The 72,089-nt window shown below is 44.0% G+C and overlaps 2 protein-coding genes across 2 annotated transcripts; one reads left to right on the forward strand and one right to left on the reverse strand.

The window, feature by feature from the left end:
* Window positions 1-19,842: 19,842 nt before the first annotated feature.
* On the forward strand, window positions 19,843-22,552 carry SSTR4 (somatostatin receptor 4). The gene is made up of 2 exons (XM_040447865.1): window positions 19,843-20,375; window positions 20,572-22,552. The coding sequence occupies exon 2, from the start codon at window positions 20,657-20,659 to the stop codon at window positions 21,818-21,820; it is 1,164 nt and encodes a 387-aa protein (XP_040303799.1). The 5' UTR covers window positions 19,843-20,375; window positions 20,572-20,656; the 3' UTR covers window positions 21,821-22,552.
* A 10,681-nt stretch (window positions 22,553-33,233) lies between these two features.
* THBD (thrombomodulin) lies at window positions 33,234-37,300 on the reverse strand. Its single transcript, XM_040447866.1, has one exon. The coding sequence runs from the start codon at window positions 37,175-37,177 to the stop codon at window positions 35,159-35,161; it is 2,019 nt and encodes a 672-aa protein (XP_040303800.1). The 5' UTR covers window positions 37,178-37,300; the 3' UTR covers window positions 33,234-35,158.
* Between the last annotated feature and the right edge of the window lie 34,789 nt (window positions 37,301-72,089).

Here is a 72,089-nt window from a genome sequence, read left to right on the forward strand (position 1 = left end):
GCCAGGAACCCACAGTGAACCTGGTATGGTTTGATTTTTCTTTTTTTTTTTTTTAATTTTTTTAATGTTTATTTATTTTTGAGAGAGAGAGAGACAGAGCATGAATGGGGGAAGGTCAGAGAGAGAGGGAGACACAGAATCTGAAACAGGCTCCAAGCTCTGAGCTGTCAGCACAGAGCCCGACGCAGGGCTCGAACTCACGGACCACAAAATCATGACCTGAGCCGAAGTCGGACGCCCAACCGACTGAGCCATCCAGGCGCCCCTGATTTTTCTAATAAATGTGACATTTGTCAAGCCTGGTGTTTTGTTACATAGCAGTGGTAACTGGAACCCCCCCCCCCATACACACGCACCCATGGACATAATCCAATGATCATAACAAATTGGGAGGAGCTTGGGATTAGAAAGTATTCTTTATTGTATGCAAAAAAGAGGAAGTAAGGTAGAGCCAGAGGGGCATGGATATGAAAGAAATCAGATGTCCCTACAAGTCCTTCCCTCACTCCTCATGTGCACTTGCTGACTCCCCACAACCCAAGCATCACCTGCTTAATCTATAAGGTGGGATTAGTAGCCAAATGCTCGGATTCTGAGAAGAAAAGAGATCCATATGTACACACACATGTATACACATACATATGTATATGTATGCACACAGATTCACATGTATATACGGCTGACTCTTGAGTGACATGGTGGTTAGGGGTGCTGACCCCCAGCTTAGTAAAAAACCCAGATGTAACTTTTGATTCCCCTAAAAACTTAACTACTATTGGTCAGAAGTCTCACTGATAACAATACATTTGATTAGCACATATTTTGTATGTTATATGCATTATATACTGTATTCTTAAATAGAGTAAATTAAGAAAAAATAAAATATTATCAAGAAAGCCATAAGGAAGAGAAGATCCATTTATAGAACTGGACTGTATTTATTGGAAAATATCCACGTGTAAGTGGACCCATGTGGTTCAGATCCATGATGTTCAAGGGTCAACTGCACATGCATAGGTTTGTGTACACGTACACACACATATATACACATATACACATGTACATCATGTACACACATGTACACCTAGTGGGGTGTTCAGAACAGATTCGGGCTGCAGTCAGTGCACATTTCTCCTCCTTCCACCAGAAAACAAGATTTACCACAACGCCCTTTAAATAACATCCTTCTCAAATATATTTAAGATGGACAGCACTTTTAAAATACCTTTTGGAGGAGTACCTGCCTACTCTGTCCAGCCTATTCCTCACCCAGCCTTTCTGTAAACCCTGCCATCTCCTCCCCTCACCACTGCAGGTGGGAGTTGGCAGGAGCACCTGCATCCTTCCCTGGATGGAACCCAAATGCCCTGGGGATCCAATTCTGATTCAGAAGGTCCAGGCTGGGGCCTCAGGTTCTGGATTCCTGACAAGCTCTCAGCTGATGGCAAAGCTGTGACTTTGCCACAGCTTTGGTAAAGCTGTGACCTCGACCCCTTCTGTTTGACCTAGAAGGTTGCAGGGGTCCCTGCTACTCTGGATAATCCAGGAACCCCCACTCTGCAAAAGAAATGTGGCTAGGAACATTTCTTAGTAGCTGGTCAGACACTCAACTATTTATCTATTCAACAGGTATTTATTGAACAGATGTGCTATAGGCCAAGCATAGCCATAACAGCTCTTTTATGATACAAGGGACTTGTTTTATGATCAACCTATTAAGTAGAGTGTGTTTTGCAGCTGTCACTATTTGGAGCCTTCCTTTTGGCATGGGCACAGAGATTTAGAAAGTTACCACAAACACACAAAAATAAATTGTGTTATTTCTAACAACTGGTAAAGTAGGAATAAAAATACATCAAAAAACAAAGAAGCATACATAAAAGAAGTCAGGCGTGGGCTGGCATTAGCCTGGAGGTGGCCCTTTAAGAGGAGGACTGGGCGTCCCAGCTCAGCAGTGGGCTTTGCTGGAGGCATTTCCTCCAGGCTTGATACCCATTGTTTGGAAGGAAAACCCGAGCACATTCACCACCCCTGGCAGACTTTTGCCTTTCTGACTTCACCCCACAGTGCTTCAAGCTAATCCAGAGACTTGCACATTACACTGTTTATACATTCAGAAACTAAGCTCATTGTAGTGAGGACTCTGTGATCTGTTTGTGTTATCTTGGTAACCATGTTTGAAGAGAAGGAAGATCCTTAAAACAACAGTCATTATCTCAGAGACTTGGCATCTGCCAAGTATTGTCTAGATCTTCACATAGTAACAAAGTTAAAAATATCAGAAAAGATAATTATCTCCTTAATATCACGGAGATGCTTAGCAAGGCAGGAAGAGCAAAAAGAAGGTACTTTTGTGCCTCTTCAAAGACCGGAAGCCTCACATGACAGGACCGAGGAGCATACAGAGGGAAGTAGAAAGTGTGTCCTTGTGATAGTGAAACTCTCCTGGAAACATGCAAATTGTACATATGGAATAGACACTGGAGAAAATTCGGACTTCCAAGAATAAGTGGGGGGGGGGGGGGGGCAAAAGGAACAAATGCTTTCATCTACAGTTGCATGAGTTAAGTTCTCTTCCCCACCCACTTTTGTGTGCAGTTTGGGTCCTATTTGGTGAGGGTTCACATGTGTATCTGGCTCGATGCTACTGCAAATCCTTTAGAGAAGTAGACATGAATACCTTTAGCCAGAGGAAAGGAAAGAAAGCCACAGGTGGAGTACGTATGAAAAGAAAGAATCATCTTTATCATTTCATTTGTTCTCTGATTTCAAGAAAAGTTAATATGTATGACAGTATATTTGGGAGAAAACAGATTTTTAAAAATAAAAAGGAATGCTACCTATAATCCCACTACTGAAAAACAATGATAGCAACTTGAATACTCCCTCTATTTATACACACTTAAAAAAATTAAGTGTCCACAGAAAAATTGTAAGAATTGTTCAGAAAACTCCCATATACTCTTTATGGAGATTCATCAATTGCTTACACTTTTCCCCATTATCATTCTATCAGACTCTCTTCTTCTTTCTGTCTAAGCCATTCAAGGGTAAGTTATAGACATCCTGCATACCTACTCCCTAAATATTCTACTTGTGTTTTCTTAAGAATAAGGACACTCTCTTACATTACCACAGGACAATAATCAATATCAGATTATTTAACATTGAGCAATACTATTATTAAATCTACAGACCACATTGAATGTCGTCAGCTGCCCTGTGATGCCCGTGCTAGTTCTTTCCCCCTCACCCAACATCCAATTCAGAGCCACATTTGTCAGTTCTCTTGAGCCTCCTTGATTTGAAATAGTCCCTCAGCCCTACATGGTGTTCTTGACCTTGATGTTTTAAAAAGTATAGGTCAGTTATTTTGAAGAATGTCCTTCAGTGTGGGTTTGCCTGATGTTTCCTAATGGACTGATTCAGGTTATGCGTTCTGGGCAGTAATGCCACAGACATGCTTGGTGTTCCTGTCAAGGTATCATCTTGTGTGTTATGTGACATTGGCTTGTCCCCATCTTGCTGATTTGAGCTTCTATCCTTGGTTTAAGGTGGTGTTCATCAGCTGTCTTCCCTCAACAGTTCCTAGTTTCTCCTTTCACATGCCAATTTTTTTAAGTAAGCTCTTTGCCCAGTGTGGGGCTTGAACTCACAACTCTTGAGATCAAGAGTCTCATGCTCTACCTACTGAACCAGGTACCCCTTTCACCCAATTTTTAAAAGCAAAAATCTTAGTCTGTTTTTATCTTGCATTAACCAACAATGTTACTAGGATGTTAAACAACACTTTTATTTCATAAAAGACAAAGAAGTTCACCTGAATCTGACAAAAATGGTAAAAGGTGGCTGTAAAGGATATGGGGGCATCACAACTGGGAATGTGTCCCAGTGTCTCTGTAGTGCAGCAGAAGGTGAGGAGATCTCAGTTTTCCATCTCCCATGCTATCAGGAGGCAGTGAGAGAGAGGACACATTTGAGGTCATGGAGATGCTCATGAGACAATCTCCAGATGTCCACAAAAGTCAAAAGTATGGTTCTCAAACTTGAACATGATTGAAATCCTCTGGAGGGGTCATTAAAACACAGCTTCCTGGGAGCCAGAGTTTATGATTCAGATTCTGGGGTGCAGCGTTTGCATTTTTAGCAATGCTTATGGTGATGCTGGTACTGCTGTTCCAGGCAACCATCCCACTTTAAGAACCACTAGTCTAGACTTCTTTAGAATGACAACTAGTAGCATCCTGCCCAAACAGGGAACCCAACTCTCTGAGAAGTCCTTGGCTACCATCTCAAGATCTACTGACCTTCAGCATTTCATGTCCCTTCAGTTGCTACTGGCTATGAAAATTACCTCACTTGAATCATGAGGTCTGACACACACACACAAACACACAAAAAGATTTATGACATTAGGAAAATTGAAAACCCATTCCAGCTGCTCTGCTCGAAAGTCATTCCTTCCTTAGTTATAAGCAAAGTGCTTATATACATATAAAATACATATACATATAAAATATACATATATATAATACATATAAATTTTTATATGTATTTTTTATATACATATAAAATATGTAGACTCTGAGCTCCAGTTCCACAGATTCTGCTTCATCCAGCCAGGGGTCCAAGGATCCAGGCTTTAACCAGAAAATCTCAGAAGCACATTATATAAACCCTACCCATGGTCCCCACACAGATCAGCTACAGCAATTCCCAGTCTTCTTTACTAGATCCTTTTACCCAGTTTCTAGAACAAGGTTCTCAAATTTAGGCATTCATTAGAATCATCTGGGGAGTGTGTTAAAAATGCAGATCCTGAACTGCAGCTCCCCACCTTGTCCCAGCATTCTCAAGTCACCTGTGAGCCCTGCACCTGCACTTGACCACATGCCCCATCTGATTCTAAGAAGCACTGTTCCCCCGAAAGTGATAGCTCCTGTCTTGGGGCTCTGCACAATGAGAGTCAACCCATCACTCAGCAAATGTTGATTTGCAGCATGAATTATGTTAGCAAAACAGAGGAGTTGGAACTTGCTGGTGTAATTGTTGCTAATGGTATAAACACACATATCCTGGGGCTGTTCCAGATGCTGCCTTTGAAGACCACCTCCACCCAGCTTCTATAGGGCTGACAGAGAAGAGAAGAGAGTACACACATCAACTTTAAATACATGTTTACTTACTTTGAACATGGTCCCTGCACACTTTTCTAGTCATATTAAACTGTTCAGACAGTGTCAACATTCAAAGGTCCTCCAGGGCAGGTGCTGCCCAGAATGTAACTTGGCTGCCAAAGTTGATAAAGAGAAATGTTCTCCTGTAAGGTAAAACCAACCAAGGTATCATCAGGTCCTGGAACAGACAGGAGAGGGAAGCTCTCTTCTTTAGGCTTGGGTCTCTGGATTGCCTCCACACCCCTACCCTCCTGACTCCATCTCGGCTACTTCTTCTCTGATCTACAGAGGTCTGAGCAAGTCTTCAAATTCTCTCTCATTGTGAAATCTGCCCCAGGGTCACCAAGCTGAAGGGGAGGCCCATGCTCCTTAAACCCTAATGCAGTCCCCAGTCTGGCCTGCATGCTTTTGAAGAGCACCTTGTTGGGGCGCCTGGGTGGCACAGTCGGTTAAGCGTCCGACTTCAGCCAGGTCACGATCTTGCGGTCCGTGAGTTCGAGCCCCGCGTCGGGCTCTGGGCTGATGGCTCAGAGCCTGGAGCCTGTTTCCGATTCTGTGTCTCCCTCTCTCTCTGCCCCTCCCCCGTTCATGCTTTGTCTCTCTCTGTCCGAAAAATAAATAAACGTTGAAAAAAAAACAACAAAAAAAGAATGAAGAGCACCTTGTTTACTTGCCTGTCTCTCTCCCACAGTGGATGGTGAGCTCACAAGAGAAGACACCAGGCTTTTGTCTTCATCCCTGTAACTCTCAAAATTCTTAGCCTAATGCCTGGAGCATGCAAAAACAAACATGGATGGATGGATGGATGGATGGATGAGTACCCAAGCCCTAGAAAGACAATGGGCATTGGAGGGGAAAAGCCGCTGTCTGACAGTCAAGCTGTAGGGCCCAGAGCAACATGTCAAGGAAGAGAGAAAAGCCATGGGCAGGGGTATGATAAGGGTTTGCAGTGCAAGGACAAGGACAAGGCAAAGAAATTCCTCCTACATGTGTTTAGAGGAAGTCAGACTCAATGCTCAGAGTCTGTTGCAGGACTGTATGGGGACAAGTATTTCCAAAGCTTGGGAGGTGGTTAATGAATGGGTAGAGGTGAGGCCTTTCTGATTACGGGCCACAAGGCAAGGAAGCAGTTGGGTTCAAGTACTTCCAAGGGCAGAGGAAATCAGCCTACTCCCCTCACTTGAAACTTGTCTGTTAAATGTTAGTCATTGACATTTTCTAAACTAGAGACTAGTGCTGACTGAGTATGCACAATTTACTCTTTCTTTTTTTTTAATTTTTTAATGTTTATTATTTTGAAAGAGAGAGAGAGATAGAGTGAGAATGGGGGAGAGGCAGAGAGCAAGGGAGACACAGAATCTGCAGCAGGCTCCAGGCTCTGAGCTGTCAGCAGAGAGCCTGATGCGGGGCTCAAGCCCACGAACACTGCGATCATGACCTGAGCTGAAGTCAGACGCTTAACCAACTGAGCCACCCAGGCGCCACACAACTGACTCTTTCTTACCCTTTGACTTGTCTTGAACAACCTTCAGTTGGGCTTGTCTCTTTCGATGGCTCTTTCATTTCATTATGAGAGAATAATGAAAATGTAGATAAGCCCATGGAGGATGATGCAGGATAAAAATTCATTCAACACTAAAGTACACATTCACTAGCTCAGAGCTTTGTTTTTTGAGAGGCCAGTGAGGAGGAAACTGGAGGAGTTTCACTGATGAAGATACAAAGAAGAAAGGCTGTGAGGAGGAGAACCCAATTGTCCTTTCTGACCCTCCATCCACATTCAGCAAAACAGGACAGAGAGAAGCCTGGTAGGACAGCTTCTCGCAAATTCTCATCCTGTTGAGACTGACTTCTGCTTTCCAGAACTCCACTGTTTTTCCCAGGTAATGCCTTTTCAATGGGCTACCTTTCTTCTGGCTGTTGGAGTGGTTTTGCAATTGCTTTTCTGTTTTTTGGAGTAGGATTTACATAAACAGCACATTTGAGTGACAGTACAAATGATTCTGGCACCTTTTAAAGAGCATAAACCCAGCAAGCCATCAGCAATAAAAAGAACTGTCAAGCATTGCTCTGAACACACACAGCAGGGCGATACAATACAATTTTTTGAATATTCAGAATATGTAGACTGTGTAATTAAATGACTTTATTATTGTGACTGTTTTCTGCTGAAGTTATTTGAGACATGTTTGATGGCTCTTTTTAAGTGATTTATAAGACTTCTAAAGAGGCTGCTGCTAATGATGATAACACCAGTTATGCAATAAATGTTTGTTGGATGAGTCTTTACTAAAGCTGTCTTCCTGCCCTCAGCCTTAAGTGGATCTGGCCCTTCTGCCCATTTGCAAAAGGGAGCAAAGTGTTGGTGTCAACTGACCTTGCCTGCCAGCCACAGCTCAGCGACACCTCCTCCCCAGAGTACTGGACCCAAGCTAGGCCAATAAAATTCTCTTCCCTGGTAATCTGAGTGGGGGCCACTGAGAATATGATTTATTTAGAAAGTGATGGGTCACCAAAAGGTAAAATTTGGGGGTGGGGGGAAGCTTGGAGCCACACGCAAACAGCAAACATCTCTGCTAGATGCCAACATGGTGTACATGAAGAGGGTGGTAGAGGTGAGACACTGTGGCGTCTCTACTCTGCCCCATAAGATGAGCAAAGTGTCGGGAGATAATTCATCACAGTCTCTCTCATCTCTGCACATCCTGTGCACCCAGACCTTTGCCTTGAACTATTTTCCCAAGGCGGTTCATATAGCAAAAGCCTTAGAAGACAGGGATAATGTCTCCTTGGGGCAGAGAGCAGATTTGTTTCCTGATCAGGATAAGAAAGATCCTATTTCCTTCTGGTGCAACGGTGAGGTAGGTTTGCTACTACTCTACAAGATTAAGATTGCTTAAACTCAGAACTCTTCAGCTCTGATATAAACCCACTGTGTGTGCAGCATCCCCCTGGGCCCACTTCCCTGTCATCTTCATGAGATGGGGGCTGGAGGGTAGACAAAACAGAGTGATATAAACAGGAAACTCATGCCCCTATTGAACCCTCAGAGATAAAGTCCTTGTCTCTGATGCAGGACTTGATCCAGCTTCCGTGAGACTATAATAGGCTAATTGGTTAGCTTTCAAGTAGGGTAAATATTCAACCCTTCATAGTTCTTGACAAAGCATTAAGAACCAGGTGACTACCAAAAGCAACAAAGACTAGAAAGGACCAGAGAACACCACCAGAAACTCCAACTCTACAAGCATCATAATGGCAATAAATTCATATCTTTCAGTACTCACTCTAAACATCAATGGGCTCAATGCTCTAATAAAAAAACATAGGGTAACAGAATGGGTAAGAAAACAAGATCCATCTATATGCTGTTTACAAGAGACCCACTTTAGACCTAAAGACACCTTCAGATTGAAAATAAGGGGATGGAGAGCCATCTATCATTCTAATGGTCAACAAAAGAAAGCCTGAGTAGCCATACTTATATCAGACAATCTAGACTTTAAAATAAAGACTGGATCAAGAGATGCAGAAGGGCATTATATCATAATCAAGGGGTCATAATACCAAAAAGACGTGGAGGAACCCAAATATATAAATCAATTAATCACAAACATAAAGAAATTCATCGATAGTAATACCATAATAGTAGGAGACTTCAACACCCCACTCACAGGAATGGACAGATCATCTAATCAAAAAAATCAACCAGGAAACAATGGCTTTGAGTGACACACTGGACCAGATGGACTTAACAGATATATTCAGAACATTTCATCCTAAAGCAGCAGAATATATATTCTTCTCCAGTGCACAGGGAACATTCTCCAGAATAGACCATATACTGGGACACAAATCAGCACTAAGTAAGTACAAAAAGATTGAGATCATACTGTGCATATTTTCAGACCACAATCCTGTGAAACTGGAAATCAACCACAAGAAAAAATTTGGAAAAGTAACAAATACTTGGAGACTGATGAGCATCCTACTAAAGAATGAAGGGTCTAATCAAGAAGTTAAAGAGGAAATTAAAAAGTATGGAAGCCAATGAAAATGATAACACCACAACTGCAAACCTCTGGGATGCAGCAAAGGTGGTCATAAGAGGAAAGTATATAGCAATCCAGGCCTTCCTAAAGAAGGAAGAAAGATCTCAGATACACAACCTAACCTTATGCCTTAAGGAGCTGGGAAAAGAACAGCAAATAAAACCCAAAACCAGCAGAAGACAGGAAATAATAAAGATTAGAGCAGAAATTAATGCTATTGAAACCAAAAAACAGTAGAACAGATCAATGAAACCAGAAGCTGATTCTTTGAAAGAATTAACAAAATTGATAAACCACTAGCCAGTTTGATCAAGAAGAAAAAGGAAAGGACCCAAATAAATAAAATAAAGAATGAAAGAGGAGAGATCACAACCAACACACAGAAATAAAAACAATAATAAGAGAATATTATGAGCAATTATATGCCAATAAAATGGGTAATCTGGAAGAAATGGACAAATTCCTAGAAATATATATACTACCAAAACTGAAACAGGAAGAAATAGAAAATTTGAACAGACCCATAACCAGCAAGGAAATTGAATTAGTAATCAAAACTCTGCCAAAAAAACAAGAGTCCAGGGCCAGATGGCTTTCCAGGGGAATTTTACCAAACATTTAAGGAAGAGATAACACCTATTCTCTTGAAACTGTTATAAAAAATAGAAATGGAAGGAAAACTACCAAACTCTTTCTATGAAGCCAGCATTACCTTGATTCCAAAACCAGACAGAGATCCCACTAAAAAGGAGAACTATAGACCAATTTCCCTGATGAACATGGATGCAAAAATCCTCAACAAGATATTAGCCAACCGGATCCAACAATACAGTAAAAACAATTATTCACCACGACCAAGTGAGATTTATACCTGGGATGCAGGGCTGGTTCAATATCCCAAAATAATTAATGTGATTCATCACATCAATAAAAGAAAGGACAAGAACCATATGAACCTCTCAATAGACGCAGAGAAAGCATTTGACAAAATACAGCTAAAAACCCTCAAGAAAGTCAGGATAGAAGGATCGTACCTCAAGATCATAAAAGCCATATACGAAAGACCCAACACTATTATCATCCTCAATTGGGAAAAACTGAGAGCTTTCCCCCTAAGGTCAGGAACAAGACAGGGATTGCTACTCTTGCCACTGTTTTTCAACATAGTATTGGAAGCGTTAGCCTCTGCAATCAGACAACACAAAGAAATAAAAGGCATCCAAATCATCCAGGAGGAGGTAAAACTTTCACTCTTAGCAGATGACATGATAGTCTATATGGAAAAACCCGAAATATTCCACCCAAAAGACTGTTAGAAATGATTCATGAATTCAGCAAAGTTGCAGGATATAAAATCAATGCACAGAAATCGGTTGCATTCCTATACACCAACAATGAAGCGACAGAAAGAGAAATCAAGGAATTGATCCTATTTACAGTTGCACCAAAGCCCATAAAATACCTAGGAATAAATCTAACCAAAGAGGTGAAAAATCTATACACTGAAAACTATAGAAAGCTTGTGAAAGAAATTGAAGAAGACACAAAAAAGTGGAAAAATATTCCATGCTCCTGGATAGGAAGAACAAATATTGTTAAAATGTCTATACTGCCCAAAGCAATATACATATTCAATGCAATCCCTATCAAAATAACACCAGCATTCTCCACAGAGCTAAAACAAATAATCCTAAAATTTGTATGGAACCAGAAAAGACCCTGAATAGGCAAAGCGATCTTGAAAAAGAAAACCAAAGCAGGAGGCATCACAATCCCAGCCGTCAAGCTATACTACAAAGCTGTAATCATCAAGACAGTATGGTGCTGGCACAAGAACAGACACTCAGCTCAATGGAACAGAATAGAGAACCCAGAAATGGACCCACAGACATATGGGCAACTAATCTTTGACAAAGCAGGAAAGAATAGCCAATGGAATAAAGACAGTCTCTTCAGCAAATGGTGCTGGGAAAACTGGATAGCGACACGCAGAAGAATGAACGCGGACCACTTTTTACACCATACACAAAAATAAACTCAAAATGGATGAAAGACCTAAATGTAAGACAAGAAGCTATCAAAATCCTTGAGGAGAAAGCAAGCAAAAAGCTCTTTGATCTTGCCCGCAGCAACTTCTTACTCAACACATCTCTGGAGGCAAGAGAAAAAAGCAAAAATGAACTATTGGGACCTCATCAAAATAAAAAGCTTTTGCACAGAAAGAAACAATCAGCAAAACTAAAAGGCAACCGACAGAATGGGAGAAGATATTCACAAATGACATATCAGATAAAGGGTTAGTATCCAAAATCTATAAAGAACATATCAAACTCAACACCCCCAAAAACAAATAATCCAGTGATGAAATGGGCAAAAGACATGAATAGACACCTGTCCAAAGAAGGCATCCAGATGGCCAACCGACACATGAAAAAATGCTCAACATCACTCATCATCAGGGAAATACAAATCAAAACCACAATGAGATACCACCTTAGCCAGAATGGCTAACATTAACAGCTCAGGCAACAACAGATGTTGGTGAGGAGGCAGAAAAAGAGTGTCTCTTTTGCATTGTTGGTGGGAATTCAAGCTGGTGCAGCCACTTTGGAAAACAGTATAGAGGTTCTTCAAAAAACTAAAAATAGAACTACCCTACGACCCAGCAATTGCACTACTAGGCATTTATCTAAGGGGTACAGCTGTGCTGTTTTGAAGGGACACATGCACCCCCATGTTTATAGCAGCACTATTAACAATAGCCAAAGTATGGAAAGAGCCCAAATTTCCATTGATGGATGAATGGATTAAAAAGATATGGTATATATACATATATATACAATGGAGTATTACTTGGCAATCAAAAAGAATGAAATCTTGCCATTTGCAACTACATGGATGGAACTGGAGGGTATTATGCTAAGGAAATTAGCCAGCCATAGAAAGACAAAAATCATATGACTTCACTTATTTGAGGACTTTAAAAGACAAAACAGACAAACATAAGGGAAGGGAAACAAAAATAATATAAAAACAGGGAGGGGACAAAACAGAAGAGACTCATAAATATGGAGAACAAACTGAGGGTTGCTGGAGGAGTTGTGGGAGGGAGGATGGGCTAAATGTGTAAAGGGCACTAAGGAATCTACTCCTGAAATCATTGTTTCACTACATGCTAACTAATTTGGATGTAAATTTAAAAAAATAAAAAAACAAAATTAAAAAAAAAAAAAAGAACCAGGCAACTGATTGAGATGTTAATTCTGCACAAAACAATGTGTGGTGTACCAAAAAAGCAAAACCCCATTTCTATCTATGATCAAGGAGCTCTTTCAGCTTCTAAGTAGATTTGTGGATACTTTTATTATGAGTCTATTTTTAAATACACGCATTATAGCCTGAACACTGGGAAGGCACTTTTCCATGTACTGATTCCTATGTCAATCAATTGGGAGAGAATTTGCATTTCTAAAAATGTCCTAGGGGCAAAAACATTTTTCAAATGCTTGTCTAATCTTCCTGGAAAGGTGGGAGAAGAACAGGAAAGGCTACTTCTTGCCACAGTAAAGAAGATGTCTAGGAACAGAATGTCTGAATTAATCACCTGGTTCCTGTGACAGTGACACTTAATGATAAGTGCTGAGGATATATTAGCATTTTATAAATAAAAAACCACTTGTAACTGTGACATAAATGCCTGATAACGTTATTATCCCATTATCTCATATGATGAGGTAAGCAACTCTTGTGTTCATATCCTAGAGATGAGAAACTCAGGCTTTAGAAAGGTCAGTGACTGGCCCAAGGATAATGGGCTAGAATGCTTCTGGTTGAAAGTAACAGAATATGCATCTGAAAGCACTAAAACAACAACAATGTGCATTACTTTGCATAAAAAGAAGTTCAGTGGGAGCAGGTCCAGAGTTGGCTGACTCATTAGTTCTCACTACTGTCGAGTACCCCAGTTCTTTCTTGCTTCCTGCCTTACCATCTTCAACATACTGGCTCTCATATCAGATAAGCTTTTTACCTCATCATCACTAAGTGGCTGCAGCCCCTCCAAACACTATATCCCTGCCAGACAATAGCCAAAACTTTCCCAGAAGTTGCCCCTGCAACTTCAATAATGTACCCTCATATCTCTTTGGCCAGAGGAAGGGCATATGCCCATGCCCAAACAAATCACAGATTCTGAGGAGAACCTGAGTACATTTAAAATGGAGTCCTAAGCAAAATCAGAGATCTATACATAAGGAAGAGGAAGTAGTGGTATTTGGGAGGCATATAACCATGGCTGAAACTTTGTCAGAACTAGACTGGAATTCTGGGGCCTAAAGGCCCTACACTTAAATTCTAATGCTATATTTTTCATGTCAATGGAATGTTCTAGATTTCCACTGTTCTGTATGGTGGCCACATGTGACTATTTAGCACTTGAAACATAGTTAATGTGACTAAGGGATTGAATTGAATTTTTTACAAGTTTAATTCAAAGAGACACATGGGTCTAGTGACCACGTGGGAACAGCACATTAACAGCATTGCTGGGGCATCTAGTAGGGTTCTAACACTGGAGAAATATAATGTGAGACACAAATGTAACTTACATTTTCCAATAGTTGCATTAATAAAGGTAAAAAGGAACAGGTAAAATTCATTTTATAATATGTTTGACTTTACTTTCATATCTAAAATGTTATTTCAACATGTAATCAATAAAACATATTAACATGATGTTTTACATTCTTTTGTTCACCCTCAGTCTTTGGGATCTGATGTGTCTTTTACACTTAGCACATATCTACATTTCAGATGTTCAGGAGCCATGTGGCCAAGGTAGTCTAGAGATTTCAGAGCATTCATGCCAAATGATCTTTCCTGATACTGGTTCACCACTCTAGGAAGACAAGAAAGTGAGGCTCAGAAAGGCTATGCCAGTGGCTCTCAGACTTGAAGGTTGTCATAGTCCCCTAGAGCTCTGGTGAGCACTGTGGCTGGTCCTCACCTTCCGTGTTTGTGATTCTGCAGGTCCAGGATGTGCACTTCTCATAGGTAGTGCGGGTGCTGCTTGTCCCGGGTCCTCTTAAAGCAACAATGCTCTAAACGAACCACCCACACTCACACCTGTCATGAACAAAGCATTCAGAACGAAACCCATGTTTTGTCTTCCAGTTCATTCTCTTCTACATGCAGAGTGATGAGGCCAGGATGCTGGGACAGCCGGAAACAACTCCCAGACAACAGAACAGCGCTCAAGGCACTCAATTTCCTTGATCCAAACAATTGACAGCAGAGTCTGGACACATCATATGGATATTACATAAACATTGTTCCTATCCCAGACTTGTGCCCTTCTAATGCCGACTTTCTGCTTAGCTCATATGATTTCAGGTTTACTTTCTTTCGAGAAAATCATTGAATAAATAATAAATTCTTAAAAGAATTCCTTGCCCTCATATTTAATGTCTTTGGGGTGGAGTGGGGATGTATTATCATCACATTGTCCACATATCACTAGAGTTCAGATGGGAATCTGAAGAAGAGGCAATTATGTAAATCACTTCTGACAATGCCATGCACTCAGCCCCTGGTAAATTATGCTTTAGTATACTCAGCAGAAGCTATCAAAGCCCAGCTGAGATCCTGAGAGCTCTTCAGATGATTTTCTAATCAGCAGGTGACAGAAGTGGCTCTCGGGACGATAGTCCTCATACGGCTGAAGGTCAAGTCTCTTCAAGGTGCACTGCTATTTGCAGAAGAAGCTGTTCTTGCACACCTGCTGCCCAGATGCTTGGAGGCCAGATGACTCCTGACCGGGGGGGAACACCTGAAGTGTGGAAATAGAGGAGGTAGTCACATTGCCCACAAAGGAGCTGTTCCCCCTGGCTCAAGGAGGGGCTGTGAGGACCCCACTTCACCCTCTCAGCTCACACTGAGAAACTCACTCACACTGAGAGGCTCAACTCACACTGAGAAACTCCAGGTGCCTACCAGCTACTGGGGCCAGCCATACCCATGGGTGGCCCTATCGCGACCTGGAGGAGAGAGAAGGACCCTCAGATCCAGCCCAAACCCAGCCCTTTGCTGCTTATAACTATGTACAGGTGAGCAATTTGGGTCTGATGCCAGACATTGAATCAACAGACCCAAAATAGGCCCCTCATATATATATCCTACAGCAAAGGGACAGGTGAGCTAAAAAAAAAAACAGCTTATAAATGCACTTTGTTCCCCCCGCTTTTACTCAGCATGAATGTTGCACTCTGTTTTCTCTAGTGGCATATTTAGTGCCTTGGGAGAGGACAGCTATGGGGTCCCAACTGCCCCAGCCTAATCCCATCTGGTATCCAGCAGGTTGCACCTTGCCCCTCTTGAGCTGTCTGTTTCTCTGTGCAGAGGGGTCTCTGGTTTCCTGGATGCTTCTTTTGACCTGTCCCTTCAGCCTCCCTGGAGGCCCAGTGATTTCCACACACTGTGGCCCCCAGGTTGCCTGTCTCTTATGGTTCCATTTAATTGAGCAATGCATCAATACACTTTAGAATTATCTGGAGAGCCTTTAAAATATTCAGATGCCTGAGTCCCCCTCCAAACCAAATGACTCAGAGTGTGTGGGAATGGGGCCCAGGCATCCGTGGTTGTGAATTTTCCCAGGGGTGCCAACCTGCAGCAGAGGGTGCCTGGCTATCAGGGAAGTGAGCTCCCAGAAGCTGAGGATCCTGTGTCAGATCCTGTGTCCTGGGCTCCAGTGAGGGATGGGACCTTCTTTTCTCGGCCAGTCTGAGCATGTTTGTGCCTGGTTTTTGACACCCCAGCAGCACACATGTTCCATGAGTGATGCCTGCGCCTTCCAGCTCACCGATGCTAACAGAGGGGGTCCTCTGCTTAATGTCAGAAAAACCAGATGTGCCCAGGAGCTTTGAGCTACCAAGCACCAGAGACTTCAGATGGAATATTAATAATAATAAACATATTATTAATAATAAACATATAGTGTTTATTGGAGCCAGACCCTGTTGTAACTGCTTCACATATGTCAACCTGTTCAGTCCCCACAACAGCCCATCTGTGGTAGGACTAGAGTTAAGGCCACTTTACAGGGGATGAAGTAGAGAAACAGAGAGGTTGAATAACTTGCCCAAGGTCACATAACTGGCAAGCAATGAGCTGGGACTCAGATCAAAGCAGTCACATTATGTTATGCTGCCTCCCAAAACGTCTGCCCTTCAAGAATTACCCCCTCCACCCCACACTGTCAGCTCAAACACAAATCCTAGTAGCTCAGCCTCATGACCTTCTTGACTTGGAAGAAGAACCCCCATATCAGACCTCAATTTCTAAACCTGTTCTAGTCCATGATATTTTACCATTATGATGATGCTGCAGTGAAGGCAGTGATTCTTGGTATAAACTCAATCTTTTCATCATTATGGCAATTTTTCAAAAGCTAAGATACTCTCTTCAATCCCTGAACCCCACTCCCAACATAGGCCTGGGGTTTGAGGCCAGATAGAACTTGAGAGCAAAGTAGAGAAATGGGATGGGCAGGAAAGTGTTCATCTCAGGATGAGCTGAATATGACCTAGGTGCACATGGCCCTCCAGAGCCATCTCAGGAGGGGGTTCAGCACTGTGAGTGCTCATTCTCTCAAGAATTCACTGTTGCATGAGTGGTCCACACTTCAAATGCTTCTCTGATCCTTCCCTAAATATAGAAGTCTGGAGAGAGTATTTTTGGAAATGGTATGATTCCCTGCTCTTGGTCTTGGACACATAGACATTTCAATTTAATCTTCAATATCTCCTGTGTTGTCAGTGAAATGCACACCTCACCTTTACCACTGCAAACCCTTTCCCTATGATGCTCTGGGGAGATGTGTGACAGCCCCTTAGAAGTTAATCTGGTGCTTCACAAACTTTATTTTCTGCCACCTAAAGTGGAAATTCAAAAGTTAAATTGGAGAGTCCCCCATAATTAGGGGATCCTTGTCCTGGTTTGCCTGGAAGAGTCAGGTGTCATGCTGTTGGTCAGCACAACTGCTAATAGAGCTTCCTTTCACTCCCAGGAGAATCTGGTTTGAGCATAACCCATCATTAAGGTGTGAGTCAAAGCAGAATAAAGGTCAGGCTGTGTCTGCAAAGCTTGCTCTGTTTGGGTCATTTGCACAAAGTTGGGATAGAAGTAATGCTCTCCCCATGTGTCTTAGGATTGTTTTCAATACAGGTTAGATATAAAAACACTGTTCGTAGAAACCGATACATCTGACAATAAAACCTATAATAATAATTAATGGGGGAGTGTGTCAGTGGCCTCTACCACCCCCTTGACCCTTTACCCTCTGAAGGGAACTAACCAGTGGAACATCAGACAACAACGTGGGGCCAAGCGGGAGCAGGCAGACCTTCTCTTTAGTCTCATCACACAGAGAGGGTTAGAAAAATAAATAACCTTGACAGCTGACACTCACTGAGTGCTGATGACGGCCAGGTACTCCCCCAGTTACCATAGGTATGCCAAGGTAATGGGTCCTCATGGCGCCTTACCAAATAATTACTACCATTACACCCACTTTCCAGATGTGGAAACAGAGGCACAAAGAGATGGAGGGACTTGCCCAAGGCTGCATATCTGGGAGGAGGTAAAGCCCTATTTGAACCAGGCAGCCTAGTTTCAAGGTCAAGATGCCACAGTGCCGAGCCTCCCTGCCCTGTGTATACCTAGAATGCACCAGTGTGCCCTCTCTGCTTGCCGCTGCAGCAGTCCTGGCACAAACATGCAGCTCTTGCTTGTGCTGTTCCAAATGCTCCAAAGGCTCTTTGTGTAAACCTCACAGACCTGGACCCCCAGGTCACCCTCTGTCATGGTAAGGAAGCCATGCAGACCCCAACTCTGACCCTGACAGTTGGCTTATACACACTCCCAGCTTCTCCACCTCCTCAGATGACGGCCCTAGGCCTCCTCCAGGCACACAAGGCATACCTTATCATCACCCACTACATTCTGCTCCCCTGCCAGGCATCCAGTACTGCTGCCACTTCGCAGTTCATTCCCCAGGCCCCCAGCAGCATCTGCTCTGCCAGCTTCTCTCTCTGAAGTACACCTTCATCCTCACTATCATGCTCTTTGTCTCCTTCTTTGCCACCACCCTTCCCCTGTGATCCCAGGCACTTTCCAGTATGTTTCCAATGTGGGGCGGTGGTGAAACTATAAGCCTTCCAAGGCCCTGCACACAGTAGGCCATCATCCCATATAAGACAACATATGCAACCATGCTTCGCAGGGGACTCATACTCTCCACTAGCATTTGTTGAATGAATGAATGAATGCTCAGTCTCCCTGACTTCTGGACTCCAGAAATGCTGGGTTTGGGTGCCCCCAGTGCTACATGCAGCACACTCATAATGTGAGCTGTTTTCTAAAACCGCAGAAAACAGCAATACGTATTTACCTTATTAAATGCTAGCTTGGTTTGCTGTGAATTGTATGTCTGCATGAGGGGAGAGAGGGCAGAGCCAGGAAAGGTTAGGAGAAAAACTCTCCAAAGTAGAGGTGGGAAAGATCCCAAGGGCTCACGTGTTAGGCAAGACACCAGGAAATATTCAGAGATGAGAGGGGGCTGGGCATTAAATGGACAGAGAGAATGATGGTAGAGGGGTATCCAGGCATGCAGAACAGCTGTGGGACACCTCCCCTATTGGGCCTTGAGGGGAATCATTTAAAGATTTCCCCCAGTGTCCAGGACTAAAAAGAAAAGCCCCTGTATTTCTCCCTCCACCCAAATCTTGGGTTTCTGTCACCCCCCCCCAAACACCTGCACCCTAGAATGACAAAGCCACCATCTCTTTCCCCATAAGAATCTCTCCCTTAGAGACAATGAGGAAAATGAGAGCAGAGGAAAGAACAGACTAATTTAAAGAGTGTCCATAAAGGGGAGGAGGGTTGCTAAGACAAATCTTTTATTATTAATTTTTTTTAAGACAAATCTTTTAAAGGAACCATTTGGGTGGCAGAAACTAGGGACAGAAATTAGACTCAGCCACTATGTTGCACAGGGGCTGATCACTGGTCCCTCCCCTCTCCCCCCCCTCCCCCCCACCAAATCCTGGATAAATAGCAGTCAGACCTCTGACAGGTCACCTCTAGCTGGCCTTAATCATCCCGACACCCTCCCCTCCGCAGCTGCTCCAGCCATCCAGCATAGGAGATGGGACCCCACCTCTGGCACCTGGTAGCCACTTGCAGATGCATCAAAGACATTTCAGGAGTGTGCTAAAGGGAGGCTCAAGGAGGCCACTGGCCTGCAGAGGTGGTGTTCCAAAGGGCCAGCATTTCCCTGCCAATTATCTTCCAAGACAAATCCCCACTTCACTAATTCTGCTGTGCCCTGTGCCTGACCAGTAGGGCCAGGGTTGTGAGACTGCCTGCTGGATCCCCAGACCCGGACTGTAGCCCAGAATCATCCAGCTCAAGGGTGTTAACTTGCACTCTCTGGAGTTTGGGAGAAGGAGGGAATCCAGCCCCGAACACCGACATTTCCAGAGCACCCTTTCCCAGGCACCTTTCAGAGACCTCAGTGGAGACGCCTCAGAAGTCAGCCAGCTTGGCATAGGCTTTGCGGCGTCTGGCTCTGGGGCTAGCTGCCGCTGTCGGTGCTGTCCTGCGCGATGAGCATCGGACGCAGAGGCTGGCCTTATTTTGTGGCATCTCTCCTCCTCGGTGGATCCTCCTCTGTGCCTCCTCCTCTGGCATCTCCGTTCCCGGCGCCCACCCACCTCCATCCTACAGAAATCTCACTGAAAAGGTCCTGGGATTTGCGATTGCGCGGAGTGAAGGGAGGGGGCGACTGGGACCCGGGCAGACCGGGAATTCACAGCGACGCCTTTGGGAGCTTCAGGTTCCGCTTCTAGGAAATGAGTTTAATGATGGGACAGACCCTGCAGGTCTTCGAGAAGATCATAGGGGCAGGGGGGCAAGGTGGAGAGTAGGAGGATGTCAAGCGCCCGGCTAAGGGCTCTGCACGCTCCGCATAGTCGCTACCACCCCAGGGCCGCGTTACCCAAACGGAGGACTCTGGGACCCCTAGCCCCGCGGCTGCAGAGGGCAGAGCAGGGGAGTGGGAGGCCAAAGGTCAGACAAGACAGGATCTGAGGTGAGCAGCTGAGGGGGCGGGAGGTCCATCTGGGGCTCTGAACGACCTGGGGCGGGGCTGGATCCCAGGCGGGGGCGCGGAGGTGGGCAGGCCGGGCGGGGCGCGCGGGCGCTGGGACTGGGGTGCGGAGGGCGCGCGGCGCGGGATTGGCGGGCGCTCCCCGCGGGGCCCACCGCAGGCTTTTCAGGCGGAGCAGGCAGAGGCGCACGCACCTGCTCCGGAGTCCCAGGGCAAGTACTCTCCACCGCGCTCCCGCCGCCCCCGGGCGGGCACCCCTGGGCATGAGCACCCCCCCGACGCTGCCCCCAGAGGGCGAGGAAGAGCTCCAGACAGCCTGGTCCCCTTCGGTCAACGCCAGCTGCGCCCCTGCTGAGGAGGAGGCAGCGGCGGGGACCGGGGACACAGGGGCACCGGGCATGGTAGCCATCCAGTGCATCTACGCGCTGGTGTGCTTGGTGGGCCTGGTGGGCAACGCCCTGGTCATCTTCGTGATCCTCCGCTACGCCAAGATGAAGACGGCCACCAACATCTACCTGCTCAACCTGGCCATCGCGGACGAGCTCTTCATGCTGAGCGTGCCCTTCGTGGCCTCGTCGGCCGCCCTGCGCCACTGGCCCTTCGGGTCTGTGCTGTGCCGCGCGGTGCTCAGTGTGGACGGCCTCAACATGTTCACCAGCGTCTTCTGTCTGACGGTGCTCAGCGTGGACCGCTACGTCGCCGTGGTGCACCCTCTGCGCGCTGCCACCTACCGGAGGCCCAGCGTGGCCAAGCTCATCAACTTGGGCGTGTGGCTGGCATCCTTGCTGGTCACCCTGCCCATCGCCATCTTCGCTGACACCAAGCCGGCTCGGGGCGGCCAAGCCGTGGCCTGCAACCTGCATTGGCCGCACCCGGCCTGGTCGGCGGTCTTTGTGATCTATACTTTCCTGGTGGGCTTCCTGCTGCCCGTTCTGGCCATCGGCCTGTGCTACCTGCTCATCGTGGGCAAGATGCGGGCGGTGGCACTGCGGGCCGGCTGGCAGCAGCGCAGGCGCTCAGAAAAGAAGATCACGCGGCTGGTGCTGATGGTGGTAGCCGTCTTTGTGCTCTGCTGGATGCCTTTCTACGTGGTGCAGCTGCTAAACCTGTTTGTGACCAGCCTTGATGCCACAGTCAACCATGTGTCCCTCATCCTCAGCTATGCCAACAGCTGTGCCAACCCTATCCTCTATGGCTTCCTCTCAGACAACTTCCGCCGTTCCTTCCAGCGGGTTCTCTGCCTGCGCTGCTGCCTCTTGGATGTCGCAGGTGGTGCTGAGGAAGAGCCCCTGGACTACTATGCCACTGCTGTCAAGAGTAGAGGTGGGGCAGGATGGATATGCCCCCCACTCCCCTGTCAGCAGGAGCCCTTACGACCAGAACCCAGCCGCAAGCTGGTCCCTCTCACCAGGACCACCACCTTCTGAAGAGCCCTTTCACCTCCTCCGCAGCCTGGCCACCTGTAAGGGAGTCTGTGCTACCCTGACACCCCAGCAGACTGCCTGTCCTAGATGCTCATCTAAGAGCCACCACCTGTTCCCACCACAGCCACAGCCACCTTTTCCCAGCAGTCTATGGGCCAGCCCCAAGAGCATCAAAGCTCCTTTCCTTTGTTCTGTCCTCAGGACTCTGGTTTCTAGGGAGGCACCTCCATGGGGGTAGGACTCCTCTGACCACCAGTCCATGATGTTAATTATTCCTGGATCTCTGACTAGTTTCCGAGGGGTGGGAAGCAGGGGGATGCCAGGCAGGAATGGCCATCTGCATGTGACGTGTTACAGAATCTCTGCCTTGGAGAGGGCTGTCCAGAGGGTGGAGGCAGCCTGTGCCCTTGCTCTCTGCAGACTCTGCCTGTGGTGGGGACATAGCATGTTCGAAAAGGGAAGGGAGGAAGGAAGATGCCTCCAAGCACACCAGTGGCTTCCATTCCTGGGATCTTTTCTAACTGAAATTGATGCATGACAGCCTGGGGCACCTCCAGGCCCAGTGCCTGCTTGCAGTCAGAAATGTCACTCCAGTTTTCTGGGGCTAGCAGCAGGCTTCCTGTGAGTAGGAAAGGTTTGGAAAGTCATGATGTGGGATTTGTTATGAGGCACAAAACCAGGTCAGTAATAATAATAATAATAATAATAATAATAAAGCAGAAAGGATGAATCTCATCTAGCTCCTATGGTGTGATTTTTTGCCTTGACCCTTTGTCATGAGAACATGAGACCTCATTAAGTTGACCAGTTTATACCGCAGTGGTGAGTGGGAGGGAACTGGAGGTGGGAGGGAAAAGACCAGAGAATGCAGATGGAAATCAGCCCAGATTTTGGATAGAAGAGGCAGCTCTGTCACCCACTGTTAAAAAAAAAAAAAAATCGCAATTCAGTAAAACACCAGCCAGATGTACATAATAAACATATCTAGGCTGAACATGGTAAACAGCTGTAACTTCTTGCCTAATGTTAACCCAAGGATAAATTAGCTTTTCCCAAAGGAAAAAGTCAGCTTATGAGAGCTTTAATCCTGTTTTCTGTGAATAAATCCTTGCAATGCTTCTGTAGGGGCCTGGAGTGAAAACATGCAATTAAACATATGTGAACACCTGTGTGGGAGACTCCACCTGGCTGAGCAAAGCAAAACACCCTTCTGGGTTTGGCCAGCCCATCCCGGTACAGAAAGGAAGATACTCAGGGAGGGAGGTGAGGACAGCTGGAGAGAGAGCCCCTCTACTCTTCAAATGGGGTCAGCCTTGCAGCTTCCTAGCAGGAGGGCTTCAAGAGAAAACACAAGGGACCTGCCAGCCTAGCAGAACTTGCCTGACTTGAGCCTTTTGGGGCAGCCAGCAGGCATCCCAAGGTGGGCACAGAGGGCTTCTAGGAGGCTAAAGAAGATTGAGGAGGGCAGAGCAAGGCCCAGGGAGATGCTCTGCTTCCACCATGGGCAGGGGCTCCTCTCTGAGGAGGAAACAGAACAGGGCTCTTCCCTGAAGTGTTAGGGCCAAAACCAGAGTCTTATCTGATATGAGCAGGTGCCTGGTGTATGAGAACCAGGCAAGAGAGCTGACTTCTGGTCCTAGATATAAACATTGTGTAATCCAGGCAAGTGACTGAACTCTAGGGTCCTCAGAGTTCTGTCTGTAATAAAACGAGGTCTTCCAATGTCGGCACACCGTGACAGAGAACTAACCGTATGCTCTTTTTCATGTGGCTATAGAATCTAGCTTCTTCCCTACTGAATGAAAAACAAAAAGCCTTACCTACATTGTGTTTGGGCATATAACCATTGGATCCTTACTCCTCTACATGGCCAGCCAGCAGTATGATCTGTAGGCGGTAATCAGTGTTGATCCAAATGTGTCTCATAGGGCTGGGTGGGTGAGGTAGAGATGAAGGCCATTAGGGTCTGCACATTGGGGTGGTCTACATCTGTCTGAGAGAGAAAATGTGTAGCCAATCTGTGTTGTATCCCAGAGACATGGCTGTGGTTTGGGAGCTCCTAACTAAGGTGCAAGAACCCCTTGAACTCACAAACATGTGTGCACACATGCACACACATGCATGCATGTAAACACACAGACATCAATTGTCCCAAACCTATTATACCCACTCGAGTTGCCTTGGGCAACTGGAGTAAGCCAGTGCTGGTGTTGACTGGCCTTGTGTAACCATAATTTCTTAGCAGTCTTTAAAACTTAATTATTTCTTTGTTCCCCAGTGCCTGGCAGCATGCAGCAGTGTGGTCACTCAGTAAATGTGGTGGAGGGGCCACTGGAGAAGATCTGACATGGGCATGGGCTGCTGGGCTTTTGACCCTCTTGGGTGGGGGCTACAGTCCTTGTCTTCAGTGTCCAACAGTGATTCACACCAGGCCAACTCTCTGATGAGCAAGACGGAGCACTGACCAGGAGTCTTGGCAACACTGGGCTGGGCTGAGTATTTGAAAATGCAATGTTTTTAACTTGGTGATGGCTGAAGTAGAGGTAGCCTTAGGTGATGAAAGGAAAAATCCCTGAGAGGCAGGGGCCCTCCATCGGCCAAGCTAGCCAGCAGTGAATGCTATAATTTCTCTGAGCCACAGTTTCTCACATGAAATATGCACAAAGCAGGGTGTGGGTTTTGAGTTCTTCTCAGCTGTAAACTGCCTTTTCAAAAGCACTGAAGAGGCATGCTGAGGCAGTGGGAGGGTGAAAGACAGCATTCTTCTATGCTTAGTGCTTTCTCTATCCCTTGTTAAAAATTAGCATTAATGCTGCCCCTGACCTGGGAGTCATAAATCACGCAGTGGAGGGGCAGGCTAGGGGTGGAGAGTGTGCTGCTGGCCAGTGTCTTCCTCAGCTGCAGAGCCTTCTCACTTCTTGGCGATTAGCAACTCAGCACCCACAAAGTATCCCGGGCATTTGTTGGGGGACACATTTAGAGTCCACCAACAGTGGTAGTTAGCATCAACCCTGAGGCCTTTGTTAACAGCTGATTACATGAACGCCTCAGGTTCCTGAGCAGAAAATTTGCAGAATTTGTGAATTAAAGTCAGAGATGGAAGTAGCTGGGGTCCTGAGAGCATTTCACATTACACATTTCACCTGCCTCAGGGGTCAGCCATGAAGACATGCAGGCAGGCTGTGGCCTGAGTCCTGCTTCTACTGACCATAACAGCTTTTGGCTTCAAAGTGAATGAAAATATTTTTTACCTGGGCAGAAACAGCCTTCAGACACCCCTCAATCAGTGAACTGCTTTGCATTTTAAAGCTGTCTTTAACTTACTGTTCAGTGACAAGCCAGGTATTTATTTTCTCCAGATGATTGTAAAATGGTATTTGAACATGACAGGTGATCACTCATTGGAATTCTTGCCCAACCTGTCAGCTCTATGTCATTGAACAAAGATGCATACTATTTTCATTTTTTCTTTAAATTCTTGGCTTCACTTTCATTAAAAACAGCATACCTAGCACTCCTTAGGTGCCGAAGGCTGATATCAAAGGAAAAAAACAAAAAACAAATGTATGTTTCTGCTGTGCTATTCAGAAACCAGACATGGAAGACTGACCAGTGGCTAGGCAAATTCCTATAAATTTGGGTTTTGAAGCTCTTCTCTGACACCCCTGTCTTTCACCACCCCTTACCCAAAACATGTGACAGAAAAGCTTCAGATTCCTTAAGCACAAATATCAGAGTGCTAAGGTACTGTCCTTGAAGCTCTGCTTTGTGGAAGTGTGTGCTGGGAGTGTGCATCAGACAGCATGCTGAGTGCTGCTTCTGGCAGCTTTGAGGTAAGATGGGGAGTCTCCACAGACAGCACCCCTGTCCTCATGAAGCTTGGAGCTTAGAGGCAAAAGATGACCCTTCATCAGAGAACCACAGAAATGATGGTACAATTTTAAGCTAAAATAAGAACACACAGGAATGGACTCTGGTTTCTATGAGATGATATACTAAGAGAACCTGACATCGTCATAGGGTAGGTTTCCCCCAGAAGGTTGCTGGAGATGACATCCTCATAAAGATGAGTGGGAATCAGCCAGGAGAAGAAGGGGTGGAGTGGAAAGTGCAAAGGGCTCAAGGCACAGCATGTGCAAAGGACCTGTGATGGTTAGCACTGAAGATGACAAAGATGACTGGAACAGAGGACGGATGATGCCCAGTCAGCAACAGGCACTAGGAGACAGACCAGCAGTGCCTCATAAGTCCCCTTGAGAATTTAGGACCATGCCACATCACAGCAGTGGCAGACTTTAATGAGAGGGTCAGGTCAACCTGGCAAAGAAACCCATCAAGGAGTCTTGAGTCCTTGTAAAGTTTGGGCACTTGTGCCCTCCATTTTTCAGTGCGAGGCTGGCAGGTGGAATGCGTTCTTTCCAATTCAACAGTCATCAACTTTTTTCAACAGAAAGACAGAGTTCCCAATCATATGAATGGATTGGCCTAACCAGGAGGGGCACCTTTGAAAGTGGGGGAGAACTAATGTTAAAAAAATCCAAGATCATTAACTGAATCACTCAGAATGGAAGTACTGACTTGGTTAAAATAAAACCTTTGGCTTTCTATTAGCGAAAGACACTGTGGGTACCCACTGATGCCACATAGAAGTGTGGTGCCTGGGTCTAGATGGGCTGCCTGAGGTCAGCGCTGGCACAGTGCAGATGTGCAGTGGCCTGGAAAGAATAGACTTGGGGACACACAGACCAGGGAGAGAGAATCCACATACCAGCCTAGTGGGACCGCAGGAAAAGCTCTGTGGCCCCTGGAGAAAGGCTAGAATGACAGTATCTACCCCCTGATTATGCAGGAGACTGGCCCAGAAGAAGGCTAAACATTCAGAGAGTGACCAAATGACAGAGAAGGAAAACAACAAGGTCGATGCAGAGAATTGGCATGTTTTGTTGTATTTTTTGATGTTTTTAATTTTTTTTTAAATTTTTATTGTATTGTTGTTGTTGTTGTTGTTATTCTAGAGAGAGAGAGAGAAAGCAAAAGAGTGCAAACGGGGCAAAAGGGCAGAGGGAGAGAGAGAATCTCAAGCAGGCTCCCTGCTCAGCATGGAGCCCGACTCGGGGCTCGATCCCACAACCCTGGGATCATGATCTGAGCTGAAATCAAGAATCAGATGATCAACCGACTGAGCCAGCCAGGCAAACTGGTGTTTTTTTTAATCAGGATTTCTTTAGCCTGTGATTTGTTTTCAATTTTTATTGAAGTATAATTTACATAAGGCAAAGCTTACTCCTTCTAGGTGCTCAGTGCTATGAATTTTGACAAACCTACACAGTTACGTTATTTAACTGCCACTACCACCCCAAGTTAAGATGGGGACTGTTGTTGTCACCAAGCATTTTCCTCATGGCCGTGACACATGCCTTGAGAGGGCAGGTTGCCAATAGCATGGAGGACATGAGGGGATCAGATCTGGGGCAATGTGATTCCTAAATTGAGGGAGGCCCTCCACCCGATACCATTTCCTGAGCTCCTTTACACAGGCAGGGATCCCTCAGGAAACAATACTCAGGAAACGTTGCCCTTTCGACCTCCCATATCTGAAAAGAACCACCCTGGGCTCCAGATATCCCTCACCCACAACCATGGGCTTGAGTATGTCTCTGGGCAAGGTGCCAGCTTCTTGATGACCTCATAGGCTTTTACTCTGAGCTCTGGAGAAAGAGCACGGCTTTCCCTCCAAGCCAGGGGTTCGGACTCCCTCCAAAGCCTTGCAGAGTGGATACCCCTCAAGTCCCCACAGAAGCTTCATTTCCATTGATCTCAGGCCCACAGGCTTGCTGCTGGGTAGCTCTGTGTTTACTGAAGCCTTATCCTGAGCTCTGGACATTCAGACAAATGAAACAGAGAGGCCAGGATTTACTCTGGGCCCTTCTCAGACTTCCCTTTCTTGTCATGTTACTATTAGACTTATGAAGCCCCACCTTTAGGGGAAGGGCAAAAATGTTTGAAGAAACACAGGAATCACATTCTGGCAAAGAATCACCAAAAGTGTCACTTTTGGATTCAGTCATTATTTCAAGACAGCTTTAACAATATGTGCCCCTATTACAGGCAAGATGGTGTGCAAAGTTCTAGTTCCCCAGAGTCCGTGGGAGTCGTGGGCCTCTGTTCTCAAGGAATTAAATGGAATTGAGGTGGAAAGCAGAAGGAAGAGGGGGAGGATTCAGGATACTGTTGCAAAACCCTTCTTCCTCACTGGGTGGCTGAAGGAAGGTCTGCTGGGGTCCTACAGCCCATGAATATGCAATTGAGGTCAGCCTCAGTGTGAAGCCAGAAGAAAGATTCCAGAAGGACAACAGAGAGAAGTTGCCACATGTCCAATATGCGGAGGGGAAGAAGGATAATCAGTCATGGGATAAAATCAGTCGTGATATGTCCCATTAAAAAAAATAATAATAAAAGATTTATTTCAGACAGAAAGTCAGAAAAGTATCTGGCCTATGGCCTGGGTGTGGGGGGCATTATCATCATGGACCCCAGTTTGGAATCTCAGTGTTTATCACTGGATCCTAAAACCCTTCTGTGGCTAGCTCCCCTGTTTCCTGTGGGTTTGACTTTGAATTAACGCATCCCCCAGGGTTATTTTGTCTTTCCTAATCACACTTTCGAAACAAGCTGAGAAGGATTTTGATTCTGTTAGAATCTGATGTTAAAAAAATATTTCTTTTCTGTTGTGAGAGAAAATTGGTTGTTTGCCTACATCTGAACCTACTGACCAAGACAAAAAGGGGGTGGGGGCGGTGGAGAAGGACTTTCTCAAAACAAAAAGAGATAGTACTGAATCTGGGCACACATTCTGAAAACGAAAGGAAGAGTCAGGCATTGCTTGTATTATTTTATGAAGAAGCGCCTGCAAAGGTCAGAGGATGTGTTTTCAAATGAGCTTGGGTACCCCCCCACCGAGTCTTGACCATGATGAAAATGTGCTTTCATATGTTCTTTGTAACATTAGTTTTCCCTGAAGATGTGAAATAATAATTAACCCCTATTTAACATGAGACCAACAGAAGCCTGCAGAGAGCGTGGCCCTTCTTCTGTCACCTGGCCCTCCACATCCAGAATGGCAGACCCAGGGGCCCAGGAATGGGAGTGGCACAGCAGGTGGTTGGCACAAGGGATAGGAGGCAGCAGAGCCCTGATTTCCCTTTGCACACACCTTCCTTACTTCTTTATTGCACCCTCAAGCCCCACCCCCGAAATTGTGGAGCAGGGGATTCACCATCTAGCTTTTTTGTGTCTTTGCGCATCCCTGGTGGGCTGCCAGAAATTTGGGCAGCACAAGTCCAGAACACAAGGCAAATGAGCAGGGCACTGGGAGACCTAGGAGCCGGATTTCATTGAAACTTGTTTGCTGGAGGTTAAGAGAGTCGGGCTGTCTGGTCAAAGCTCAGAAAAGTTCATCCTTGTGATTCAATCATGAAAACACAGGATTCTTGGTGCGGGGAGACCCTGAAGAGGTCGAGGGAGGGTTAGCGAGTGTCATCTGGTGTGTGTAGACAACTCCAGTGGCATGAAGGGGAGTGGCTTGAGCTACCTCTCTGGTGTGACCAGGATGATCTATGTATTGATGATGGTGGTAGTTCCCAGAATGCACGTATTCTTCAGGACTTACAGATTGGGTCACCAAAAAGGGTGAATTTTAATGTATGCCAATTATGTTGTGGTTTTCTTTTTCTTAAAAAAAAAGAGATAAAATAAAATACACTGGCCACCATTTGGCCCAAGCCTGCTCTTCCTGCGACCTGTGGTCTTAATGGCGAGAACTTTCCAGGTCTCCAGATTTTAATTCTTGTGGCACCCTAATCAGTGATCAAATACCACTTAGGTCCTTAGGAGCTTAGGTTCTTCTTTGTCCCCACAGAGAAGGACAAAGATGAGCAAACATGCCTGTATTTTTCCGAAGTCCCCTCACTTTGGTGGATGACACTGCCTTCCCTCAGATGCAGGTGGCAGCTGTCAGTGTTTCTGAGTCGGCAGTCTCCCATATGCGGCAGGCCCCTGGGAACTCAATCAGGAAGACGAATCACAGAAGAAATCTGTTTAGGTGTCCACACCCACCAGCCCCCTTGCAGTCCCTAGCGGGGCAGATGGTTGATAGAGTTAAAAGATTTGCCCAGAGTCACCCTTCAAGAATCTGTGGACATCTGGGGCTGTCTATCACTTTCAACTCATGATTCCTCTCTCTTTTGCAAGTTCCTCCTCTTTGGTGTTGCTACATTTGAAGGCCCTGTGTAGCAGGTGAGGGTGAAGGTGCGGGTAGTGCTGCCTTTCCCACAGCTCCAGGGTCTGCCTGGGCTGAGCCACTTTTGGGCCCTGAGAAAGCAAGCTTTGGGGTGTGTTCTCTCCTTCTCTGTGGCCTTCCGGGAGCACAATGGAGGGGATCTCTGAACCCCTATGCTTTGATGGGATTAGTGAGCAGGGAAAATAGAACTTGGAAGCAGGATTTTACAGCTCCTAAGGGGCTGCTTCTCACTCTGCAAACATATCCCTCCTTAAGGAATCCCCACATCCCACCATGATGCTTCCTCTGGAGGGGGCAGCAACCCTTCCAAGTGACTGCATCTTGCTTGGAAAGAGTACTTTCCACTCTCTGCACCACCCTGAATTTGCTCTCAAGACATTTGAGATCTCAACATAATCATTTTTAATCCACTTATGCATCTACTAATTTATTGGCAAATATACAATTTATTGGGCACCTGCTGTGTGCCAGAACCTGTGCTAACTCACTTCATTCAATGTTCATGGAAACCCTGTGGAGTGGCTGTGCTAGTACCCCATTTTACCACCCTATAGGGGTTGCATGGTTTCCATGGTCATGTGACAACCACATATCACGTTGGGATTCAAACCCAGGTGTATATGACACCCACAACTCATGTTTGCTCTGGTGGATGCTTACAAGGGAAACTGTGCAGGTGTCTGCCTATGGGGGCATGTAAATAAGTCTACAAGTAGCTGTTATCATCCCAACCAATTTTAGTACAGAAATTGAATACCAATATGCTCTTAATAAAACTCGAGTGACATGAGATGCCTGGGAGGCTCAGTCGGGTAAGCGTCTGACTTTTGGTTTCAGCTCAGGTCATGATCTCATGATTCATGGGGTCCAGCCCTGCACTGGGCTCTGCACTGACAGTATGTGGAGCTCTCCCTCTGTCTCTGCCCCTGCCCCACTCATGCTTTTCTGTCTCTCTCTCTCTCTCTCTCTCTCTCTCTCTCTCTCTTCTTGTCTCAAAATAAAGAAATAAACTTAAAAAAAGCTCGAGTGACATACTTGCTTCTGGTATAGAATTTCCCATCTGTAAGCTGACCTGGAGTCCCCTCACCCCATCCTTCTCCCCCCTTACCTCTCCATTCTACCTCTTCAGTTCCATCTTGGTGATCTTCCACCTTGTTCATCATGCTTCATGCCCTGCCCTCCGCTAAGACTCTTTCCTACAAGGGCCTTTGCACATGCTGTTCCTTCACCCAGACTGCTTTCTTCTCCACTCTCCATTTGTCCAACCCCTGCTCCTCCTTCACATCTAGTGTTAAGGGTCAAAGACACCTTATTTACTCCTGCAACCTAAGTCCCACTCTCCTATTGTGCTGAAGTTCTCCTAGCTCCTACTACTGTCTCTAAGTTAAATACAGTTTGGGAGCAATTTGTTTTATATGTACCTCCCCCATGTGAATGTAAGCTTCTTAAGGCAGGGCTTGTTAACATGACAATCACCAAACCAGGCACAGAGTACGTGCTCAATAAATATTTGCCAAAATAGTCTAACAAAGGGGCTAGAGCTGAGGAGGGGAGAAATGCCATTTCACTCATAAAATCAAATTCTGAGTTATCTAGAAGTATGACCTTGGCCTTCTTCCCCAGGCCCTACAAGTTGTGGGACATCATCAGCAACCATGTACCAGTTGCTGAGATTTGGAGTTCTCCCTCAGACCTGAATATCCAATAATGTGAACACAGAGTGAGACCATATAGGATGACCCACAGCCCCTGTTTCATAAGGTTTACTCTGATTCTAAATGCTGGGGAATTGTTCTTACAGCTGACTGATTTGTTTATGACCCTGGCATCTTTCTCGGAGTGAGGCTGTGGTTTCCCAGTTGTTTTGAGAATCTCAAGTTCAGACGAGTCCTATAAGCAGGGATGCTGATCTCCCACTGGACAGGGAATGAGGAGGATAGGGAGGAACTAGGACCCCACCTTATTAGTGCCCTGGGCTCCAAGATGCCCCAGTAAGGGTTTTTGGCTCTGAGTCTTAGAAATGTGTTTTGGTCTTCTTATATTCCTTAAGAAAAGCCCCCTCCTTTGGAGAAGGAAACTCTAAAGCAATAAGCCTTAAGTCAATTTGCTGGCTACTTGGAAGCAAGCCCTTTCGAAAAATGGAAGTCCAGTAGTAAGGACAAATTTGTAAGGTATCACTCTCTCCTCTTGACCCCCAGCACAATTCATGTGTACCAGCTTTGCCTGCACACATCAAGTTTTTCCTTCATATGTGCCTCCTACTGAATTTGGTTTTCCGCTAGCCTACCAAACTCCTAAGGGCAACATTGCTCAAATGTGCTATCTCGGGAGGGCGCTGTGCATAGTAGCCACACCCCAAAGCTGTCAACTTCATCCAGGATGGATGTTGAAATCTCCAACTTCATCTTCACAACTGTAACTATTCAGATGACAGCTAGGAAATTCAGCATTATCCAGATGTATAAAAATACATGAATATTTGATCAAACTCTATTCCCTTCCAACTTCTGTTTTATGAAAATTTTCAGAGCACTGCATATAAAACTTAGCCAGTGCCACCATGTGAGGAAAAGAGGCCCAGGAAAATACAGTGTTTCTAATCTCCAACAGAAATAAGAATGGCTTAATACTGCATGAGACCTTGGTATGTGGAAATGATGGTTTGAATTTGAGTCACAGACTGAGACCCCTCATGACTGTTGTGTTTACATATCTCAGAGGGCAGATAATGCCAAACCATTCACAGGAAGGACACAAGCTGGGATTCTAGAGATGCCCCAAGAAGAACTGTTTCTTTAACTCATCCCAACAAATAATCCTATAATGTGTTTCAAAACACATAGGCACAAGTCCTGTGTATGAAGTTGTTATGGTTACAGAGAGAAACATAAATATTTGTGCACACAGACATAACATGAAGTCCTCCTACAGTGAAAACAATCTCCTCTGGAGAGATCTTTGAAGTCAGAGATGGTGCCTTGAGCAGATGGAACTAGTGATGGGGTGTGGAGCAGCCTTTAAATGCATGGCATGGAGTTTGCATTGTTTGTGAGCCCTGTTTAATGACAAAATGAGGCGGTTGGGGAAGCCTAGGTGAACAGAAACAAAACCCAAGAGCACACTGTTATTTGTTTATTTTCTACATGTGATGTCATAAGCAAGAGTTTTGCCTGTGTTCTAGTTTGTCTCCAATAAATAAATAACTATGTACAAATGTGCCAAGTTTACAAAATAGAGGAAAATCTTTGTATTACAAAAGATACACTCATATGATACATTTTCCCCAAACAGTGAAACATGATTTCGATTTCAGATTTCGATTTCGTTCCTAGCTTAGTTGAACCAACAACCCTGTGTAGCAATGTCTAAAGGTGTGTACCTAGTCTTTTCTATCAGAAAGCAAAGCTATAAATGGAAAATTCCTCAGTTTCTTGAGAATATAGGCCCTGACTTGGCCTGCTACTTATTACTGATCCACATTTAATGTATTCCAGAAAGTTGGAAGCTGTCTGAAACAGTTCTCAAACTATACTGGGCAGACCCCTGCAGATCTTGTTAAAATATAGATTCTCATGCAGCCCAAGTTTCTGCATTTCTAACCAACTGCCAGAGGCAGGCAGCTCCTAACTCTTGTCCAGCGACCATGTTCTAAGTGGCCAGGATGAGAAGGCTTCTTGGAAGTCGGAGAAATTCTTAAGGGCTTGATCAAGGTGAGGTCCTAATTGAGCATCCTCCAGGCTCCATTTCCAAGCTCCCAAATTCCCCACCCCCACTCCCTACAAGGCCAGCAGAACTGGTTTTATTTTGGAGCAGAAATTACTAGAAGAGTAAAACTCAAAATGGTAACTGGCATGAACTGTGCAGCTCATAACTTTCTTAAACTGTCTCGTGGGAGATCCTTCATTCCCTTCTCAATCTAGAGCTATCACGAGAGCATTTTCAACATTGTCAAAAATAACCAGTAACAAGAACAACAACAGCAATTGTAATAATGGGAAAAAGAAACGGCATAAGGAGCAATAAAGACCTTTTGGTTCAAATGAAAAGTGACAACAATAAAACCCAGGCTCACTGTTTAAAAAGTTAAAAACAAACAAACAAACAAACAAACAAACATCCCTTAGCTTGAATTTCTATGACAGTCCAGCAAACATTAGTTAAATGAGTGTCTCTCACATCTTAACTTTTGTTAAAATGATATTGTTCTGGAAGTCTGAAGTTTCAGGATAAATTAGCAAATCTGCTTCAAGACCAAATGGATTCCCAACCATCCTTGTTTGTAGTGTTTCTGTTTCTGTGTCACGGAGGAGTTTTGCCTAGGCAGACATGGAAGGGTAGAAGCAGGGTCTAGGGTAGGGTGGGAGACTCCAGGTGGGTTGGCTGAGTTCCAGGTAGGGGAAATTTGGGAGAAAATGAATAGGGAACTGGGGCTTGGCTTTATCAAGGTGAGCCCACCAAAAAAACCTACCAAGATAGTTTTACCGCCACCTGAAGAGTGGAAGCACATAAATATACAAAAAGGGAAGGGGGAAGCAAGGAAGGGAGAAAGAGCAGAAGGGATATAAAGTGGGTATTGGACACATACAGGTAGGGGAAAATGCAAAAGCAAAAAATAACAAAATAACAAAACCATCCTAAATACTTAAAAAATAAATATCTTCGTCATTACTGACACCTCGATTACACTCACTAGTCCACAGGATCACAGTCTGCCCCAAAGACTGCCAACCAACAACGCTCACCCCTCCTGTGCCCCTTGGCGAGGGCATGGGACACTCTATAGTCTGTGCCTTCATTATAGTCTGTGTCTTCCTTGCCATCTCTGCCCAGTTGTCCAATGACGTGTGGAAGTGGCTGGGGCGCATACTCCTTCCAACCCCCACCCCTCCCCAGCAGTGTGCAGAATCAGCAAAAGGGGCGGGGAGGGTATTCTCCAGTTCCCATGCCAGTTAAAGTGCTTTGGGTTAGGTGGCCAAGGAGTAAGGCTGGGGAGGGGAGGGAGGGAAGGCCTAGCCAACACCAGGGTCCAGGGAGGCAGCCCCTCAGAGCTTCTGGGGCGTCTGCTCGGTTCGCACTTGCTGCAGCACCACCTCCTTGGCTGGGGACCCACACTTGTACTCCAGCTCTGCCCGCGTGGTGCCTTGCTTCTTGCGCAGGTGGCACAAGAGCGCCAAAAGAGCTACAACCAGAGATAGGCTGGCGATGGAGATGCCGATGAGCACTCCAGAATGCAGGGGCCCTACCGGCGAGGGGATGGAGGTGGTGCTAGGAGTCGGGCTGACCGGGGGCTCTCCAGAGCCACTGTCACTGTCACTGTCACTGTCATTGTCACCGTTTATCTTGGGGTCACAGTCAGTGGCAACCTGGCCGGCAAAGGGTGAGTCAGGCCCGCAGATGCACTCGTACGTGCCAGGGAGGTTGCGGCACGCATCGGGGCAGTCTCCATTCTCACACTCATCGATGTCCGTGCAAATGTAGCCATCGTCCAGGATGTAGCCATCAGGGCACTGGCAGGAATCCGGGTTGTTGGGGTCGCAGTCAGCTGGGCATGTAGTCTGGTTGCAGAACATCTGGCACCTGTGCGGGGCCTGAGGGCTAGGTACGAAGCCCTCGGCGCAGATGCAGCGATAGTCATTTTGGCCCACGGACTGGCACTGGTACTCGCAGTTACTCCCGAAGCACGGGTCCACGGGCTCCACGCATTCGCCGTCCACCATGTCGTAGCCCGGGTAGCAGTGGCAAGTGAAGGCGCCCTGCGTATTAACACAGAGCTGCGGGCAGGGACTGGGCATCTGGATACAGTCGTCCACGTCCTCGCACCGGTGCTGGTCTGCAGCCAGCTGGTAGCCGGTCTCACACATGCACGAGTAGGAACCAGGCACGTCCGGGCTGGGAATGCAGAAATGCTCGCAGAGTTCGTAGCAGGACTGCTCCTCAGGCGCGGCGGCGCAGGAGCGCCCGTCCGCCTGCAGGGCGGCGTCAGCTGGGCAGAGGCAGTGCGACGTCCCGGCGCTCCGGTTACAAGTGTGCTCGCAGCCGCCGTTCTCCACGCTGCATTCCCAGGCGCCAGGCGCTTCCCGGCCCCAGCGCGCCTCGGCCTCTCCCCGCGGCGCCACGCACTCCAGCTCCACTCCGAAGGGCTCTACAGCGGCGGAGCTACCCACCGGCAGCGCCTGGAAGTCAGCGCCAAGGGCCCGGAACGGGGTGCTATAGGTGATCGCTACACCGGCGGCCGCCACCGCGCCAGAGTCCACGAGCAGGGGCCTGCAGGAGGCTGCGAAGTGGAACTCGCAGAAGAAACCGTCGGCCTCCGCGTCGCATTGCTGCTCCTCCCAGGCCGGCTCGCCGGATGCTAGGGCCCCGGCCTCCGAGACTGCGACGCACAGGGGACCGCAGAGAGGCGCCCTGTCGACGTGGAGCCGCGCCCACCTGCTGTAGCTGGTGCGGTTGTCTCCCGTAACCCACTGGAAGCCGCGCAAGGGCCCAAGTTGCTCGGGGTCGTCGCAGCCGTGCTGGAGCTGCAAGCCGATCCAGAGGCGCGGGCTGTCGCCGCTGTCGCCGCTCAGTAGCAGGGAAATGACATCAGCCGCCACTGAGGAACGCACGGTCATCAGGTGGCCCCCCAGCTGCTCGCAGGCCTGGCTGGCGGCGGGGAAGGTCGCGGGGCCGGGGAAGAGCGCGAAGCAGTCGTGCTCCACGCACTGGCTGCCGCGTGGCTGCGGCCCTGGAGGTGCGGAGAGCCCCAGGCCAGCGGGGGCCAGAACACCGAGGAGCAGGACCCGAAGCATGCTGTCCCGGCACGCCTTGTGCAGGCGCCGGGGAGAGCGCAAGCGCCGCGACGGGGCCCAAGTCCGATCCGGGCTGAGAGGCGCAGGGCGCTGCTGGCGACAGCCGCTTGCGTTGGTCCCAGCCCAGACGCGTCCAGCCGCGGCGCGCAGCCCTGCAGAGGCAGCCTCTGACATGCCGGGGGGCCGGGGCCCGGGTTTATAAGTGCGCGGCCCTCCCTCCTGAACGTTCGGGAAAAGGAAGGAAGTGCTTAGTGGGAAGGGCTGATGCTGCATTCTCGGATTACTGGGTTCTTCGGGAGACTTGTGCCCGCCCTCGCTCCTGGGATCACCTCGCGGAGATGAGTAAACCCGGCGGGGGAGCTGGGAGGTCCCCGGACTGGACCGCCAGGCGCAGGCGCCACGGGAAGACAGCACCTCTGTCAGCTACACTCAGTGTCCGCCCCCGCCACTAGGGCCCTCAGGCTCGCAGTTCTGGGGGGGGGGGGTCTTAATCCGCAGCCCCTCCTAATCTCTTGCTCCTGTTTCTTTTTCTTATAAATGTATTGTTACTACCGATTTCAAAGGAAGCCTGGATTGCAGAACCTTGGGAAGTGGAGACGGGGGAGGAGGGTTTTGAATGAGGGGTGGGGGGAAGTAATGCCCTGGACCTGTAAGGCTCTAGAGGGAGGTGCCCGCCAAGAAGAGGATTTCGGGAGGAACTGCCAAGAGCGTGGACATCCCTGAAGACACGATCGGTAGAAGAGAACTGGACTCCGCCCCGGGCGCCTAGAGCAGGAGACGGGTGCGCTCGGCCCCAGAGGGCAGAGGGTGTGGCTGGTGCGAGGATAGGCAGAGGGGGAAGACTGGGGTAACACAAGCACCCCCGCGCACAAGCCAGGACCCACGGGTCCCTGAGCGCGAGCTGCCTGGCTGGATCTATCTCGTCGCGTGGGAAAGTCGCGAGGATACTGTCAGGGTTCCAAGGTCTTGGCACCCTTCAGAAGCAGCGGCAGGCGAATTCCTGTCGAACCCTATAGGGGCAGGCGAGTTGGGAAGCGCGCTAGCCTGTTTGGTCTGTTTTTGTCCAGCTTCACAAAGGGATAGCCTATCTCGCACCCCAAAAGGGGCACATGGGAGCCCTCGCGGGAAGACGCTGCTGGCTCCAAGAGGATCCCACTTGGGACTGTTAAGGACTTTTGCATTTGGCTGAGATGTCAGAGTGACATAAAGGTGCATATAAATGCCACTTGCGTTGCAGAAGAGCGGTCGTGCGGACGGGCAGGGTGGGGAGAGCAGCGAGGAGGAGATGAGAATCTGTCACTTTCACGACCTTTTCCGCTTATTCACGTACCAAGAATGCCGGGGGTGGTTCCAAAACTTAACGGAGTGACAAACTTTTTTTTTTTTTTTTTTTTTTTTAACCCTGTGCCGTCTCCGCTATGGTCACTCACAACAAAGCACCAGGGGGCGGCGCTGTTGAACTCTAAACAAAGGCCCCAAAGTTGGAGCTCTCTAAACTTGGACGGAAAAGAGTTAAGGGTGTGGGGGCCTTAACTGCCTTAAGCCTAGGGCAGGAAACTTGGCTCCCAGGGAGTCCCAAGCAAATTCTGTCGCTTAGCTGGGTATCTTGCCTCTTTGGTTGGGCAGAGCCCAGACCTTGTAAGAGAGAAGTGCAGTGTAGCGTCTTCACTAGCGAAGACAAGCACCTGCCCACTCCCACCTCCAGACTGTACTGACGGATAGTTACCCAGGGGGTGGGGCGTGGACACTCCCAGCATGAGAGGCATGAGGTACATGACACTCCCAGCATGAAAGGGATGAGGGTCCTTCTCTACACTGCCCGACATTCAAGAGAGCTCGGACAAGCAGTGCCTCCTGAGAGCTGGGTGGGGGAGGAGCACAGCTTGGAGACTGAGGTCTGAAGCTTCCCGGAATGGGCGCCTCTACTCCTCTGGGAAGAAGAAGAAAAGACCAGCAGATTTGAAGAGTTGGGTTGTCTCCCAGTGAGAGCAGGCAGGTGCTGGCCTGATATCCCACCAGCTGCCTGGGCTGAGCCAGGTGTCTGGACTTACCCCCATGGCCTGCCCCCTGCCTGAGCTGGAGTAGGGCTGCCTCAGGGACAGCTTGCCCTGGGAGTGGGGCCTTCACATCTGGGCAGGTCCCTTTGGACTTTCCCAACCACCAGGTCCCAGCTGAAAGATCTCAGGAAGTGGGAGCAACCATCCGGATGCATGAGGCTAGAGAAGAGACAGGACCAGTTACACCCTTTGCTCAAACTTCACTAAGATTTTCAAGTCTGCCAGCCCTCGCCAGAGTTGAGGGGCATGCAAGGATAGGGCCCTGCCGCTCAGCATGCTGGCTCACTTCTTGGATGAGTTCTAGCTGATTCATTCACCATGGCCATCTCTAGTGGGGAGTCCTATTCAGGTCTCCTTGAGCCATCACTTTGAGGCTTTTATGCATGTTTTAAACTTCTGTCCTTCCTCTCTGTACCCCCTGTGCAAAGGGATGGACCACTGCCTATGTCTCCATGGGGATGACACACTCAGTTCCCTCTCCTTGGCTGACCCCTGGCCCTGCCACCCTCACTGAGGACTTACTAGCCCAGGCCCATTTCACTGTTTCATTGGAACAGCTCTCTTTAAGAATACCCATTATTGGGGCGCCTGGGTGGCGCAGTCGGTTAAGCGTCCGACTTCAGCCAGGTCACGATCTCGCGGTCCGTGAGTTCGAGCCCCGCGTCGGGCTCTGGGCTGATGGCTCAGAGCCTGGAGCCTGTTTCCGATTCTGTGTCTCCCTCTCTCTCTGCCCCTCCCCCGTTCATGCTCTGTCTCTCTCTGTCCCCAAAATAAATAAAAACGTTGAAAAAAAAAAAAGAATACCCATTATCTTCTAAATACTGAAGCCAAAAACTTATTTTCCCTCTTCATTTTTTCTTGATGTCTCTATGTTGTTTGCACTCTTGAGCCCTGGCTGTTTTCAAGTCTCCCCCTCCCACGACTTCTAAGAAACCTGTGCTCCTGCTTCTTCTCTCCTCTGCTTGCCAGAAGAGTGGCTCCTTTGCCTTTCCTGCCCCAGGAGGTTCACCAGTCCTCACAGTTCTGCCCATGGCCTTCACCTACCTCTTTACAACCCACCCTTTTGTCAAATTCAATGGTTCTTGTGGATGCTGAAGGTCTCAGGAAGAGGAGTTCCTGCTGACTGTCAGAGAAATGCCTCATCCTGTATCATCTCCAATCTATGGCTCCTGTCTTTTTATCTACCAGGAATGTTCTCACCTTTGTTTCTTTTCCATCTACTGGGATCTGACCCTTCTGTTAAGGCACAGGTGACATGCTGCCCCCATCACAATTGTTTCTGAGTAACCAAACCAGAACTGATCTCTCTTTGAAGTTCATAGGACTTTCTATTGGCAATTTACCACTTATCACATCTTCCCTGTTTTACAAGTAATCATGTGTTTTTAATCATGCTGTTTGCTAGATTTATAATCTACTTTCTTGAGAGTGGAGCATAGCTTTTACACATCTTTGTATCCTCATCCACCTACAGCATGCTTTGTTTGCAGACAGTGTTCAGGAGTTTTTTTGAGCACCTGTTATAGATATTTCTCTGTGCCCTGCCTCCAGTGTGACTTTCTCATGTTAACCTGCAAATGCAAAGTTGGGGGACTTCAGAGTCTCAGGGTAAGGAGTGTGGGCTGTGCGGCCACCATGGCTGGATTTGAGTCCCAGCTCCATCATTTATAAGTTGTGTCATATTTAGCAAGTAGCCCAGACTCTCTGTGCCTCAGTTTCTTCAACTGTGGGATGAGGAATCCTAATAGTCACCCCTTCAAAGTGTTATTCTGAGGACTGAATGAGTTACGCATGTAAAGCAGTCAGAATGGCTGAACCATGGTAAATTCTCAACAAATTTTAGCTAGAAAAAGGATATACTCGGGTTTCTATAATTTGAATTCAGCACTGATTGTGTTCGACACCCTGCATGGCTCCTGACCATAGCAGAGACTCACTAAATGTCTACTGGGTAAAATGCAATTCAGCTGAGCATTTTTACCAATAATAACAATAAGCAATTGTGAAAATAAAATCAAGGACAAAAATAAGTTCACAGACCAGGAGGAATAAGGAAGGAATTGAAGATAGCCCAAGAAGCATGACCCGTGCCCCAGTGTACCAAGAGGGCTCTTAGTAAGCCTCAGGCTTACTCCCCATCTGGCTGGAGGCATCCATTATCAATAACTCATTTTACAGATGTGGAAACTGAAGGTCAGGGAGAATAGGTGACTTCCCAAGGCCACACAGCTAGTCAGTGGTGAAAGTAAGATTCTCTAACTCAGTTTAGGATGAAAGAATTAGAATGTGCAGTACATCAGTGCCCTGATTTTGTCACTTACCCATTGTTGGAATTTAAGTTATTTAAATCTCTGGTTTTCTCTCCCCAAACTGGAGGTATAATATCTAATTTACAAGGTTGTCATGGAAATTAGAAAATTTATTAACAGGGGGTGTTACCTTCCTTGTAACATAGCAGCTATTCAACAAATACAGCTGTTACTACTGGTGAATGTTGTTAGAACAGAAGTGGAGAGGAGTCCAGATGCAGGAGGGGGTCCAAGGGCAATGTGTTGCCCCAGACATATGCTAGCCAAAGATCTTTCTCAAGTGTGGGAGGCAGCTTTTTTCTTAAAAGACTGGAAAAGAACTTTCTAGTTCCAACATGATCACTTACTGAAAAACCACCTACTAGAGGGGACAATTCCAGGTGCTAAGAACATCAAGACTGTGGAGATACGTGACTGACTACTAATTGTTGCTGGTGATGAAAGTTCTAGGACCTTTGGATGGAAAATGATGTTGGAAAAACTTGGGGACAAGGCAGATAAAAGTTGCATACACTATCCAATATGATAGGCACTAATCACCTGTGGTTAGTTAACTTAAAGTCATTACAATTAAAGTTAAAAGTTTATTTCTCAGTGTCACCAGTCCTATGTCAAGTGCACCATAGGCTAGTGACTACCAGGTTGGGCATTACAGAGACAGAATATTTGATCATTAGCAAAATTTCTTTTAGATGGTGCTGCTGTATACAGTCAGATAATGTCACCTGAATGTACCAGCCATTGCTGGAAGCACATTAGTGTCCCTTTCTTAGGTTCAAAGGATGCTGTTTCACAATTGTTTTCAAGGTAATGGTGGTCAAAACTGCAATCAGAATCTATAAGGGGAACATTAATAGAAGTATTAAGGGGTGCCTGATTGGTTCAGTCAGCTCAAGTCATGATCTCACAGTTCATAGGTTGGAGCCCTGGTCAGGATCTGTGATGACAGCTCAGAACCTGGGGCCTGCTGCGGATTCTGTGTCTCCTTCTCTCTCTGCCTCTCCCTCACTAGCTCTGTCTCTGTCTCTCTGTCTCCCTCTCTCTCTCTCAAAAATGAATAAAATTTAAAAATGGGGCACCTGGGTGTCTCAGTCAGTTGTGCATCTGACTTCAGCTCAGGTCATGATCTCATGGCTTGTGGGTTCGAGCCCTACATTGGACTCTGTGCTGACAGTTCAGAGCCTGGAGCCCGCTTCAGATTCTGTGTCTCTGCCCCTCCCCAGAGAGTGCCCTCTCTCTCTCTCTCTCTCTCTCTCTCACTCTCTCTCTCTCAAAATAAAAACATTACTTTCTTTTTTTAAAAGAGGAGTGCTAAAATTATATAACCATCATTAGTACTTGACTAATAGATACATCAATCTTATTTTTAACCTTGATGTTAATTATAATAAGTTAGATATTAGGAAGAAAGAAATTACAAAGGTAAAAACATAATATTTATAAGCCATAACAATACTACAATGCAGCCATAAAAATTAAGACTCTGTGGCTAAGCAGCAATATATGGGTCTAAGCTTGGAAAATAAATGTCTGATAAGCAAATGTTATTCAATAGACAATATCATGTCAGTATGGCAGAGCAAATATTTTACTAAATTTTGACTCTTACCCAGGCTTTCTTCAAGAAGCAAGGTAAAAGTGGGCAATCTTTTCTTGGCTCATTTTTTTGTTAGTAAAATTATGTTTCATCTACAAAAAACCCACAGCAGACATCATACTTAATCATCAAATACTAAAAACTTTCCTCCGAAGATCAGAAACAGAAAAAGATGTCAGCTCTTGCCACTGCTATCAAGTGTCCTGCAGATTCTCACCAGAGCAGTTAAGGCTGGAAATGAAATAAAAGGCATCCAGATCAGAAAAAAAAGGAATAACATTATATACATTCATTAATGACATTCTCTTGTTTGTACATAGAAAGTCCTAAGGAAAATATTTAAAAACTATAAGCACTAATAAATGGGTTTAGAAGTTGCAGGATACAGTATTAATACACAAAAATCAATTGTATTACTATATAGTAACAAGGCACAAACTGAAAACAAAATCAAGAAATCAATTCCATTTACAATAGCATCAAAAAGAATAAAACACTTAAGAATAAATTTAACAAAAGACGTGTAAAATGTATACTGTTGGTCCTTGAACAATGCAGGGGTTAGGGCTGTCACTCCCCCATTTCCATGCAGCCAAAACTTTGCATCTAACTTTTGTCTCCCCAAAGCCTTAACTTCTAATTAACTACTGTTGAAAATAAGCCTTACTGATAACAGTTGATTAACTCATGTTTTGTATGTTACCCGAATTATATAGTGTGTTCTTACAATAAAGTAAGCTGGAGAAAAACAATTATTAACAAAATCATAAGGAAAATACATTCACAGTCCTGCACTAAACTCCCATATAGGTAGACCTATATAGTTCAAACCTGATTGTTGAGGGGTCAATGCTGCCCCAAAAACCACACAATGTTAAAATAAAAAATGTTAAGTTCTAAATAGATGAAAAGTCATCCTTTATTTATGAATCAGATTTACACTTGTGTTTTCTCCTAAGAGTTTTCTAGTTTAGCTCTTACGTTTAGATCTCTTATCCACTTTGAGTTAATTTTTGTATGTGAGATGATACACAGAATTACAAAGAGTACCAATCATATTGAAATATAGTTAGAAGAATATAAAAAAGAAACAAATACATGAAATTAAATACACATACTTCTTTATGGATTTTAAAATCACAAGACCTTTATGGTGTATCACATAAATATCATAATCTCAAAGTGGCGATCAGTGCAAACAAGATGTTGAGAGTTCTAGAATAATAACCATGGTGTGGTGTGAAGTATCTGTGACTTCAGTGCTGATAACTTTTTCTCCCCCAAGAATGGAAGTATACGCTAAGTTTCAGGTAGAGATTAGTGAAAATAAGGACGCAATATTTTTTATTAAATTTATGGAACCCCTGAATTAAGAACAACTGAGGTAAAAAAAAATGCAGAACTATCTTGGTTAGTCAAATAGAAATTTCCAGAACTATGTTTCGTCAAGGTGTATGTATGCCATTTTAGACTCTCGCTTTATTTTTTTATGTAATATTTATTCACAGCAGATTATGTTTTTATTGAAAACACAATACATATTTGAAAGGAAAGCTCTGTCCTTGAAGATACTCTTCACAAGGGAGCCAAGAAATCCAAAAGCGTTATTTGAAAAACGTCAAATATGCTTTGACGTCTGGCAAACATTTCCTGTGGGATACGTTCTTGGCTCAGCTACATGCAGGATGAGAGGCTTAAAAGTGAAGCATGTGTGGAAAACATACCTTACTTATGAAATTAAGAAATGAGAACTTATATATTTTTAATGCTATGTAACAAAATTATATTTTAATATGTACTTTAAATGTGTTAAATGTAAGAAATCCAGCAACAAAAACATTCATCTGTCATAAAACTAACTACACATAATCTTTTTCGAAAATTGGAAACCTGAATATTTTGTTAGCATACAAAGAACAGTTAATGAATTATAACAGATATATCCATTGGATGGGAAGCTATAGAAATAGATGATCTGATTTAGAAAAAAAACTACACATAATATATAGTTTATATGTGTATATATTAATAAAGTTATCTGTGTTGAAGCATAACAAATGATTTTCACTTTCCTCTATATTTTTTACAACAAACATGTTCTTCATAAATAATGGGTTCCAATTCTTTTTTTTTCTTAATGTTTATTCTTGAGAGAGGGAGACTACAAGCAGGAAAGGGACAGAGAGAAAGGGAGATACAGAATCTGAAGCAGGCTTCAGGCTCTGAACTGTCAGCACAGAGCCTGATGCGGGGTTCGAACTCATGAACCATGAGATCATGACTGGAGCCAAAGTCGGATGCTTAACTGACTGAGCCACCCAGGCACCCCTCCAATTCTTTATAAAGAAGGCAAAATTACTTTTTGGCAATTGAAAGCTAGTGGCTTTGAAAGTAATTTGTTAATAATATGCCACCTAAGTTTTGAAGTCTTATGCAAAATAGAATGTATTTTGAGTCACTCTTAGCTCACTGCTTTTGAAGCATTTAATGAAAGTGTCTTTAGCAGCATCACAGGAGAGTTGCCCTTGTGGACTTAGGAAAAACTTAGGTTTTTGCATCCCAGATCTCAGCACACATGCTTCCCCAAACAATGATTTCACAAGTGAACAGATTTCTATCACAGAGATTCAACCAGGCTATGTAGTAGAGCCCTATCCTAATGCACCCACAACATAACTACCAATTTACTATTTAGTTGCTACATCTTGTGGCTTCTTGCTTTGAGTTGTGGCAGGCAAGACAATCAGCCAGTTAAGACCCAGGTATGGGAAGAATTTTGTGCAGGGCAAACTTCCTCTGTAAAAGGCCAGGTAGTAAATGTGTCAGGCTTTGCTGACCCTTTTGTCTCTGTTGTAACTACTCAACACTGGCATTGTAGCATAAGCATAGCACTGTCCAATATAATCAATATGCTATTTACTGATATGCAATAAATCTTCCTAAAATTTAGTCATGGGAACAATCAAAATTTGACCCCCCCCCATTATCTAGTCAGATTGTTATTGAATAATACAGACCTGAATTCTTTTAGTAACTCCTAGATGCTAGTTAGATAGCTTATTTCTATCAATATCTGGTCAGTCAGGGTTGCAGACTAGCTACTACACACCTTTGGTGGCTGCAGTCCTGCAGGATGGTTTGACAACTTTGGGTGATTTGACTTGGAACATCTTGAACTTGGGAACACAGGCCCTCTGAGGAGTAAAGGAGTCACAGTCCACAGTCCACTGTAAGGAGGCAGCTTTACTCTGGGCTCAAGGTGGCCAACATTTGAGTCTGTTACTCAGAAATTCCACTTCCACCCACAGGCCTGCAGGTATTTGAGGCTTCCTCAAGCTTTTGAGGGAGAGGAAAGGGAGTGGATCCCCACTGAGGGAGCTTCAGGTCCTGCTCACCTGCATCCAGAGCCAGCCCACCCATGGGGAGATGGGGAAGCATTCAGTCCACACCCAAGTCCCTGTGAATACTTTCCAGAGTGAGAATAATTCTGAAGCCAGATTCCAGAGAAGCACTGGCAAAGACTCCTCATCAGGGTTTCTGTTTCTTCGGAAGGGGTTTCTGGGACATTTAGTAAGATCCAGCTTTCCAGAGTCCCTCAAAGGGCTCTCCAGAACATGAGGAACCCTTCCTTGTCTTATTCCACAGAAGAATGATTTTCCTTGGAACTGGTTGTTGCTTTTATGGTCACTTCTGGTGACCAGCTGGCTACTGAAGAACCTTGGATCCAATAGATGCAAGGGAAAGTTCTGGCAGCATTATTCATGGTGCAAATTAAAAACTCCAGCTGGGGGCGCCTGGGTGGCGCAGTCGGTTGGGCATCCGACTTCAGCCAGGTCACGATCTCGCGGTCCGTGAGTTCGAGCCCCGCGTCGGGCTCTGGGCTGATGGCTCAGAGCCTGGAGCCTGTTTCCAATTCTGTGTCTCCCTCTCTCTCTGCCCCTCGCCCATTCATGCTGTCTCTCTCTGTCCCAAAAATAAATAAACGTTGAAAAAAAAATTTATAAAAACTCCAGCTGGTTCTACAGCAAGCAGATAAATGCACACAGCTGAAAATAAAGTAAATTAAGAACTTGAAATATGCCACAGAAACATTCTGTAATTCTCTATTTTCTCACAATGTGTGCACTTTCTGTTCTTTTGCCTGTAGTTCTGAGTTTGGACATCATTTTCATATTTTATCTTGTAATCTAAAAGTTCTTATTTTGTTGGGAATAAAGAAATCTCTGAATCTGGGGGAAAATAATAATTGAAAAAAAATATTTGACTTCCTAATTCTGAGAAAGTGGCCCAGCATCTTTCCAAGCAGTTGAAAACATCATTCAATATAGATATTCTCCCGGGCTCAGTAGAATTGACAAAGATGTGGACACCCTACCCCCAGAATATTTGGGTATTGCTGCCTCTAGCAGAGCAGAAGATAGCTTGGGTTGGAAACAGGGTGGCCCTGCTGTGATGCAGGCTGAGGAAGAGGAGGGAGACAGCAGACTCCTGCAGGCTTGTCCCTCAATATGTGATCCCCAGACCAGCATTCTCACCTGGAAGTTTGTTAGAGCAATGTCTCTGACTCCTCCCCATGGCTTCTGAATCAGAATCTGCCTTTGACAAGATCCTGGGTGGTTGGTACACACAAGTCCCCCAGCATGGTTGTGCCTGAGGAGGAACCAGCAGGGCAACTGAATGGCCTCATTGAGATGAGCAGCTCCTTGCCCTGCCCTCCATTAGAGTTTCAATGATCCTCTCTAGGTGTGTGGAAAGGTGCTCCTAAAACCATTAACATCAGAATTATGTCTTCTCACTGTAAACACCATTCATCACCATGGGACTTGTCAGCAAAGCAGATTCTGGGCCCAGCCCAGTCCTCCTGAATCGGAAACTCCAGGGGTTGAGCCCAATCATCTGGATTTGAGCATGCATTTCTGGGGATTCTGATGTATACCCATGAGAACCACGGGCTCATGGTGTATGAGATATGAATGAAAGTGGCCTCCAAGGCTCTGAGCACATCCTCACCACCCCACCTCATCTTCTGTGCTTTCCGCTCTGGGTCCTGGCTTTGCCAACACATCCATAGACCCTGCAACCACAGTTCTTGGCTCCAAGGCCACATCTAACCCAAATCTTATTGTAATTAAATAGTAGAGATAAACTTTTAAGCCAATCAAGTTGGAATTAGAATTTAGCCACAAAGAAGAAGGTACAGCAGGCGTCACTATCATGAGGCTGAAAGTCATGCATTGGGATAAAAGCAGAAAGATTGAAGAAATCCAAGATGCTAAAAGCATTAAGAACTCATAGCCCCACTCATGAACAATCAACCTCTGGAATTCTTGTTAGGGGAGATAAATCAACCTTCTTCTGATTCCACCACTATAATTGGATTTCTGTTACATGCAAACAGTCACATGCCTAGTTGGTACAAATTTGAATAAATTAAAGTATAGCTTCCTGGATTGCCATTTAGCTGATCTAATTTATTTAAATTTCAAGGCCTGACCCCTATTTTTAGTCAAATACATCATTTAATAGTATCTTCTATAATGTTCATTAGGTCATATCCCTTAAACCAGGGGTCAACAAAGAAGGATAGATATTCAATATTTTAGGTGTTGCTGGTCATTTGGTCTCTGCCATCATAGATGAAAGCAGCCATAGGCAATATGTAAATGAATGAAAGTGCTGTGTCCCAATAAAACTTTATTTGTAGACCTTGAATTTTTTTACAATGTTCTCATGTCATGAAATATTTTTCCTCTTTTGATTTTTGCCTAACTATTAAAACATGTAAAAACCATTTTTAGCTCATAGGCCTTATGAAAACAGGCAGCAGGCCAGACTGGGCCTACAGGTCATAGTTTGCTGATCCCTGCCTTAAACACATTAAAAAAGAAAAATCCCAGATGACATAGACCTTGCTTATAAGAGTTTTCTCTAGTTCAAAGAAGATATGCAGATAGAAAGGTAAAAACCCAACAACTGAAGTAGCACTTATTCAAATGTAAGGGGCAGTGGCAGAGAGGGGACCCCAGCTCTAAATTTTGCCCCATTATGGATGTATTTATTACTGTTGTACAAATCTGGTGGGTGAAAAAGAGGTTACAGAGTCAGAAGGAAAAAAGGAGAAAGGAGAAGCCAGAGTGTTTAAGAAGTTGGAGTTGGGGAAGGATGAAGTAAAATGACTGGAGTCTTTGAACTGCAAAGAGAGAGAAATACTGTTCCAGTTCTTTCAGTTCAAGGCCACAAAGCTTCCCCATGGCTCCCAGACAGAGTTGGCCTTGCCTTGACTGATCCCCATCAGGTACTTGGAACCCTCAGTCATGTAGTTTCCAGTAAGTTGTGAGCCTAGGCTTAACATCACCCTCCATGTTCTGAACTCACCACATCCAAGGCAGAAATAAGCCCTTTCCATCTTTGGTTACTTAATTAGCTCAATCTGGTCTGCTGCACAGGTGCTTCTGTCCCATGAATTAGTTCATACAAGGTTGGCAAATGGGAGCCAAGGTCACTGTCCTGCAGACATATACTAGTTCAGACACTGTTTTTCATGCACTTTTAGAAATCACTTTTTGGTGACTGTCACTACTATATTACAGAACAAAGCTACATTTAAAAAAACTTGGAAATACCTATAATTTAGTTATAATCTTAGTATGCAAGGGAATATGTTAGTTTCCTATTGCTACAGTAGCCAACTACCATGAATTAGTAGTTTAAAACAATACACATTTGTTATCCTAACAGTTCCTTCTGGATGTAAGAAGTTCAAAATCAAGGTATGGTAAGGCCATGTTCCTTCTGGAGATTCTAGGGGAGAACATTCCAGCTCTTGGAGGTTGTCTGCATTTCCTGTCCCATGGTCCACTCAGTCTTCAAAGCCAACAGCTTAGTACCTGCCAATCTCTCTTCAACCTTTGCTTTGGTTGTTGTATCTCTTTCTTTGACTTTTCTATCTCCCTCTTCCATATTTTAAGGAATTTGTGATTACAATTGGGCTCACCAGACTGAGGCTGTAGATCCAAAGATAATAAAGGGTTAATAATAAAACCAAGGGGAAAAAATCATTTTGTTGAAATGACATAATAACCCTAACATTTCTGATTTTGACATAGGTCAAATACGTCAAAGATATTATCTGGACCATGTTTCATGAAATCTTCAGGGGCTTATAAATGACATGAGTTAAAAACACCATTCATCTTTTTGACCCTAACTTTATTTCTTAAAAGTATCATTTCAAAAAAAAATTCATTTCTGTATTTCATTCAATTTTTTAAATTTCACACTTAAAATTACAAAATAGTATGCTGATTCCTGGGGCAGATGAATGAGAAGTACAATGTCATAAATCCTCAAAGAGGATTTCTTGGCCAGGTGCAATTGTGGCACCTCACTTACCACAGCAGAGTGTCAGAAATCCACATCCACACATCTTTTGTCTGTCATCTAAATTAGATGTAACTGGATTTAGCAGCAAATCTGTGTCTCTCAAATTGGTTGGCAAGGCCACCAAACCTGAGTTTAAAAGGTTCAATTTACTTATAATACCACATATTCTTTTTTTTTCTTAATTTAATGATAAGCAGGAGAATTTGAAGTAGGAGAAGAAAGACAAATGGAAATAAAAAGGTTCTGTGAGCTGTTCTCTTCACAGATTTGGTTTGCCCTATGCCTCTTCAGAAGCCAGAGCTGGATTCAAGATCTAAAGCTTCGATGTCTACTCACTCAATGACATCAGTGTGGGTGGTCTGACCCCACATAGTTGTCTGTGGCTTCCACAGTGACCAGCACATTCTTTATTGCTCACTTTCAATTCCCTTCTCTCAGCAATTAATTTTACTTTTAAGACAGTCACCTCCCCTAGCCAAACCATTGAAAGATGGAAATACCATCTTGTCTTCTAAGAAGGCACATACCTTAAACCACTGGAAAACCTGAAACATAGTAAAAGGCTATGTCAGTTTTTCCTCCAGTTTCAGAGTTGGTACAGAGCAATGCTGTTGAACTTGAGCAATGTTTATGGCAAAAATAAGTGATCACAAGCAGGAAAGCACTGCAAAGAATAACAGTCTTTCATTTATGGAGAGATTTTATTTGCTTTAGCAATCTAATAGACGGAAAGAAAATTTCTGTTAACAGGAATGTCACCCAGCAGGGTGCCTGGTAATAAAAATGTCACCATCAACTATGTTGTAAGAAAATTTTTTTTTCTATATTTTGCCACTGACATTTTCTAACCCTTTAAAAGGAAGTGCAGTATACCCTTATCCACAGGATGAGTTTGTCTCTGATGTGTCAAGGCTCTGGCAAGACAGTCTTGTGAAATGCAGCATCAAATTAGAAACAGCTCAGGTGTTCCTCAGTAGTTAAAAGGATACATGGATACGTGAATTGTGGTATGTCCATTCAATGGAATTCTATTGAGCAATTAGGAGGAATAAACACACAACAGCAGGGATGAATCTAAAAAGCATTGTACTGAATGAAAACAGATTTACAAAGAAGAGTAAGCTCTGATTCCATTTTTCACAAAGTTTTCTAAAAAACTAATCAATGGTGGGGAAAAAAATTTAGAGTAGCAGTTGCCTCTAGTGAGAGCCTGGGGCTGGGTGTGTGGTCACAATTGACTGAGAAGCAGGGTGAGGAAACTTTCTGGGGTGATGGTCATGTTCCTTACTTTGATAAGGATGTGAGTTATGAAGGTGTCCATATTTGTCAAAAGTCTCAGAATGGTATGCCTAAAATGTATACATTTAATTGTATGTAAATTTTACTTCATAAGAAAAACATAACCATAAACAATTATTGGACTCTAGTTAATGGCATGTGCTAAAGTGTTTAGGATGAAGTGTACTGATGTCTGCAATTTACTTTGAAATGCACCCAAAATAAGATGTACCAATGGGTGTATAGATGGGTAGGCATGTGATAAAATAATTACAGTGCAATATTAGTGGTAGAATCTGGGTGGGTGTATAGATGCTCACTTACATGTTTGAACATTTTCATAACAAAATGTCAGAAAAATGGCATTGCTAGGGGAGTATACCCTCTTTCCATTAAACATTTTTCACTAACTTGAGGGAGACTCACTTTGCTCCATTGACAAATGACAATCTTGAATATGCAATAAGCATTTGCTTTAGGCACTAGGTGGATGTCCATCTGTGTGACACCTGTAATAGCAATCACAGCGGCTGTTCTGTGACTTCATCCTTCTCTAAGTCAGGGAATAGTTTAAGGACAGCCACAGGAAGAGCCTTGTGAAGGCCCCAGTTCATCCACCCAGCAGAACGACACCCATACTGTCATCCCTCTGGGGAGTTGCAGCAGCTCTGAGGTTCCTTCTAATCAGCTCTTATGTGCTCTTCCAAGGCTGTTTCACTCTTCCCCTTCATGAGCCTTCCTTCCATGTAAACTCTTTCTTTAGTATTCCTAAGGAACTTCCTGGAAGCTTTCCCCTCCCATCTTCCATCTCTATACCCTAGCCACTTCCCTCCACTCAGCTCCTGAGCGGTCTGACCCACATTGCCCTGGGTGGCTGTGCCAGCTGCTCCTCATTGTAGCTGTCTTCGATCTCCCACTTTGCATGTCTGTGCCTTTCTTACTCCTTATCAGCACCATGCCCAAGCCACCACTGCTTCACCCTTTTTATTTCCACCACCTGCCATTTCCCTTATCTCATCCATCAAATATATTTATTTTATTCCTCAGTTAATGTTTGTAAGCATGTAGATATACATACATACACATACTTGTGTACACACATGTGCATGCACACACACATAGGTAGTAATCACATATTTATTTTGTTTACTTATCTTCTCTCTATCTGCTCCATAAGGTGGGCATCATGTCCATGTGATTTACTTATGCTTAGATGTAGAGCATGATGGCCATCACACATTTTAGGCTTAGAATAGATATCACTTGTTTGAATGAATAATTACTTCTGTTCATCTCAGCCTGTTCTGGCCCTTATGTATTCAAATACTTGAGCTTAAAAGCCTCGCTCAAGCTCCAACATTTAAAAAATAATAAGTCTATTATTTTTATTGCTCTTTTTGGTACATCTGCTTCTCAACTGATTTGTAAGCTCTCTGCAGGCTACAACTAAATCTAATATCCCTATTACAATATTTTATGTATAGTAGGAAGTCTTAACCATCTATCAAGTGATTATTTTCTGTCTAGGAGAAGATTTTTTGTCTTTGTTTTTTTATTCAAGAATAGCTGACACACTAAATTACATTAGTTTTAGGTGTATAAAATAGTGATTTGACAATTCTATATGTCACGCTATGCTCACCACAGTGTAGCTACCCCTGTCACCATATAGTGCTATTAAGTACCTTCAATGTACCACTGAGTACATTCCCTGTGCTATACATTTCATCTCTGTGACTTTTTCATTCTATAACTGAAAGCTTGTATCTCCCACCTCCTTCACCCATTTCGCCCATCCAACCAACCAACTCCCTCCCTGCTGGAAACCATCATACAGTTCTCTGTATTTATGGGTCTGTTTCTGCTTTTTATTTGTTTACTTCTTTGTTTTGTTTTTTAGATTTCACATATAAATGAAATCACATAGAATTTATCTGACTTATTTCAGTTAGCATAATACCCTCTAGGTCCATTGTGTTGTTAGAAATGGTAAGATCTCATTATTTTTTTATGGCTGAATAAAATTCCATCTGTAAATATCACATCTTCTTTATCCATTCATCTATCAGCAGACACTTGAGTTACTTCCATATCTTGATTATTATTAATAATGCTGCAATAAACATGAGGGTACCTACATCTTTTTGAATTCGTGTTTTCATTCTCTTTGAGTAAATACCAAGTAGTAGAATTATTGGATCATATGGTGATTCTATTTTTAATTTTTAAAGGAACTGCCATACCGTTTCCCACAGTGGCTGCACTAGTTTGCCTTCCCAACAACAGTGCATGAAGGTTAGCTTGCAACTGGTTTTACTAGTCAATGCCTCATGCCACTGCAAAACCTTCTCTGATTTTTTTCAGAAATTAAATACATTATGGTTTTAGTAAACTTCAGAATATAGTGCCCACAGGAGCCACAAACATGCAGGGAGGATTTAAAGAAGTACAGAATCTAGAGCTCTGAGGACTTCTGTTTTATCGAACTCTTAGAATATTTCTGGATCCTCTCACGGCCCTCCCCCAACACTCCTTCATTTCAGTGCAAGCAAATGAGCGGATTAAACAAGCAAATTCTGGAGGTGAGCTGCCTGGTGTCTTCATCGTGGGCAGGGGCAGGGACAGAGCCAGACCTAGGCCTTAGTGAAGTCTGGTGCAGACCCTCTCCAGTCCCTTTCTAGAGCTGACTCTTGGAGCAAGGCCCCTCTCTGTGCCACAGGTTCCTCCTCTGTGCAGTGAGGATGAAAGCCACCTTCAGCAATGTGTCTCAGAACCTGTCTAGGAGAAGATTCTTAATGGCTTTCTCAGCTACATTATACAGTGTTTATAAACTTCTTACCCTTCCATCCTTTGGCACCCACTTACCAATAGTCCAAGTCCTAGGACCCTTCTGGAGATGAGAAGGGCTGCTGAGGTCTTGGATACCAATGGTTACTGGGAGACTCTCACAGGGATCCAGGTGGCAGAAGGAGATGGTGATGGCAAGGCCAAAGCTGAGGAAGGGGATGTGCAAGGAAGAGACAGCATGGGAAGTCCCATTCAACCAGAAAGACAGATAGGCACATTGGCAGAGGGAGACCAATGAGCTTACTGAGCTCTCGGCACCTGCCTTTGATGCAAGGTTCCATTTCATTTAGCAACTGGCATGAATTTAAAAATCCATTGATTGGTATGTTTCAATCTGTACTTGTTTTGCAGCCAATGTTCTGAGATGTGCGTATGTCTGCACACACACACACACACACACACACACACACACACCACATGTACCCTCCCCCATTCTTACCTCCACCAGGCCCTTTCCACACAGTTTGGTATCTACTCTGTCCTAAACTAGCTCTTAATAGATTTCAATCTGAGTAAAATAAAACTCCCTGCTTTCCTTTTTATTGATCCAGGGTAAACAAAGTTCGTCTCTTTGAATGATACAATTTATACTGTGCCTAGTAAAATAACCAGAATTGTGTTTCCTTGTAATAGTCTTTCATCAACATCTAGGGAGTGACATGGCTTTAAGAGCAAAGTTATGGGGAATCAGATAGGCTTCAGTTTAAATCTTGGTTCTGATAGCTGTGACAATGGACAAATTGCTTAAATGTCATCAAGCTTTAATTTCTCTACCTATAAATCGAGCATAATTCATAGTGTCTAGTGCATAATGAAGACATTTAGCACAATACCAAGCACATAGGATGGGCTCAAATAATCATTACTACTATTCGCTCTGTTTTCATGATAGCTAGGACCTCTGAGTCTCGGTTTCCCTTCCTGTTCAAAGTAAAGATAAAAACCACATCCTAGGGTTAGATGACACAATACAGGTGACACAATCAAGGTTACTCTGAACTCGTGGGTCTGCCTCATGGACATCCAGGATGGGCAGTGGAACCAGGCAGGTGTATGGGAAAGTGTCAGACATTTGTTACAGAGAAAATAGATGTTGCTGCTTATGCTGCTGTCAGCAATTATACTGCTATTAAATTCCTATCCAGACCTTGTTGGCAGGGAATTGTTATGAAGATCCATGGTCCTCAAATCTTAAAGCTTACTTGGATGTATGATCATCTTCAATAATCTATACATCAAGGTCATACAAAACTCCTGGGCAAATCTTCAGTTTTAATCCAAAATTATTGTGTCAAACTTCATTTATTTAGATGGGATATAGGAGGATGTGTTTGTCTTGTTGGGAGAGAAAAAGTGAGTCTGAAAATGTGAAAAAAATTGAATTAGAGAATGTTTTAAATGGCAGTGTGGCAGACACTTTATGACACCCCCCTTTCACGATCCACAAGCCCTACACTTTAATGTCCCTTCCAGTGCTTGGGCTAGAGAAGGTCATGTTGTCCAATTCTAGCCAACTGAGCATAAAAACACGTGGTGAGTGACTTGGAGGGTTCTTCAAAAATGACAAGCTTAGGATCTGGTTTTGGTAAAACAAAACAAAACACTAGTAATAATACTTCTGGACAAAATATGAAAAACAGCCATTTGAAGGCACTGGGGCATTACCAAAACCAGGCAGAAACTGCAGGGATTTAACCCTTTGAAGGAAGAAATTACTTTGGATGATATCCATGTTATTCATACTTTCCCTGAACATACCCCCAATTCACAGAACGTGAGGTAACTAAAACACTTGTAGGCAGTCTTGTGTTATTGGCTGGAAGTGTCAAAAGATGGATTTCAGGGTTTACACAGCTGGATATTAAGATGGTAATCTTGGAAAACAGGAAGCCACAGGGAAGAGTCCCAGATCATCTAAATATAAGCTCCACTTAAAGCTTTGACTAACCCCATGAAATACATGCAGGAAGGAGAATCCAAGAAGCCCAGTGGAAATTAACAGACAGATGAATGAAAAGGCTGAGCATATATGTCTTCCGCTGAACACCACAGGGGAGGCAGAGTTTAAAGTTTAAGTATCACCAAGTTAGGAGGGCTTGGTAAACACCTGGGCTTTTCACTGAAATACCCCAAAAAGCCATACTTTAGAAGTAAAGATTATATCCCAGAACTAAGGAATTTACTCTAGGATTAAGGGGAGAAAACACAAAATATACATACCCTAATAAAGCATAAAACCAAGTCTTCACAAGTTCTGTGTAATCAACCAAGAATTTAACAGCCTGGTAGAATAAAAGTCAAATTTACAAAACAGAGGGAAATTATACAAACGAGAGCCTCCAAGGTATGTCAAAGTCTGCCATAAAATTTAAAATACTAGATGTAAAAAGAAACAGGAAAAAAATGACTCATAATTTAAAAAAAAGAGAGAGAGAAGGCTATCAACAAAACAGGTGTTAAAATGAATCAAAAAGTGTAATTAACAGATAAAAACTATAAAGAAACTATTATAAGCATATTCAAAGAGTTAAGGAAATGATAATCATATTGAGTAAACAATAAGTCTCAGCAAATAAATGAAAGCTAAAAAAGGAAATTCTAGTACTGAAAATTACAATATCTGAAATGAAAACTTTACATTATGATATAGGAAATGGTAAGGAGATAAGTCAGTAAACTTATGAATTTGAATATAACTCAGTAGAAATCAATCAGTATGAAGAATAGAAAGATACATAGATTCAGAAAGAATAAATAAAGCTTCAGTAATAAGAAATTGGAGTCTTAGATGCAGAGAAGACAGAGAAAGAATGTAACAATAAAGTATTTGATGACATATTTCCCAAATTTCCCAAATTTTGTTAAAATTTTAGTTCCAAGAATTTTAGTGAGCCCCAAGCAGGTAAGTACAGAGAAAACCATAATTATGTCTCTTATGGCCAAATTGATGAAAAGGAACAATAGGGGGAATATCTTGAAAGTAGCTAGAGAAAAACAAACTGATCTCTTATCAGAAACAATGAAAACCAGAAGACAATGAGACAATATCATTAAAGTAGTTAAACAAACAATAAAGCTACTGTCAACACAAAATATTATGCCCAGATAAAATATTCTTCAAGGATGGAGAAGAAGTAAATACATTTTCAAATAAAAGAAAACTAAGATAACCCAGTGCTGGCAGATGTGCACTGTAATAGTGCTAAAGGAAGCTCTCAGGTGACAGGAAATGACACCTCATGAAAATTGGGATGACATCCAAAATGGTAAGTATGTGAATAATTATAAAAGATAACATTTACTCAACTCCCTCAAAAACAACTGACAATTTAAAGCAAAGACTATGACATTGTATTGTAGGATTTATAAGTTCTGTAGATATAAAACACATGACCAAAAAAATACAAAAGACAGGCATAATAGAATTATACTGTTTTAAGTCCTTGTTATTTCATACAAGGTGGTACAGTATTAATTCTAAACAGACTGTGATTAGATATAATTTCTAAAGCAACAATAAAATAATAATATTCAGGGATATCTGTAAATACCCATGGGAAGTCCATCTACAGGCTGAAATTTTCAAGCTTGACTATAGGTAATTGCAAAGACTTTAGCTAATGGGTGTCATGGGCGAAGCTGCCCTCCCACAGTGGACTTGAGGCATGGCCAGTGCACTGCAGTCTCTGAATGGGGGTGCAGTCAGGACTCAGGACCCCCTGGATGGAGCTGCTCCCTACATATTTGCATTCCTAGCCCTGGATGCCTTCATTCCTAGGTCTGTTTATCTGAGGCCTGGACAGAGGTCTTTTTCCTGTACCTTGGCTGAGGTCTCCTTATGGGCAGGGCTGGGAGCCAAGGAGAATCTTGAAGACTTTTCCCCACTCTGACTCAGTCCACTCCTAGCCTTCCCCTTCTCTGACTCTACCTCCTCATAACCCATAAAACTTCTGGAGCCTTTTGTTCAGGGCTTCCTCCACAGTGAGACCACTCCCATGCTTGTGTTGATTTAGCTGACCCCTTACCCATGCAACTCCATGGGAGAAAATGGAACAGGGGTTCAGCACTTTCTCCCGTTTTAGATACTTGCATATACTGTCTTAGTAAGTGATTAAAGGATTAATTGCTTACTTAGTTTTTTAATTTTTTTTAATCTTTATTTATTTTGAGAGAGAGAGAGAAAGCTCAGGGAGGAGAGGGGCACAGAGAGAGGAAGAGAGAGAATACCAAGCAGGTTCCACGCTGCCAGCACAGAGCCCCATGTGGTGCTTGAAACCACAAGCAATGAGACCATTACTTGAGCCAAAATCAAGAGTTGACACTTAACCAACTGAACCATCCAGGCACCCCTCTTTCATTTTGCCTTATTGTTGTTTTAATCAGCTACTCCTACACCTGACAGATTCTCTCTCTCTCTCTCTTTCCAGCTCAGCTGAACTCCTGACACCCAACAGAAAAATAAAAATGCACTAGTAAAATATACTGAAAATTTAAAACTTCTCTTAATGGATGGAAAGACAAGCCACAGCCTGGGAAATATCATCAAAACAAATATCTGAAAAAGAAATGTTACCCAAAATATACAGAAAACTTTTAAAACTCAACAATAAGACTACAAATAATCCATTTTTTTAAATGGGCAAAAGACCTGAACAGACACTTCATCAGAGAAGATACACAGATAGCAAGTAAGTGTCTGAAAAGACGTTCCACATCATGTCATCAAGGAAATGCAAACTAAAACAACAATAAGATACCACTACACACCTATTAGATTAGCCAAAATCCAGAGCACTAACAATACCATGTGCTGGCAAGGATGTGGAGCAACAGGAGATCTCATTCATTGCTAGTGGAAAGGCAAGATGAAACAGTTTCTTTGAAAAGCAGTTGGGCTGTTTCTTATAAAACTAAACATACTCTTATCATCTGACCCAGTAAGCACACTCCTAGGTTTTTTACCCACCAAATGGTTTGAAAACTTATGTCCACACAAACACCTGCACACAAAAGTTTATATTTTATTGATAATGTAAAACTTGGAAACAACCAGTATGTCCTAAGGTGAACAGATAAACTGTAGTACGTACTGACAATGGAGTATTATTCTATGTTAAAAAGAAATGAGCTATCAATCCATGAAAGACATGGAGGAACTTTAAATACTAAGCCATAGCATAGCCATATTGCTAAGCCAATCTTAAAAATCTATGTACTATATGATTATAGCTATATGACTTTCTAGGAAAAGCCAAACTGTTGAGACAGTAAAAGATCAATTTTTGCCAGGGCTTTAGAGGGGAGGAAAGAGGGAGAGGTGAACAGGTGGAGCACAGGGTTTTTTTAGGGCAGTGAATACTCTGCATGACACTGTAATGATGAATACATGTCATCACACATTTTTCAAAGCCCATAGAATATGCAACAGAAAAAGTGAATCCTAATGTTAACTGTGGACTCTGGGTAATAATAATGTGTCAATATTGGCATATCAAGTGTACCAAATGTCCCACATCAATGCAGAATGTTAATAACAGGGAAAGTGTTGGGTTAAGTGTTGAAAGATTATACAGGAACTCTTTGTATTTTCAGCTCAATTCTTCCGTAACCCTAAAACTGCTAAAAAAAAAAAATGTCTAGTAATTAAAAAAAAGAATACTTGATTAACTCAAAATAAAACAAGAAAAGAAAAAAAAAACAGGCAAGAGAGGCAGAAAACAAACAACAAAATGATAGGCCTAAACCTAGTAAACTGATTCCATCAATATGATTTTCTTGAAGCAAAAGTAATGCATTGTGATAGAAAGGAGGGTGTTTGTCTCTGGAGTAAGAAACGACTGGAGGGAGCTTGGGATGTGTGCCAGATAATGGCATGTTCTGTGTCTTGATTGGAGAGATGGTGATAGGGTGTATGCATTCATCAAAACTCATCAGATTGTATAGTCTGGATTGGTACCTTTCTCTGCAGGTAGATCTTACTTCAAAATTTAAAACAAGAAAAGAAAAAGGGACTGCCTTGGTGGGCCATGCCATAAACATGAATATGAAAGCCACAGGTTGGTGATGAAGGACCAAAAATATTGGAAGACCCAGAGAGCAGGGGCCCTAGAGTCCCCATCTCTGAACTCTTTATCAAGTGAGAGAAATAAGCATAATGTCAGCCCGGCTTTATTACATGCAGTCAAATTCACTGCTAAATATTGTGAGTTTGCTTCACATACAAGTGGAACCAGAATAAAATACCCAGAACAGATATTGATTCATTTCCATTCATGTAAGAATTATTTGTAATTCATATCTGTTTTACAAAATAGCATATAAGCATTGAGATAAGTGTCTTAAAAGGTGAATTTTTAGTTAGGCTAAAGAGCTTAGCTGAAAATCTCTCATCAAACTCATTTCCCCAATGAATATTTATTTATTTATTTATTTATTTATTTATTTATGGTTTGTTTTCTTGTTTGTTCAACTAACACATGAGTTAATTCTAGACCTTCTGACTCCAAATTTTGAAATAACAAGGCCCAAATGAACTATTTTTTTTCTGTGCTCAAAAAGGATAAATGCCTCATGGTGAAGACCATTCATCATGTACCTAAAGTTAACAAACAACACTTAATTTCAGCCACAGGCCATTAAGCATCAAATCTAGTCTCTGTGAGCATTAAAGAAGTCATTCTGGGCATCTGGTCTCCTCTGTGCAATGCAAAAAAGTATCTTAATGAAAGGCCATGACTTTCCGGCTGACACTGGTTTCACTTCCAACTTGGCATCTGCAGTAACCAAGAGCTTTTCTAAAGTTGTTTTTACTTATGAATTTTAATAACATAAAAGTTGTTTCCGTAGTAAAAAGCTGCTTCCCTAAAAGTACTCAGCTTAAAGCCAAAGGGTAGGGTTTGACTGGTCATCTCAAAGAAGGAAATGTGTAGTTAGATGATTTACAGAAGTGCAGAAGGGGGGTGGTGATAAAAGAAATAACCCAATAATGTGAATTTTAAAACTCCATATTCCTTATATGGGAGAGGAAAGTGGGTGTGGAGCAGACAAGATATTTTCTTCATGGTATTATTGAATGTTTTGATGGAGGTCAGCAAAATGAAGGGGATTAATATTTCTTGTGTTACTTTGGAGAGAGGTAGAGAGAAGATTGGTCACAGAAGAGGTACCTCCCAATCATTAAAGCTGAGTGCAAGATATAGACAAGTAACCAGCATTAGAGACAATTCATACAGGTCAAGGCTAACTTCAGAGTCATTCATTTTTTATTACCTCTGCAATAATGAAGCCCAACTCAATCATGGTTCCCTGTTCCATAAAAAATACAGATCACAACTTATAAACTTTTATTTTTATCTATAACATCACTAACCAAGAGTTTAAAGTCAACTTAATGATGGTTTCCAGAGGGGAGGAGCTGGGGAGATGGATGAAATAGGCGAAGGCGATTAAGAGTACACTTTTCATCGAGCCCCACGTCAGGCTCTGGGCTGATGGCTCAGAGCCTGGAGCCTGTTTCCGATTCTGTGTCTCCCTCTCTCTCTGCCCCTTCCCCGTTCATGCTCTGTCTCTCTCTGTCCCAAAAATAAATAAATGTTGAAAAAACAAATTTTAAAAAAAAATTAAAAAAAAAAAGAGTACACTTTTCATGATGAGCTCTGAATAATGACTCAAATTGCTGGATCATTATATTGTGCACCTGAAACTAATATAACGCTGTATGTTAACTATATTGGAGTTAAAAAACTTAAGAAATATAAAAAATAAAATAAACTTAATGAGGTGTAATTTACATACAATAAAATGTACCCATTTTATAGGTATGGTTTGATGAGTTTTGATAAATACAAACACTCATGTAACCACCACCCAATCAAAACAGAATTTTTTTTCCCGTGAAGTTCCCTCAAGGTCCTTTGTGATCAGTTCTCATTCCACTCTCATATAACCACTGATCTACTTTCTAGCATGATAGAATAGTGTTACCCAGTCTAGAATTTCATAGACATGGAATCATGTGAGTTATAGTCTCATGTGTCTGGTTTACTCTGCAAAACATAATACTTTTGAAATTTACCCATGTCATTGTTGTGTATAACAAAAGTCTTCCTCCTCTTCTCCTTCTCCTCAACCTCTTCCTCCTTCCCTTCCTTCCTCCTCCTTCTCCTCCTCCTTCTTCCTCTTCCTTTTCGTCTTCTTCAGAATATTTCACTGTATGGTAAAAAGCTCAATCTTTATCCATTCACCTGCTGATGAATTTTTAGGTAGTTTGCAGGTTGAGCCTCCATAAATAAACCTCCTGTGAGTATCTGTGGCCAAGAGTTTGTATAGATGATGGTTCCATTTCCCTTGAGTAAATATCTAAGAGGAGACTGCTACATCACACATGTATATTCAGGTTTTTAAGAAACTAGTCTATAGTTTTGAAAAGATTGCTGCATTCCCATGGGCTTACATGACAGCCTCAGTGGAGAAGTAGCCTTTGAGGGCAAGGCACAACTACAGGGTGATTCGCACATGCTTTGTTCCCTCCTCCTCCTCTGCCATACACAAACACATCATTTTGATCCAGATAGAAGATGGATGACCACTCTGGGGATCAGTGAAGGTGTGGTCATGGGATCTGCCCTCAGATCATGGTGAGTTGCAGGTGGCACGATCTCTCTGGGGATGGCAGGCAGCTTTGTAGAGATTCCAGTCCCAGTACTTGTGTGTGTGTCAGTGTGTGTCTGTGTGTGTCTCTGTATGTGTGTGTCAGGGGAATGCACAAGCTTAAGTATGTTCATTTGGACATCAAATATTATTAAAACTACCCACAATTGCTTCATGCTCCACCTTTCTTATCTTGAATAGGTTGAGAGGACAAACAGTCTAGCTTGTTGCTGGTTGACACTTTTTTAATTATAGCTCCCATTCATGTTAATTGAAGGCAGTGAAACCTAGTGATCAAGACTGACACCACCAGCTTCCATCCCTACTTCATCAGCTGGCATCTGTGTGACCATGGGCAGGTTTCTCACTTCCCTATCTAAAGTGAGAATAGTAATAGAGCCTGTTTCTCAATCAATAAATACTATTTTCACATCCAGTAAGTAGTAAAAGTTAAATGAATGGTTTCCCCTATGTGGTTTTAATAACATGTCACATGAAATAATATATCCAGTTGGTCTTTAATTTAAAGAATATTTATGACTCAACTATGTGTGAAGCACTGTGTGAGGCACAATAAGGATGCAGTCCCTTCCCTCTAGCACCTTATAATCTCTTAGGAGGCCATAGCCACTGAGCCAGCACTTGAGAATTAAGTGATTGAGGACATTAGATAGAACAGTCCAGTAAGAGAACCCCTTTCTTAGAGTCCTGATTTCCCCTGAGAAAATCAGTCTATGACTTGTGGAAGAAGGAAGGGGTGTCTCAGCTGGATGTAAGGGACAGGTGAGGATGCTGCCAGTGCTTAACCTGTAGCCCTTAGGCTTTTCACTGTGTGCGGGTCAAGTCCCATCTGCCTGTGCCCCATCCCTGTACCTGATGGCTTCCTCAGCCCTTCTACCCATATGTTTGGTAGTCTGGAAGTGCCAGCAATTACTCACCACCACCCCTGAGGGCAGCCCCCTCCCCATTACAGACAGGAATCAGTGTATGAATACCCTGGTTCCCTTGTCCTGCAGGTGGAATGACCCCTCTGGGTTTAATACATTTCCTAGAACTTCCATGGTTACATGACTCTACCAATGTTCCTCATACTTCTAAGGAAAGTACTTGCTTTGGAATCCTTGTATCTAACTCTGCTTTTGGGAGTTGGAGTGAAAGGAGCCTGGAGGCCAGATGGACATTAAGGTGACAGTCCAGGGGAACTGTAGTGAAGGCTTGAGTATGGGCAGCATCCTGAGACAGACAGGGTCAGGCTGAGCAGACTGTGAAGGGGCAGTTGATGGTCTCTGGCTGCTGGTAGGGGAGAGAGAGGTCACAGATGTCAAGGGTGCAAACAGGACCACCCAGGGGTGGCATTGGCTCACCCTGCCTGTTATACTGCTCCAATGCCCTGCTTTCTCACCATTCAACACTTATTGAGCACCACTGTATGCAAGGCCCTGGTCTAGATGCCTGGGGTATATCAAAGACCACTGGCCTTCTGGAGCTTGCATATATATAAATATGGATGATAAATAATGCATCATAATTATGAAAGGAAATTATAAGCTATGTTAGAAGGCATCCAGTGCATTGAAAAAAAGCAGGGCCGAGCAAGCATCCCTGAGAGGCTGGAGAGAGGGAGCATAACCCACTGAGACAGAACAGAAAGGTGGAAAGTATGGAAGAAAAGTCAGGAGACACAGAAAAGAGAACCACCTACAAATTGTTTCCAGAATAAGAGAGTCAAGAGAAAAGACAAGAGGCATGCTCACAATAGTAAGAGAAGAAAATTGCCCTAAACTGAATAAAGCAGAGGTTCTCCAGGAAACAGCAGCAGCTTCACCTGGAAACCTGTTAGAAATGTAAATTCTCGGGCTTCATCCCCAACGTGCTGACTCAGAAACTCTGGGCTGAGGCCAGCTCTGTGGGCTTCAGCACCCCTTGTGGGATTCAGCACCCCTTCAGCACCCCAACACACACATGTTCAAGTTCACAAAGTGCCAGAATAAAGCACCCTCCCGAGATGGGAATGTTCTAGCACAGGCAGGATGGGAAGAAGGACCACATCTGTACACCTGACGTGAAACCTCAGAACACAGAAGGAAGTGAGAAAATAATAAAAGCATTCAGCAGTAGAATAGAAAAGAAAACAAATTGCTTGTGAAGGAAAATAATCATATGACATCAGCCTTCACACCAGGAACAGCCTGCGAGAATGCAAGGGCTCCGTATCTACAGCGTTCCTGAGGATGATAGTTTACAGGCAGTCCCCAACTTACCATCACTCCACCTAGGTTTTAGGCTTTATGACAGTGTGAAAACAATACATATTCGGTAGAAACCATACTTTGAATTTTACATTTTGATCTTTTCCCAGGCTAGTGATATGAGTTACAATCCTCTCTCATGATGCGGGGCAGGGGTAGCTCCCACTCAGCCACACCATCACCAGGGTCAACAAATGGTCCACTGACAACCATTCTGCTTTTCACTTTTAGTGCAGTATTCCATAAATTATATGTGATAGTCAATACTTTATTATAACATAAGCCTTGGGTTAGTTGATTTTGCTCAACTGTAGGCTAATGTAAGTATTCCAAACATGTTTAAGGTAGGCTAGGCTAAGGCATGATGTTGGGGGGCGGCAGGAGGTCAGGCATATTAAATGCACCTTTAACTTACAATATTTTCAACTTACAATGGCTTTACTGGCATGAAACCCCATTGTAAATCAAGGAAAATCTGTATATTACAGAAATCATTATCCAGGTAAGCCATCATTCAGTAGGGAAAAGAAGTATTTCCAGTAGCACAAGGTTGCAGCAAATCTAGCCTTCAATGGCCCCCTCAGTAAAAGACAAAAAAACAACCAACCAGAACACTTGGTATTTAACTCCACTCCTGTGAAATTCAAGAGCACTTGGAATTAGGGGAGGGGGAGTGGAGAAGGAGATCATGTACAATTCGTAGCATCTAAATAGGTGTTGATCATAAAAATGTATAGAAATCAAACAGTAAAATTCAGATGCAGTGAAGGTGGGTGATAGTGTTGGAGGTTAGTGTAGTTTGAGAAGAAGAGAGAAGAAATCACAGATTGCTACGATTGCTCCGTATTCTTGTCATTTCTTTTTTCAGGGAGGATATAGCTATTAATTAACATTAGATATCAATGGAGAAATACAGGTTTAAGTATATGAGGCAAAAATTAAGATGAGTCATTTGAAGAATACAATCAGTCCTTACAAATTTCCATACTATTAAGGTAGAAAATAGACAAAGAAATGTCAATCAAGCCAATAATTGATTAAAAAGAGAGAAAGAGAGAAAGAGAATAGAAGCACCAAAAACACATTAAAAATAGAATAAACAAAATAAGCTGCTGCAAATTTACTAGTAATCTCAGTAACTGTGAATAGGCTAAATCTCCCATTAAAAGACAAAGATTTTTGATTGGATAAAATGAGGGGAAAATCCAGCTTTGTTTTTACAAGAGACAAACAAAGGAGACAGAAAGAAGCTGAACATTTGTTTTTAATTTTTTAAAAATGAAAAAGTATTCAACAAATGTAACTAATTAATCAGGTATATCAGTTGTGATAGACAAAATATAATTGATATGAACTTGTTAAGAAAGGTATACTTCATATTGGTAAAGCATCTGGCAATACATATCAATCACTTAACCACACAGTTTTAAGTAGAAAGCAAAACTGGTAGAAAGGTCAGCAAAGTCACACCACCATGAGAGAAGATGACAGGGACAAAGTCAATGGAAGAGCCTGATGTGGTCAACATGCAGAACCTGCATGCAGTGCCCACACTGTGACCAGAGAAGGCAGGCCAGGATGCCCAGAGGTCATCTGCTTGGGGTGCCCATGCTGTGACCAGAGGAGGCAGGCTGGTACGTCCAGGGGTCATCAGCTTGGGGTGCCCACACTGTGACCAGAGAAGGCAGACCAGGATGCCCAAGTCATCTGCTTGGGAGGGCAGATGATTGCTTTGACAAGAAAGTGAAAGACTTGATTTGTGACATAATGTTTTTGGGAAAGGAAGACCCTGGTGAAACAGGGTAAAAGGCACAATTATTTGCTCTACCTCACAAATTTTATTATTTTCATTTGTTATTTGAACATAGAAGGATTTCTACAGCACACAAGTCATCAATCAGCTTAACATTATGATATGAATTATGTGGACAGGCATAAAACGTGAAGTGGGAGAGATAAGCAGTGCTTCGCAGGAAGAGCTAGCAGGATCATGATACAAAGGGCATTGGTCTTCAGCCAAACTCGGCGAAACAGAGCTATGCCTTCTGTGAGTGTGGTCAAGGAAGTTACAGATGGCAGTGAGGACAAATGGCCCCCAAATATCTCAAACTGAAGTGGAGATGTGTGAATGGTGACCCAATGACCTTGCTGAGTCATCCTTTACCTTGCTGTTCTCTCTTTCCCTCTCTCTCTCTCCCTCCCATCTCTCTGCTCTCTCCTTTTTTTTAATCTCTGTTTCTTCTATTCCTTCCTTCCCTTCTTGCATTCCTTCCTTTCTTTCTCCTTCATTCCTTCCCTCCATTCCTCCCTCCTTTCTTCCCTCTCCTTCTATCTGTCTCTCTCTCCTTCCTTCCTTCCTTCCTTCCTTCCTTCCTTCTTTCTTTCTAACCACACAGTTGAATTCTATGGACCAGTTTCAACCAGAAGAAAAGATCAACATCCAAGTCAATGGTGACAGATTTCAAATAAAAACCCCAAAACTAGAATTTGGGGTTGGGCAGCAGCTCAAGGTGCTGCAGTTGTGGGGACCCAGAGGCTCAGGTGAAGACATGTATGTGCAGCCCCGTGAAGAGCATCCTGTCAATTCAGGCTCCCTGGGAGTGGTTGCTGGCCTCATGGGTTATCCTGGCTCTTTCATTTCTTTGCTCTCCTTTGCTCACTTTTCACCACTTACCTGTCCATCATTTCCTCCACAAAGGATGGCCTGGGGGTATAAGGAAGCTGTGAAGGGCTAATGGAGACTTAGAGTATGTGGGTTTATTTCCTGTGCTCTGTCCCCTCTTACTGAATAAATTTAAAAGTAGGTTGAGAACTTGATATGTTCATCCATCCATGTTAAACTCCCTGGCATGTGCATGATACATATGTGAGTCTTGTATTTTAATCTACATGTCATCTGTTACAAATGGACTTTGTTGTGCAATAAATATAACTCTGTATAAATTGAATTTCCTTGTAAATGATTCATATTTGAAATATTTATCTAATATTTGTTATTTTAGTTAGCAGATAGCAAAAGTCACCAAGAGACGTTAAATTTGGCATTTTTGTTCATGGGCTTTTCCTAAATTAGGAAACACCGGCCTCGGGTTTTTCTGTATGAAAGAGAAGAATGTTCAAATTGTGTTGTGTGTGTGTGTGTGTGTGTGTGTGTGTGTGAGTGTGTGTGTGTGTGTGTGTGTGTGTGTGTGTGTGTTGGGGAGCAGCGATGGTTGTTTATGTTAAGATATAATTTCCAAATGTATTTTGTCACTCACTGGACTGCTAACAGGATCAGCTTTCTTTTTTTTTTTTTTTTTAATTTTTGGGACACAGAGAGACAGAGCATGAACGGGGGAGGGGCAGAGAGAGAGGGAGACACAGAATCGGAAGCAGGCTCCAGGCTCTGAGCCATCAGCCCAGAGCCCGACGCGGGGCTCGAACTCACGGACCGTGAGATCATGACCTGGCTGAAGTCGGACGCTTAACCGACTGCACCACCCAGGCGCCCCTGGATCAGCTTTCTTTAAGAAACGAATGGTCATCACACGTGTCCTGTCCATCTGCAGGACAGCAGGATCCTATCCAAGCCCTGTTCTTACCCAGCACCATCCAAGAGGCAGGCAGACTCAGATCTGAACACCTGCTGCCCTGGCATCCAGCCACAGTGAGTTTCGTGCAGCCAAGCTGGAGGGGATCAGGTTTGCCTGTCCAATGAGTTAAACAAACTGAAAAGGCTTTGCTGACAAAGTGGTGACAAATGCTCCTATGCTAATTAGGGAATGGTGTGCTCACATCACACCAGTTGTACATGTTTAATCCTGCACCAGGTGTCCCCTGTGCAGTTAAAATGATGTGGGGAATTAAACAGGCAGAGAGGCATGGGGCAGTAGACTCCAGGTCAGAAGAAAATATCTGGAAGCATGGAGTCCGGCCTGGCTGGGTTCAGCAGCTAGGACCCAGGACACACTGTGGCCCCATCCCTCTGAATGTCCCTGTTCCTGTGGATAGGGCCTTGCCCCAACCTAGCTGCTTTGGGGTCAGTATCACAACCAGTAGGTAGAGATGCAGAAGTGGAACAGCCAAAGTACATTTTTTTAGCAGCTCTTTGAGAAGGGAAACGGATATGCTTAATGGCCATGAATGTAAGTCCTTCAGTGTATCTTGAGTTGTTATGAAATAGATTGAAACAAGGTGACAACAACTGCAGTCCAGAGTTTATTAGGTTAGGCATGTGACATAAAACACAAAGGACGGCAGGCTTGCTGCTTGTCAAGGCGGACTCGATATGGCCCTTGGTTTCTCAGAGTTCCGAGGCCCTGTGCATCAGCCAAGCCTGCCCTCCCCCTGCCTGGGAAACAGTCGGGCCCAGGACAGAAAGACGTCCTGCACAGAAATCCCACGATGGCAGAATTAGTGGAACAAATTTCAAATACACAGATTTAAAAATACTAAATTCTTATCTAGCATTTGTGAAGGGATGACTGACATTTACAGTCCCATTGAGTGTCATAGAACAAGGCCTTGCAAACAACCTAATTCAAGCTTCAGTCAAATGTGCACCAAGAACCCAGTCCAGAAGAATGGTGGGCAAGATTTGTGGAAAGGAAATGCTTGCCCCCTTGCAGATAAAGAGGAACAATGTGGGAAAGATATTCTAGAGTTTTTTCCTAGAGGAGATGCGCATGATCCCCAAGAACAGGTCAAAACACAATGCACTTTTTAAAAAAGCACTTCAGCGTGTATTAGTTTTGGGAATCTGGAACAGAATATGGTATTTGATTACAGAATATGTGGAGAATTCTGATTATCGGCTTTTTTGTTTGTTTGTTTTGGTTGACAAATGCCACAAACCACATAGCTATAAGCAGTAGGTTTTGCAGCCAGACAGGGACAGATGTTTTCAAGGATCATATCTCGGATTCCCATGTTAATCTATTGTTTAAGGTGATGGAAACATGGAGGGGACATTACACCATTTTGCAGCTGCTAGAAAGCCATGCTTTCCTGTTTTCCTGATTTAGACAATGGAGAAGCTAAGGAGAAAAATAATAGGAAAAGGCTGTCCTATATTTGCTTTTAAAAATGCATTACTTTGAATGTAGTACATTTTTGGGAATCAAAACTCCTCTGTTCTCGGTTTTCACAGAAACGTTTATGGGAAAGAGGGTTGGAATAAAATCAGCTAATGATCACATCTATATTTTCCAAAGGTAACGTTCAGTGATAAAAGTGCAGGTGCCACCAGAATGAGTTCAAACAGGGGCTCCTGACTGAAACATAAGAATAGTAACACACATGTGTGTGTTTCAGGGACAGAGATTCATTTCCAACCTAATTCTTCCTGTACTGTGCACATACAACGCTCACATGCATGTTTAACTTTTTATTCCACCTTTTTGTCTAATCATGGACAGGATGTTAGCCTGCATCCCTCCCGTTCTTAAGGCAGAACCCACTTAAGTCACCCACTTGATGCTGAAGGGAAAACACGATGTGGATGTGTGGTGCCAGATTCCACAATTATGATGATCAGGCATGTGGGTGAACCAAAGGGACACCTGCAAGGCCATCTTTTGCCTCAAGGTCACGATGTTGAGCAGGGGTGGGTGCATCCTACAAAAGACCTCACTGGGTCCAACTCTTTCAAAGGCATTTTCAGATAATTGCCCCACCTTTGCTTTTTACACTCCTCAGATTCTGGAGCGAGGCTTGTCCAGCATCACATGTTCAAATGAACAAGAAAAAAGAGCAGTGATTATCTCTAAGTTCGGGAATGAACATAGTGGGCTGCATGTTTTAGGAGTCGTTCTCCCTTTCAATTATCTTCCTTGGGAGATGGAGAGAGGGGAGAGGGTGAGTTTCTTCCTAATATAAATTGTCCCAGAGCATCCTAGAATTATTGAACTATGGGAAATTCTATTTGGGCAAAAGTATCCATTGTCTTTAAGCCTGTTGCCAAATGGACCTGTGACCTTTTCCCCATCACCCTGGCCGTTCTGCTGCTCTGCAGGTCAGGGACAGAACAGCCCTCAGTCTGCCCCAGCCCAGCCCAGGCACACAGTTGGAGGAGTCTGTGCACAGCAGAGTCTACCTCTCCCATTCTCCAACCCCTCCATTTCCCAGGCTGTGTCATGGCCGAGCCACCCGGGGAGCTTCTGTATATATAAATGGACAGTTTGCCGACAATTAGTTTGTCAATGGCCACGTGGCCAGTGGTTCATCCACTGCTGGGTCCCCATCTCCCCAAACAGTAGTTCACATCCCTCATACAAAATGGCAGCAGTATCAAAGGGGAGAACAGTATTTGTTTGAGGCCAGTGGTTTTCATCAGATAAGGTCATCCAATTCAGGGATCTTGGCCACTGGTTGGAGCTTCCGGGAGAGAAGGTAGGGCTCATCTGCTCACGAATGGACTGATTCTGCTAGAGGGGATTTGGGGAATTATTTATCGGTCCATTTCTCCCCTTGTGTGTTTCACAGTGGGTATCTGCGGTCTGCCTGCCATCAGGGATAGGGCTTCACATTCCCACGCACAGAGGGATTTGAACACAAAAGTCAAAAATGGGGCTGGGCAGTAGAAGAAGTCAGACTCCGTAAAAATGAGAGAGCATGTTTGGGGACCTCAGGCAGTACAAGGTCCCACAGGCCCTCAGAGGGACTTAGGGGAAGCCTAAATAGGAATGTCTTCTTTCCCCTAGTGATAAGGGTAGAACTGTAAAAGCCTGGAGGCAAAGCTGTTGAATTTGCAGTTAGTTCAAGTAAGTGCACATATTGTCAGCAATGCCTCTGGCCAGCTCTGAATAGTGGTGTGGTTGGTTCCCACACAACAGACAG

Source organism: Herpailurus yagouaroundi, unplaced genomic scaffold (assembly GCF_014898765.1).
Source record: "Herpailurus yagouaroundi ecotype Mexico unplaced genomic scaffold, PumYag 196, whole genome shotgun sequence".
Lineage (NCBI taxonomy): Eukaryota > Metazoa > Chordata > Mammalia > Carnivora > Felidae > Herpailurus > Herpailurus yagouaroundi.

What these genes read in the sequence shown, in the direction of transcription:
- SSTR4 (XM_040447865.1), top strand. Translation starts at nt 20,657, where the DNA reads ATGAGCACCCCCCCGACGCTGCCCCCAGAGGGCGAGGAAGAGCTCCAG.
- THBD (XM_040447866.1), bottom strand. Translation starts at nt 37,177, where the DNA reads ATGCAGCATCAGCCCTTCCCACTAAGCACTTCCTTCCTTTTCCCGAAC.